The following is a 70,854-nucleotide window of genomic DNA, read 5'->3' as shown; positions in this document are numbered from 1 at the left end:
GTGGCCAATGCGGGTGGGGAGAGTCCAGAGATTTGGGGTGGAGCCTGAGTTTCAGGAGGGGGGGGTTGCGGGGGGGGCATGCCCTAGAGCCCCCCCCCCTCCAAAGCAGCCCTTCCCCCCCAGGGGAGCTGAGCTCTGCAGTCTGGAGATCAGCTGCAATTCCCAGAGAGCTCCAGGCCTCCCCTGGAGGTTGGCAACCCTAAACCCAAAGTGTTTGGGACCGTGGGAGAAGAGAGGTTGCCTCCTTCCTTCCTCTGGGGCTGGGTGGGGCAGCTCCCTATGGGGGCCACCCCTGCAGGAGAGACCAGCTGGAGAGATGCTGGAAAGGGGAAGGAAAACTTTCTCTGCCTAGATGGTCAGGGATTGTTCCGGCAGGCGCTTTGTTTGTCCCCCAACTGCGAACCACACTGTCCCAGGCATCGACACATGTTAAAGGGACTGAAAGTTTTCCCAAGAAAGACCCCATATTTCTCTCCCCTCCCTGTAAATTATGAGACTTTCAGGGAAGAGGGGGATGGGTAATAGTCACATCTGGAAGATTTTTAATGGATCCTCCTGAATTCATGTGACCTTCAAACAAAATAAAGCCACCATCAGACTGTGGATCATGTCTTAGTCTATAGGCAGCACCACAAACATCATGCACCCATCCCTTCACAGTGCCGCGATGGCGCAAAAACCTAGTTCCAAAACATGGATCCTCATGAATCCTTGGCTGCAACTCCCTTCTTCATCATCTCTTCTGTTTATGCCATGTTGAGCACCGTTTCCCTTGCAGGAGAAGACTGAGGAAAAGTAGGGATCCAGCAGTTCTGCCTTCTCTTGATCACCTATTTTCACTTTCCTCTCCCCACAACGGGCCTACCATGTCCTTCTTTTTTTTTTCCACTTTGGACATATCAAAAAATCTTTTTTTTTTTTTTTGTGGTGTTTGGCATCTCTCGCTAGCCTAAGCTCATACTGAGCTTTTCTAACACTCTTCCTACAAGCACTGGTTAGTTGTTTATATTCATCCTTGGTTATAAGGCCCTCCTTCCATTTCCTAAATGAGTCTTTTATTTCTCAAATCTTTAGAAAGCTGCTTATGGAGCCACCCTCCGGTTTTTCCTTCTCATTGGAATTGTTTGCGATTGTGCCTTCAATATTTTGCTTTTAAGAAATTCCCACCCCTCTTGAACTCCCTTCTCCTTAAGTATTTCTGCTTATGGGATTCTGCCCAGCATATAAGTTTGTTAAAGTTTGCTTTCTTAAAGTCCAACCCATATGTCTCACTACATACAGCTTCTCCCTTCTCCATGACTGTAAATTGACACACACACACCCTCCAGCAGCTCTCTTTCCTCCTCCTTTGCAAAGCCTAGAGAGATTTCAATATAACTTGTCAATTTCCTTCAGCCACTTGTATGTTTATTACCTCTGAATCCCTTAGTGGAAAAGAGCTATTTGCCTCTTGGCAATAAAGTAGTACCCTATCAGATAGAAGGTAAAAAGTTGCTAAGACAATGCCCCAGGTCATCTGGAAATGGGAAACCACTTTTGGTCGAAACTCCATGCTTGGGCTAAGGACCACCTTGTCCGGATGGAATCTGGTAAAGGGGGTCTCACGCTGTGGGGGTGCTGAACTCCCCCACCCTCCTCGCCAATGTCCTGGCAACCAGAAATGCAGTCTTCTATGACAAGAAAGACAGACTACAGGTTGCTAACGGTTCCTACGTAAGCTGTGCCCAAACTAGAGACAAACGCCATTGAGAAACAGGTGTGCAGTGCTGAGAACACTGAAACAGGTGTGCAGTGCTGAGTAACACATGAAGCTGCCTTACACTGAATCAGACCCTTGGTCCATCAGAGTCAGTATTGTCTACTCAGACCAGCAGCGGCTCTCCAGTCTCAGGCAGAGGTCTTTCACATCGCCTACTTGCCTAGTCCCTTTAACGGGAGATGCCGGGGATTGAACCTGGGACCTTCTGCGTGCCAAGCGGATGCTCTACCACTGAGCCACAGCCCCTCTACGGGTGAGTGGAATACCGAAATGGCAGCTAGGTTGACCTTTATTGAATCTGAAGATAGGCCATCATCCTTCAGGGCCATTAAATACCTAAATATAACAGCAAGGGGCAGCACACCATTCGCATCGACCCATTGACCAAAATTTTTCCACTTAAATGTGTAGGACTTCTGTGCTGCCAGCTTATGAGCAGCCACTAATACCTTCAGTACCCTATCTGGCCACTGGTTTATGGCTGAATTAACCATGCAGTCAGGTGCAGTGATGGTACATCGTGGTGTGCCAGTGGTCCTATGCTGGTCAAATCCTCGCTATGAGCTGGCTTTTCCCGATGGTAATGGCTGAGAAAGAGGCAAGAGGGTACCTTACAGCTTTGAGTTCTAAGAGAGTGATGTGCCGCATAGATTCCGCTTCTGACCATCTCCAATAGGACCGGGTCTCCAACAGGGTCCTCGGGAGAAGGTACAGGTGTGCATTCCAACTCCTCTTTGGAATCCTGCTGGGCGCCTTGTTCCAGCTCTGATGGATACGGATTGGCCATCATCACAGCTATTGAGGAGGTGTGTTGGTCAGGGCCCTTTCTGCCAAGTTAAAATTCACCCACACGAAGTACTCACAATTATAGCAACATGGTAATATCTTTGATAGTCCTTTGATGTCTATGGATAGGGTGAATGAGTTTTTTTTTTATTTGGATGCAAGAGCTCCTCTAAAGTACTAGTAGCTACTCCACGAATCTTTCTAATCCTGCTTTAAAGCTGTCTGTGCCGGTGACCATCATTATATCCTCTGGCAGTGAATTCTACATTTTAATCACTTGTTGCTCCAACCTCATCTGCATATCTAATTCTCAACCTGGCTGCATCTGTGGGTACTTAATTTTATGGATCATAGCCAGGTGGCAAGAAGGAAGACTTTCCCGCAAACTTGGGGCAATCTTTAGGTATGCAGAAAAATCTAAACATTTTTCCAAAACACACATATACAGACATAAATGCACATATGCATGGGTATGTGTGTGTATCAAGAGAGAAAGGAGATCTGGGAGATCCAAGAAGTCCAAATTCTCACTTTGAACACATGAACACCTGTAAAGCTGTGAACACATGAAGCTGCCTTATACTGAATCAGACCCTCAGTCCATCAAAGTCAGTATTGGTTCTTGTAGGTTATCCGGGCTGTGTAACCGTGGTCTTGGAATTTTCTTTCCTGACGTTTCGCCAGCAACTGTGGCCGGCATCTTCAGAGGAGTAACACTGAAGGACAGTGTCTCTCAGTGTCAAGGGTGTAGGAAGAGTAATATATAGTCAGAAAGGGGTTGGGTTTGAGCTGAGTATTGTCCTGCAAAAGTATTGTCCTGTAAGTATCAAGATAATGTGCTAATGAGGGTATGGTATGTTAATATGGAACCATTGTATCCTGAAGTGATCTGTTAATGTGTGAAGTCCAAAGCTAATCTGCATGGCTATTGTTGACTATAGTCTTTGTTAGTCTGGAGGTTTTTTAGGACAGAAAGCCAAGCCTTATTCATTCTTAAACTCTCCTCTTTTCTGTTAAAGTTGTGCTGATGTTTATGAATTTCAATGGCTTCTCTGTGCAATCTGACAAAATAGTTGGTAGAATTGTCCAGTCTTTCAGTGTCTTGGAATAAGACCCTGTGTCCTGTTTGTGTCAGTCCATGTTCAGCCACTGCTGATTTCTCAGGTTGGCCAAGTCTGCAGTATCTTTCATGTTCTTTTATCCTTGTTTGTATGCTGCGTTTTGTGGTCCCGATGTAAACTTGGCCAACCTGAGAAATCAGCAGTGGCTGAACATGGACTGGCGGTGACCATCATTATATCCTCTGGCAGTGAATTCTACATTTTAATCACTTGTTGCTCCAACCTCATCTGCATATCTAATTCTCAACCTGGCTGCATCCGCAAACTTGGGGCAACCTTTAGGTATGTAGAAAAATCTAAAAACTTTTCCAAAGCACACATATATGCACAAATGCATGTGTATGTATCAAGAGAGAAAGGAGATCTGGGAGATCCAAGTAGTCCAAATTCTCACTTTGAATACATGAACACGTGTCAAGCCGTGAACACATGAAGCTGCCTTATATTGAATCGGACCCTCGGTCCATCAAAGTCAGTATTGTCTACTCAGACCGGTGGCAGCTCTCCAGGGTCTCAGGCAGAAAAGGGTCTTTCACATCACCTCCTTGCCTAGGCCCTTTAACTGGAGATGCTGGGGATTGAACCTGGGACCTTCTGCGTGCCAAGCAGATGCTCTACCACTGAGCTCACTGGGTAACCTTGGGCCAGTCACACACTCTCAACCTAACCTACCTCACAGGGTTGTTGTGAGGATAAAATGGAGGACAGGAGAATGAGATAAGCCTCATTGGGTCCCTATTGGGGGAAAGTTGGGGTATATAAACGAAGTCGATAAATAAAGTGAATAAGAGTCTTGCCTGTTGTTGGGCTTTTTTAAAAAAACTCAAACTGTTATTGTTTTATTAGTTTTGATGGCTGATATACATTTGAAATGATGTGACCCGCCCTGAGCTTGGCCTCGGCTGGGGAGGGCGGGCAAGGAACCGAAACATAAATAAAAGGGAATAAATGAAATGTCCCAAGTTATTATTACCCCGCCCCCGAGTCCAGAGGTGGGACAGTCCGCCACGCCCCCCCCTCCTCGTCCGACCGCCCTCGAACCCCGCGACCTCCGACGTTCCATCCCCGACCGAGAGGGGGCGCGCGAGAGAGAGCGCGAGAGGACGCGAAGCTTTCCCTCCCGCCCGCAGGGTGGCGCTGTGGAGGAACCCCTCCATCCCCCTCGGAGCGCGCCCGCTCCGCCCTTCCCCTCTCGCTAGCCCCCCCCATCATGCCCCGCGGCGGGCTCCTCAGCCAACCAGCGTCGGCCGTGGGCGTCGGCGGCGGGGCGGAGAAGTTGAGTCGGCGCGTCGCTGGCGGGGCCGCGCGTGCCGGGAGGCGCTGCTGGGGAGGGGGCGCGGAGGAGGAGGAGGAGGAGGTGACGGGCGCGCGCCTCGCGCCCGCCCCTGAGGGGAAGGGAGAGGCGGAGGGGGGAGCGCGCCCGGCCCATGGAGCCCGGAGGGAGAGGGAGAGGGGGGCGGCGGCGGGGCTGACGGGGGCGGGGGGGGGTGTGATGCTGTCCCGGAAGAAGACGCGCGCCGAGCTCTCCAAACCGGGCGAGGTGCAGGGCAAGTACGTGATCAAGGAGACCAGCCCGCTGCTCCGCAGTGAGTCCCGCGCGGGGAGGGAGGCCTGTGTGGGGGGGAGGGAGGCCTGAGGGGGGGGGCGGTTGAGAGAAAACGACAGTTTTTTTTTTTTAAAAATTAAATATTATTTGTAACGTATGGGGCACAGAACAAAAGAGAGGGGGGGGGAGTCAATTTAACAAACGCATCGCGCTTGCTGCCTCTACAGTGCACTCTTAATCCAACCTCTCTTAAGTACAACCGCACTTTTAAGTCAAGCCCCGGGATTCCCGAATACTTATTTCTTCCAAACCAAACTTTAATTGTTAAGTCATATCGTTACCTGTTCTCTTTAAATCGCTGTTTTCATGCGCATATATCAGTCAAGTTTTATTCCGGTGCAGTATCAGCTCTGAATAAAAATAAGTTAGGTTAAAATAATAAAAGTTGATGATTCTGGCTCTGAATAAAAATAAGTTAGGTTAAAATAATAAAATAATAAAAGTTGATGATCCTTGGAGGGATGATTTGAGGAAGAAGGGGAGGAGAAATCTTCCATGGGGAAAGTTTTTCAATTGGCCGTTTACGAATCCCACTAGACTAGAGGCAAAATTTGTCTATCTGAGTAGTTATCTCCCAAGAGGAGTCTGCTAAGAGAAGGGAAACTTTAGCTTCTTCCGATCTCCTAAGAAAGGATGACAATACGGGGAGAATATTCTGCGATCTTTATTGTTAAGTCATATCATTACCTATTACCTTTAAATCACTATTTTCATACACACATAGAAAAAACAACCACGTGTCTAACCTATGTTATCATTCACTTCATAACTCCATTATAATAGTGTTGACTGTCAGTGATCCGTAAATTAAACGGACTAGTTGAGTTTGTATTTGTCATAAAGCGGTTGCCGTGTCTTGTTAAAGTCATCAATCAATGAGAAAGCGGCAGTTTTTGGAGCAGCCCTGAAAACAAGACCTCTGCAAAGGGGGGCTCTGGCTCCGCGCTGGCTGCAGATTGGAGGGGGCGGGGCCCGCTTTCTTTTACCTTCAAAAACAACCTTGTGAGGTAGGCTGGGGTGAAAACGTGGGGGGGGGGGCGCCAGAAATTCTTTCATTTGTTTTCTTAAAACATTCACATCCCACCTTTGCTGTAGTTCATGACCGCTTACAAAATGGCAAACCCCAAATCTTTCCCCTCTTAAAAGATGCTTACTGTTAGATGCTGCATTGTCGCATTCTATGTATGTGTGTGTTAAGTGCCGTCAAGTCGCTTCTGACTCATGGCGACCCTATGGATCAATATCCTCCCAAACATCCTATCCTTAACAGCCTTGCTCAGGTCTTGCAAACTGAGGGTCGTGGCTTCCTTTATTGAGTCAGTCCATCTCTTGTTGGGTCTTCCTCTTCTCCTGCTGCCTTCCATTTTTCCTAGCATGATTGTCTTTTCCAGTGACTCTGGTCTTCTCATAATTTTTTAAAAAGTCACTTCCTCTGGGCAGGTTTATCTGGGAGCAAGTCCCCCTGAAAAGAGTAGGGCTTACTTCTGAAGAATCGGGAGTCAGGCTTGGAAAAGGCTTGTGGGAATGTGTGCACCAGGCAGCCTTATTTTACATTACATTAAAATGTTTACATCACGCTTCAGGGTTCAATGCAGCTTGCAGTAATAGTTAAAACACCCCCAGCTAAAACCAGAAATAAAACACTGCTTTATAAATAAGTTACTGCTCGTCCTCTTCCTTTCTTGCCTCATGCCGAGACTTCAGCTGCACTCCTGGATGTAGTGGTTAAGCACAGTGGACGCCGATCTGGAGAACCGGGTTAGATTCCCCACTACTCCACATGAGCAGCAGATTCTAATCTGGTGAACCAGAGTTGATTTCCCCAGTCCTCCACATTAAGCCTGCTGGGTGACCTTGGGCTAGTCACTGTTCTCTCCGAACTCTCAGCCCCAACTAGCTCACAAGGTGTCTGTTGTGGGGAGAGGAAGAGAAGGAGATTGTAAGCCAGCTTGATTCTTCTTAAAAGGTAGTGAAAGTTGTCATATAAAAACCAACTCTTCTTCCATATTCTCTCTGTTGCTGCCTCTGGCTCCTGCATCCTTGTTCAGGGCTAGGCCTGGAGGGAGTTATGTCCCCCTCCCCAGAGAACTAAAATCAATAAAGTGCATTTCAACAGAGATAAATGTAAAGTTCTGCATTTAGCTAGGAAAAATCAAATGCATAATTATAAGATGGGGGGACTTGTCTGAGCAGTAGTGTGTGTGAAAAGGATCTAGGGGTCTTAGTAGACCAAACACTGAACATGAGTCACCAGTGTGATGCGGTAGCTAAAAAGGCAAATGTGATTTTGGGCTGCATTAACAGAAGTATAGTGTCTAGATCACGTGAAGTGATGGTATTGCTTTACTTTGCTCTGGTTAGACCTCACCTAGAGTACTGTGTTCAGTTTTGGCCACCACAATTTAAGAAAGATGTAGACAAGCTGGAACGTGTCCAGAGGAGGGCAACAAAGATGGTGAGGGGTCTGAAGACCAAGTCATATGAGGAAAGGTTGAAGGAGCTGGGGATGTTTAGCCTGAAGAGGAGAAGACTGAGAGGTGATATGCTAACCATCTTCAAGTACTTGAAGGGCTGTCATATAGAGGATGGTGCCGAGTTGTTTTCTGTTGCCCCAGAAGGTCGGACCAGAACCAATGGGTTAAAATTAAATTTCCATCTAGACATTAGGAAGAATTTTCTATCAGAGCGCTTCCTCAGTGGAACAGGCTTCCTCGGGAGGTGGTAAGCTCTCCTTCCCTGAAGGTTTTTAAGCAGAGGCTAGTTGGCCATCTGTCAGCAATGCTGATTCTATGAACTTGGGCAGTTCATGGGAGGGGGGCATCTTCTGGGCACTGTGTGTGTGTGTGTGTGTGTGTGTGTGTGGGTTTCAGATGCCATCAAGTTGCTTCCGACATGACGACCCTATTAATTACCTATTCATAGCGACCCTGGATTTCCTTGGTGGTCTCCCAGCCAAGTACTAACCAGGGCTGACCCTGCTTAGCTTCTAAGATCTGATAAGTTCAGGCTAGCCTGGGCCAGCCATGATGGGCATTTTTAAAAAACCTATAACCAATACAGGTAGAGTATCCCTTAACTGGAATGATTGGGACCAAAAGTGTTTCGTAGTTTGGATCTTTCTGGTTTTTGTTTTTTTAATGTCTCCCCCAGCTCCCTCCCGTCCTTATAGCTCCACCCTTCCCCATCCTTTTTGCTCCTTCCAGTCTCTTCTTTTCCCAGAGCGCTGCGGGTGTGTGTGTGTGTGTGGGGGGGTGTCTGGTGGCTGCACTTTCTCCCTCTGGCCAGCCGTCTCTCTTCACATCTCTGGCAAGTAGGTAGGTTCCCATGGCTGAAGCCTGGAGAGGGCAGGCAGCATGGACCTGGCTCAGATCCATGCCACCTGACCTCTCCAAATTCAGATCAACATCACCCACCTTCTCCTAAGTCAGGAGAGGGTAGACGGGGTGGATCTGCCTGCATGTCGGCTCAAAACGTCCGGTTTCTGGGACAGTCCAGTTTTTGAATGTCCAGTTAGGGGAATATTCAACCTGTATTTACAGTTACAGATACAGTGATATCCTCATGCAACTGTACAGTCTCAGGCTGCAGCAGTTTTAAGCCGAACATGTACACTTAAAAAAAAAGACTTTTTAGAATGAGCTTTTCTTCTGCTATAACTAGCTAGATTTTAGCTAAACCATGATTATGCATGCATCAAAGTATATGTTCTGTTTCTGGCCATCCCACAAACTTCCTACGTGTAACCCTTGAAATATTCCTTAAGGGCTCCCTTAATGCGTATCATCAATGCATTTGGGTAAGGCAGAACAGTGGCAATGGGCTGGTTTGCCTTCCTTTCGTGGCTGTCCTGTACATTGGCCTGGCCTTTGTTCCTCCTGTATGTGAAGATAGAAAAGGGGGGGATGTTAATACTTGTAAGGGTGCTCAGGATTGTGGTCTTCGGTTGTAGTGCTTTTGCCAGGAGGGTAGTTGGGCATATTGTACAAGTGCCACTTCGGGTGCTTGAAACAGAGCTTAACTATTCTATCCATTCTTTTTGAGATCGCTCTATGATGCACAGTGGTTATTTAGGCTTTTTCAAAGTAATGTGTGCTTGTCCTTCCAGTCATGTAATGTCGTCACAGACATCGTTGTTGAATTGTGGAACTCCCTGCCCCAGGATCTGGTGATGGCTGCCAACTTGGAAGGCTTTAAGAGGGGAGTGGACCGCTGGACTTGGTGGGCCTTGGGCTGGTCCAGTATGGTTTTTCTTACATTCTCTTGTGGGGAGAATGATCCTATTAATGGATTCTTTTCTGGTGGACTAAGGTTGACAAGCAAAGGTAACTGTATAGTCGGGCGGCTTCCTAGGTCCCAGCCTGAGTAGCCTTCTGGAAAGGGGCATTTGTGACAACATTAAATCAAAGAAATAGGGTATATACTGAGACTTTTGAAATGCCCCTTGTATTTGTTCTGAGTGCTGTCCTCCGTTGCAGATCTTATGCCTTCTTTCATCCGTCATGGTCCAACCATTCCAAGACGCACGGATATCTGCCTTCCGGACCCAAGCCCTTCTGCCTACCCCGCGGGTGGGGATGGAGCGATTTCCAGGAACCAGAGCTTCCTTAGGACTCCGGTGCAAAGGCCGCCCCACGAGATAATGAGGCGGGAAAGCAACCGGCTCTCTGCCCCTTCCTTTCTTGCCAGGGCTGAGGTCTCACGAGAATATGGCTCGTCTTCCCAGCCCTTTTTGGCAGAAGCCAACTTGGTCACAGAAAATGGAGATGCTGGATCCCGTTATTATTATGACCCTTTCTATAACGGTCAGAGGCGGCACCCGCTGGGAGATCCTGTGCCGGAGGAGTACCGATACTATGAACAGAACAATGACCTCTTCCAAAGGATGTCGCAGAATCAGGGAAGACACACTTCAGGTGAGTAGTGTTGGGCTTATTATTCAGCATTTGCAGTTCCAAATCATCTACCGGTCATGATAGTAAAGTTAGGTTTGGACACCACCTTTTCCTTGTTTACGTAGTCCATACAAAGGTGCAGAGTTGCCTTGTGCTGAGTCAGGCCTTTGGTCTATTTAGCACAGTCTCAAGTGGAAGGGAGCCGGCTCGGATGGGAGCAGGGGGGCCCTTACTCTGACCTACCAGTTTGAGGCAAAATGGTGGCAATGGGATGGTTATCAGAAAAGTGCATTTTGCCCTCCTGTGGTGCAACTGCATCTCTGTAGAAGAAGAAGAGTTGGTTTTTCTATGCCAACTTTCTCTACCAATTAAGGGAGACTCAGACCGGCTTACAATCACCTGCCCTTCCCCTCCCCACAACAGACACCCTGTGATGTAGGCGGAGCTGAGAGAGCTCTAAGAGAGCTGTGACTAGCCCAAGGTCACCCAGCTGGCTTCGTGTGTAGGAGCAGGGGAACAAATCCAGTTCACCAGATTAGCCTCTGCTGCTCATGTGGAGGAGTGGGGAATCAAACCCGGTTCTCCAGATCACACTCCACCACTTCAAACCACCGCTCTTAACCACTATACCACACTGGCTCTCTCTAGGTTGTCTGGAGCAGAAGGGAAAGGGCAAAAACCTAGAGGGTTTTTTTTTTGCCATCTTCTTGGCATGGAGCAGGGGTCACTGGTGGTGTGGGAGGGAGATAGTTGTGAATTTCCTGCGTTGTGCAGGGGGTGGACCAGATGACCTTGGAGGTCTCCCAACCCTGTTTCTGTGTTTCTAGAACATATCTATGTGTTGGGGGGGGGGAATGGTTTGTTGGCTTGGAAATGTCACATGGTACCTGACAGGTGGGCAATCTTGTGCTTGCCTTGAAGAGCCAGGGGGGCACCTTTTGTCCTCTGACAAGCACAAGAAGATACCCATGGGGAGGGGAACTGCCCTCAGCTACTTGGAGGGAGAAGGACAAAAGGAAACTGTGAGTGGCTGGATAGATAATAGATAGAGAAGATGTTTGTCTCAGCAATGTGACTGGTCTAGGGTGTGACAGCGTTCCAGGTTTCACTGTTTCATGCGGCTTTCTTGTGTTTGCACATGGGAGCGCACTAGACAATGCGTAATCTCTGTGCTGCTAGATATTATAAAAATGCTAAGCTTTTTCAAAATGCAGTGGTGTTGCAATGTAAATACATAGATGCGTACAGAGCCATTTCCCCAATGTGCTTCTTGTGAAATACTTTGCAGTCAAGTTAGTCATCTGTTGCAGATAACGGAGAGAAAATATAAATCTGCAGGCAAGAATGTCAAGACTTCAGGGGGTTCCTGTCCTTAAGCAGGAAACTGTTTGACATAAATGCTCATGTTGCATTGGGCGGCATTTTAGAAGGAAGGCTGAGTTCCAGAGAGTGAACGGCTGCTGGGCACTGTGACAGATTAAATATTTCACTGTACAGTCTTTTCTTTGTGGTTTGTTCAAGGAATGCTATTTAATGTACAGGATTGCATCCTAACTGTCAACAATGGAACGAACATGCTGCTTCATTACATTCTGTCCTGTAGTCCCTTTCAACCTCAGTAGATTCCTGGGGTCACAGCACCTGCATGGATTAATACTCACACGTGCTTGGGTGGCGGGCAAGCTGCAGCGGTGGGGGAAGGGAAATGCAGTTTATTTTTATTTATTTACAACATTTATATCCTGCCTTTCTGCCCTCACAAGGGCTCCCAAAGCAGCTAACATGCATAATAAAACCGCATTTTAAAACTACCCCACCCCCCCACATAATTAAATCAGAGCTAAAAATACATACAAAGACATAAAAATAACAAAAAAATTTCTGGAAGGAGGGATCACTGAGAGAATGCCAAACAAAATAAAAGCACCTTGACCCTCTGGCAGAGTCATAGAGTTGGAAGGGGCCATCCAAGCCATCTAGTCCAACCCCCTGCTCAATGCGTGATCAGCCTAGAGCATCCCTGACAAGTGCTTGTCCAGCCTCTGCTTAAAGACTGCCAGTGAGGGGGAGCTCACCACCTCCCTAGGTAGCTGATTCCACTTTTGAACAACTCTTACTGTAAAAATTTCCCCCCTAATATTCAGCCGGTACCTTTCCGCCCGCAATTTAAACCCATTATTGCGAGTCCTACCCGCTGCTGCCAACAGGAATAGCTCCCTGCCCTCCTCTAAGTGACAGCCCTTCAAATACTTAAAGAGAGCAATCATGTCCCCCTTCAACCTCCTCTTCTCCAGACTGAACATTCCCAACTCCCTCAGCCTTTCCTCATAGGGCTTGGCCTCTAGAAGATGGCAACTGAAAGGGAAGGATGAATCTCCCTGGGGCGAGAGCTCCCATGTTTTGGTGCCACGTCCGAGAAGGCCCTCTCCCTAATCTCAGAAGGTGGGGGCCCCCAAAGCAAAGCCTCCAAAGCTGACTATAGAGGGCTGGTGGGTTCATAAGGGAGTGGCTGTCCTTCAGGTATGCTGGTCCCAAACCAGCCAGTTGTCTTCTCCTTCCTCTTCTGTCTGTGGAGGTCTGCTGGCCAATGAGGAAGGAAAGGGCAACTTTGCCCTTCTCCCCCTGTAAGTGTGGCAGTTGCTCCATTTGGTTCCCATGATGGGAAAGCTGGCAAAGATCCACTGGCCATAGATTGGATACTACCAGGGTGGATTTGATTTAAATCGGTTTAAATCACGATTTAAGCCACTAGTCAGTAAGACTAGATTTTCACGATTTAAGTCACTGGTCAGTAAGGCTATATTTAAATCATGGTTTTCTACATTAACAGCACTTCTGTTGTTGTTTCATTCAGGCCACCAGGCCTTGCATTTCTTTGTTGCAGTGTTTGCGTTTTGCACACATGCCTGTTTTACCCATAGGTAGAGGAACTTCATTAAAATATTCCCAAACTGGGTCTCTTTTATGGCCTGCTGCCATAAAAGGTTTTCTCCTCCAGGGAGAGAATAATATGATCAACCTCAGGCAATACACACAAAGATCCCAAGACTTGTGGAGTATTCTGCTCAAAAGGTTTGCCCCTCCCTCCTCACACTTAGTTCCTTGTGCAGATCTATTCCACTCCAAATAATATTCTGTTCATTGAACTTCTTGAAACTTAGCACTTTATAATTTGCAAAGAAACAGTGGGGATCAAGGTCTTTTTCTCAATGGTGTATGTTTATTTTATAACATTTTTGCCATGAAGAAGAGGCATGTTATCTCTGCAGGCACAAATTCACAGTTCTGAGAACTGCAAAACCAAACATCTGTAATAGAAAAACTGCCCAAAATACAGAAACCTCTGGAAGAGCATGACATTGTGAATGGGTTAATGGGATTCATTTACCAAAAATTTTAAATATTTCATGAATATGAAGCCTCATGCTACACAATTAAAAACTAATCCTTATTTCGTGATTAATAACCTTTGGACTATAATCTTCTATACTGTGGTGTAGTGGTTAAGAGTGGTGGTTTGGAGCTGTGGACTCTAATCTGGAGAAGCGAGTTTGATTCCAGAGGAGGATTATGCTAAAAGGGGTACACCATCCTGCAACTACCAAAGATCATATATACCATGGGTTATAAGTACCTTACAGCATGGTGTAGTGGTTAGAGTGGTGGACTCTGATCTGGAGAACTGGGTTAGATTCCCCACGCCTCCACATGAGCGGTGGCAGCTAATCTGGTGAACCAGGGTTGTTTCCCTGCTTACACACAAAGCCAGCTGGGTGACCTTGGGCTAATCACAGCTCTCTTAGAGCTCTCTCAGCCCCACCCACCTCACAGGGTGTGTGTTGTGGGGAGGGGAAGGAGATTGTAAGCTGGTTTGATTCTCCCTTAAGTGGTAGAGAAAGTCGGCATATAAAAACCAACTCTTCTTTTTCTTCTTCTTAAATAGAAAACAATTTTAGATAGATTTTTCCTCAGAGAATGGATCAGGTTCACAGTAGCGCGTGTTAGGCAGCACCATCCCTCCCACCTGGGGAGGGGGTCATCCCCAGGAAGAGATCTTTTCAGTAGAGTGAGCAGGGCACGGCTCCTTGCATTTCTCAGTAGCGGGAGCACAGTTGGCCTTCCTACAGAAATGGAAGTTGCCGGGTTGGCTGCTTGCTTCTTAACCAGCGCATGACAACATTACATTATAGCAGAAGGGGAAATCCAAGCCGCAAATAATGTTGCAGTTGCAGGCATCCCTGTAGACCCACTATTAAATGCGAGGGGCTTCAATATTCCGCTTCAGCGACTGCCGCTTGGTCTGTTGAGTACAAAGGAAACTTCTCAGGATGACCGACTTAGGCCACAGAAACCTGATCTGGAACACAGAGAGCCCCCACTGTGCTAAAAGGGAGCTTGTGGTCTTGAGAGGATGGAGACAGCTGAACAATGGCTGAAGCAGTTATGTACGAAAGGATACTTCCTAATAGAGGCAGATGCATGAAGCAATGGGAAAGGGCCGGGAAATTTCAGCACACTCCAAGTCAGGCACTTAGCTACTAAGGGCCCCCAGAATCCAGTTCTACCTTGCCCATCTAAGCTTAGATGTTCCCAGTAACACTAAAGGACTCACATGAACACACGAAACTGCCTTATACTGAATCAGACTCTCGGGCCATCAAAGTCAATATTGTCTACTCAGACCGGCAGCAGCTCTCCATGGTCTCAGGCAGAGGTCTTTCACATCACCTACTTGCCTAGTCCCTTTAACTGGAGATGCCGGGGATTGAACCTGGGACCTTTTGCATGCCAAGCAGATGCTCTGCGCTGACCCACAGCCCCTCCCCTCTTCGGGGGGGGGGGAAATAGCTTTGTTCTTCATACTGTTCTTGCCACAGATTAATCAAGAGAAATTGGAAACCCAATCCAGTCGTCTTCTGCTCTAAAAGTTTCAAAATGTCCTGGAGTTTTGGAGGCATGCATACTCCTCAATTCTGCATGTGCAGTTGTCAGGGGTGGTTCTTTCTTGGAGATGTTTTTCTGACATGAAAAATCAACATTAGGTCACTCCATGGTTGGAAAAAAATTCCTCTGTGGCTCGTGGCTCACTATGGTTTGTGTTTCCTGCCCCCAGCTCTTTTAGTCTGCCGCCCATGATCCTGGCCCTCACACCAGTGAGATCACTAGTGACTCTGGCTCACACTCTTCCTGTCACATGGCTCTGATGTCACGAGGTGTGTGAAACCTCTGTAGTAAAGTGCTGGCTTTGCATGCAGAAGGTCCCAGGGTATCGCTAGCGGATCAGGTAGTGGGATGGTGTAAACGATTTCTGGAGATCTGCTGCCAGGCAGAGCAGGCAGCTTCCACCTCAGTAAGACCAGTGGTCTGACTCAGCAGAAGAAGAGTTAGTTTTTATATGCCGACTTTCTCTACCACTTAAGGAAGAATCAAACCGGCTTACAATCACCTTCTCTTCCCCTCCCCACAACAGACACCCTGTGAGGAAGGTGGGGCTGAGAGAGCTGTGACTAGCCCAAGATCACCCAACAGGCTTCATGTGTAGGAGCAGGGAAACAAATTCAGTTCACCAGATTAGCCTCCGCTGCTCATGTGGAGGAGTGGGGAATCAAACCCGGTTCTCTAGATCAGAGTCCACCGCTCCAAACCACCGCTCTTAATCACTACAGCTTCATGTGTTCTTATCACATGCTTGCAGCTCAGTGGGTCCCAGTTCAGGAAAGGTTGAAGAGCACAGTACTAGCCACCACCACCCCGCCATCCCTCTACTGACCAAGGAAAATATACTCTTGGTGAGTGAAAATGGTGTGAGGAGGATGACATCTAAAGCAAAAGTGAAAGAAAAAATAGGGCTAACCTAGCAACGTGGCAGCAAACCAAAAAAGGAAAATAAATGCCAGATAACAGGTGAAGGAGGAGCCCCATGGCGCAGAGTGGGAAGCTGCAGTACTGCAGTCCAAGCTCAGCTCACAACCTGAGTTCGATCCCAACGGAAGTTGGTTTCAGGCAGCCGGCTTGAGGTTGACTCAGCCTTCCATCCTTCCGAGGTCGGTAAAATGAGTACTCAGCTGGCTGGGGGTAAAGTGTAAATGACTGGGGATAATGGCAAATCACCCCGAAAACATAGTCTGCCTAGTAAAGTCGGGATGTGGTGTCACCCCATAGGTCAGTAATGACCCAGTGCTTGCACCAAGGGACTACCTTTACCTTTAACAGGTGAAAGCTTTATTGTTTTGTAAAGGGGGGAGGACAACATACTGTATAAAGCACAAATGCAACTGCTAAGCAGGAAGGCTGTTGAGTGGAAGCCCCTGAGCTTCCTCAAATTGTAGAAATGCTGCTTTTTTGAGAGGGGCTGTGGCTCAGTGGTAGAGCTTCTGCTTGACATGCAGAAGGTCCCAGGTTCAATTCCCGGCATCTCCAGTTATCAGACCAGGCAGGAAGTGATGTTAAGGACCTTCATTTGAGAGTCTGGAAAACCACTGCTGGTCTGAGTGGATAGTGCTTACTTTGACAGACCGAGGGTCTGATTCAGTGTAAGGCAGCTCCGCATGAGGGTAGTGTGTAACTTCTGCAGCAAGGTTGTTTGCATTGCTGATCCCTCGCTTGGCTTTTCACAGGCATTGGAAGGATAGCTGCTACATCATTAGGAAACCTGACCAACCACAGTTCAGAAGACTTGCCCCTCCCTCCCGGCTGGTCAGTGGACTGGACACTTAGAGGAAGAAAATACTACATAGACCACAACACTAACACGACGCACTGGAGCCATCCCCTCGAGCGCGAGGGGCTGCCTCCGGGATGGGAGCGCGTGGAGTCAGCCGAGTTCGGAGTCTACTACGTTGACCACATCAATAAGAGAGCACAGTACAAACACCCCTGTGCCCCCAGGTAGGTTGTTCGTGTGTGTGTAGCAAGGCAAATAATTGATTTTCTGTTTTGTTTCTGGAGGAACCGGATTGGTTTCTGACAAACAGAACGAAGTCATTGCGAATGTCAGTTTCCTCAGGAGGGAAGGCAGCGTGCTGTTTAAACTGAGCGTTTGCTCTGTGCTTCTACGCAGAAGGGCATACAGCCATTGTCAGATGGAATCCTCTGTTTTCTACAACTTAGGCACAGCCCTAAATTGGCAGATGTAAAGATGCATTTGGTGTACCAGTATGGCAGCCTGTTCCCCGTGTGGTGTAGTGGTTAAGAGCAGTGGTTTGGAGTGGTGGACTCTGATCTGGAGAACTGGGTTTGATTCCCCCACTCCTCCACATGAGCGGAGGACTCTAATCTGGTGAATTGGATTTGTTTCCCCACTCCTACACAGGAAGCCAGCTGGGTGACCTTGGGCTGGTCACAGCTTTCTGAACTCTCTCAGCCCCACCTACCTCACAGGATGTCTGTTGTGGGGAGAGGGAGGGAAGGTGATTGTAAGCCGGTTTGATTCTCCCTTAAGTGGTAGAGAAAGTCGGCAGAACCTGGTGCGTACATAGATGTATTGATGTCACTTAATTTCTCCCCAGTGGAGACCCAAATTAGCTTACAACATTCTCCCCTCCTTCATTTTATCCCCAACAGCCCTGTGGGGTCATATGGCAAGCTTCTACAGCAGAGTTTGGACCTGTGTCTGTCAGATCCTAGTCCAGCAGTCCAACCACTACAACATGCTGGCTAAGATAAAGCACCAGGGCACTGTTCAAACCTGTCTGGTGCGTTTATATCTGGTGTGCATGCAGAACGTCTTTCCTTTGAAGGACAGGTTGACAGCTGGCAAGAGCTTCCTCACTCTCTTGACTGTGTGTGTTTGTCGAGTGCTGTCAAGCCATAGCCAACCTATGGTGACGCCACCGGTTTTCAAGGGAAGAGACATTCAGAGGTGGTTGGTCATTGCCTTCCTCTGCGTAGCAACCCTGGACTTCCTTGGTGGTCTATCATCCAAGTACTAACCAGGGCCAGCCCTGCTTAGCTTCTGAGATTTGACAAGATTGGGCTACCCTGGTCCATCTGGGTCAGGGTGTATATTGACTATAGAGCACAATTTTAGACGTGTGGTAGAGCCAACCCAATGACATTGAACAGCAGTAAGCATTTTCATAGAATCATAGAGTTGGAAGGGACTGCCAGGGTCATCTAGTCCAACCCCCTGCACAATGCAGGAAATTCACAACTACCTCCCTCCCCCCACACCCCCAGTGACCCCTACTCCATGCCCAGAAGATGGCCAAGATGGCCTCCCTCTCATCGTCTGCTTAAGGTCATAGAATCAGCATTGCTGAAAGAGGCCAGTCTAGTCTCTGCTTAAAAACCTCCAGGGAAGGACCTGTTGCCACCTCCCGCGGAAGCCTGTTCCTCTGAGGAACCGCTCTGACTGTTAGAAAATTCCTCCTACTGTCTAGCCGGAAACTTTTGATTCAATTTCAACCCGTTGGTTCTGGTCCGAACTTCTGGGGCAAAACACAAAACAACTCTGCACCATCCTCCATATGACAGCCCTTCAAGTACTTGATACTAAGAACCTGCATTTTTTCCAAAATCTCTGGGGTACTGAGTAGGCATGAAAAGTAGCAGCAGATGAACAAAAAGCTACCAGTCCAAGCATCAGTGAGAGTTTGCCATCTGCCCACACTGACTTCTGTAGATCCTGTACATCTCAGATGTATTCCCCTCTTCCTGTGCCTTCTGGTATGTCAGGGTTTTGCAGTTTTGTTTGCTATCATAACCACCTTGATCGTGGTGGTGGGGGCTGGTGTGTCTTGTCCCAAAACTGCACAAGCATATCAAAGGTCTTTTTTTTGGGGGGGGGGTGTCCATGTTCCAGTCAGGGAATTCCATTCATGCTTGTAGTTTTGCAACTCTCCAGCAATAGAAAGGGGATGGCACCAATTAAATTGTCAATGAAACCTAAAGAAAAAACATAACCCAAGTCTAACTGTCTAACTGCTGTTGCAAGAAATGGTTCCCATGGATCATTTGGTACCATCCTGGCGCCTTTTAAGGACTTGCCAATGCTGGGACTCCAGAGCACTGAAGAAAGATCAGAGTCTTTCAGAAACTTTTGTAAGACATTATTTCAAACAGGAGTCTTGCAAGTGGAGTTGCCAACCTCCAGGCGGGGCCTGGAGACCTCCCAGAATTACAACTGATCTTCAGATGACAGAGAGACCAGTTCCCCTGGAGAAAATGGCAGCTTCAGAGGGTGGACTCTGTGACATCACATCCTTGCTGAGGTCCCTCCTCTTTCCAAACTCTATTCTCCCCAGGCTCTGCCCCTCAAGTCTCCAGGAATTTCCCATCCTGGAGCCGGCAACCCTACTTTCAAGGGTTATGGGATGTTCTTTAGCAGAGAATATCCTGCTAAAAACATTCAACTGCCTAACAAAAACGCCTTTGGCAAGTGTTGTTTCTGGCCAGTGTCAGGAAGCAGAAGTCTGAGCTGGGAAAAAGCGTCTCTAGTGATGAGGTCTAAACCAATCCATGGCCGCTGTTAATTATAAGTGACATATGGTGATATGACAACCATCTTCAAGTATTTAAAGGGCTGCCATAGAGAGGATGGTGTAGAGTTGTTTTCTGTTGCCCCAGAAGGTTGGACAGAACCAGCAGGTTGAAAAGAAATCAAAAGAGTTTCCGTCTAGACATTAGGAAGAACTTTCTGACAGAGTGGTTCCTCAGTCGAACAGACTTCCTTGGGAGGTGGTGGGCTCTCCTTCTTCGGAGGTTTTAAGCAGAGGCTAGATGGCCATCTGTCAGCAATGCTGTTTGCCTATCTGTGAATTTAGGCAAATCATGATTGGGAGGGCAGGAAGGGTTGCGTCAGTGTTTGCCTCTCATGGCTCTTTCTTGCATGCCCAGGGTAGTGCTGATTGCCACTTTGGGGTCAGGAAGCAATTTTCCTCCAGGCCAGATTGACCATGGATCCTGGAGGGCTTTTTTTTTGCCATCTTCTGGGCATGGAGTAGGGGTCACTGGGGCGGTGTATGGGGGAGGTAGTTGTAAATTTCCTGCACTGTGCGGGGGGTTGGACTAGATGACCCTGACGGTCCCTTCCAACTCTATGATTCTATGTCAGGGGCTGGGAATATCAGGCCCGGGGGCCATATAAGGCCCGCGAAATCATTTGGTCTGGCCCTTCGTGGTTCCTGTCCGATCTCTAGCTCATAAGGATCTAAGACTGGCGATCCGCACCCTCCCACGAACAGGAATAGTCTCTAACGAACAGGAATAGTCTCTATTCATGGCAGATGTGAGTTTGTTTTGCCAAGAAAATGAACCTTCTTTCCCACTTGCAGAAGAGTCATTAGCTATGGAGCTGCTAGGACCGCCCAAGAAACTGTGTTAACACTTTCCCATCTGGGCCATGAAACATATTCCCTCTGTACTACAAGAGGGCTAGGGGCGGAAGTGGCGACAGTGAAGGGATTAAAGGGGGCAGGGCCAGAATGCGCGGGGGTGAGTTCTTAGCCAGTGTGTCCTCATTTCATCCCTGCAGGCGGAGGTAGCAGGAGCCAGCTGTAGAATCTGGTTCTGACCATGCAGAGCAGGTGCAACTCTGGCGTGCGGCTGGACAGCTACACCCGGCTGGTGCAACAGACCATCCTGTGCCACCAGTTGGATGCCTGCCTGCTTGTCTGCGTGGGGGGGGGTCATCTGGGCAGCTGTCTGCTTGGGGCTTGGTCGGTACCCCCTCTCCCTTCTGGTTCTTTCCCCTCTAAGTCCTGCAAAAGACTCATAGGGTGGGAAAGTGCCAGATTGGGGCGTTACTTGACCTAGCTCCTTCGCCTGCAAGCCCCAAGCAGCCTGTCGCTCACTCCATCTTGTGTTTGCTGCCTTGCCTGAATCTCTTGGGCCCAGCTGGGGACGGCAGACTTCAAAAGCGAGTCGCTCTATGTGGCAGACATTTGGCGCCGTCTCCAGTCGTTCCTCTTGGCTAAATGTTTGACCAAATATAGCAGGCTAATTTTTAAGTTGATAATTTTGTATGGCCCGCAAATGATGTTATAACTATCCAAATGGCCCTTGGCAGAAAAAAGGTTCCCCACCCCTGTTCTATGTCAAGCCTGTAACCGCCAGGCAGGCTGTCTGGTTCCTAAGCCACTGACATTCCAAGAGCTTGTCATTCCCTGCACGAAGGTATTTGTTGCCACTGAGTGCTGAACTAACCGGCTCTTCTCTTGACCTGTGCAGTGTTCCCCGTTACGACCAGCCACCTCCTGTGTCTTATCAACCGCAGCAAGGCGAGAGAAGCCAGCCGATCCTCGTGCCTGCCAACCCGTACCACACCGCAGAGATTCCAGACTGGCTGCAGGTCTACGCCAGGGCACCTGTCAAGTGAGCATCTCTTGCCTGTTGACATGACTTAGCTTGTCTCTGAACCTTGTCTTCTTCACAAAACACGTAGTTGAACTGTGGAACTTACATAAGAACATAAGAAAGGCCCTGCTGGATCAGACCAAGGCCCATCAAGTCCAGCAGTCTGTTCACACAGTGGCCAGCCAGGTGTCTTTAGGAAGCCACAAACAAGACGACTGCAGCAGCACCATCCTGCCTGTGTTCCACCGCACCCAAAATAATAGGCATGCTTCTCTGATACTAGAGAGAATAGGTATGCAGCATGACCAGTATCCATTCTAACTAATAGCCATGAATACCCCTCTCCTCCATGAATATGTCCACTTCCCTCTTAAAGCCCTCCAAGCTGGATGTGGTGATGGCTGTCAACTTGGAAGGCTTCCTGGATGTGGTGATGGCTGTCAACTTGGAAGGCTTTATGAGGGGACTGGATATGTAGGGGATTGGGCTATCCATGGCTACTAGTCCAAATGGCTACTAGTCATGCATATTCTCTCAAGGATCAGAGGAGCATGCCTATTCTATTAGGTGCTGTGGAACACAGGCAGGATAATACTGCTGCAATCTTCTTGTTTGGGGGCTTCCTAGAGGCACCTGGTTGGCCACTGTGTGAACAGACTGCTGGACTTGATGGGCCCCAGTCTCATCCAGCAGGGCTTTTCTTGTGTTCTTAAGTGGTAAGTGATATGAGAACCATCTTCAAGTACTTGAAGGGCTGTCATATAGAGGAGGGTGCCAAGTTGTTTTCTGTTGCCCCAGAAGGTTGGACCCGAACCAACGGGTTGAAATTAAATCAAAAGAGTTTCCAGCTAAACGTTAGGAAGAACTTTCTAACTGTTAGAGCAGTTCCTCAGTGGAACAGGCTTCTCCGGGAGGTGGTGAGCTGCTTCCCTGGATGTTTTTAAGTAGAGGCTAGATGGTCATCTGTCATCATTGCTGATTCTGTGACCTTAGGCAGATGATGAGAGGGAGGGCATCTTGGCCATCTTCTGGGCATGTAGTAGGGGTCACTGGTTGTTTGAGGGGGGGATGTAGTTGTGAATTTCCTGCATAGTGCAGGGGGTTGGACTAGATGACCCTGGCATTCCCTTCCAACTCTATGATTCTATGAACAGAGCTGATTGTGCATGTTAGCACCCTAGAAACGCCAGGGCTGTTCCCACGTGCTCGGCAGCAGGGATACCCTTGGCCCTCTCCATCCCACGAGCTCGCTCCATGAATAATTTCCCTCTTGCTTCTCGCTCACAGGTACGATCACATCTTGAAGTGGGAACTCTTCCAACTGGCCGACCTGGACACCTACCAGGGCATGCTGAAGCTGCTTTTCATGAAGGAACTGGAGAGGATAGTGAAGCTGTACGAAGCGTACCGCCAGGCTCTCCTCTCGGAGCTGGACAGCCGGAAGCTGAGGCAGCAGTGGTACGCCCAGCAGCACAGCAAGAACTTCTGAACTCGCTTCCGGCTCGTTGGGCCTTTGGAGAGACTCGTGGTGAAGAAACCCTTTGGTTGAAGAGGCCACTCCGTTTTTTTGTTCTGGCACCTTTTGTAATTATCTTCTTTGTGTATCATGTTTATTGAATACAAAAAGAGGTTTGTTATATTGTATAACAGAAGTTAGTTTCTTATCCCCAGCGGGAGTGTGGAGGAAGGGGGGGAAGCCCACTTTTTAAAGAAAAAATGGGGCATCTTTCTAGCAGCCAGCGGTATCTTTAAAAAAAAGAATCTATTTTTTCATAATATGTGGTGTTGTGAGAAATGTCCTGAATATAGAAGGGCGTCTCTAGGCACTCCCGGCTGTGTGTGTGTATGGCTGATGTCCCCTCGAGAGAGTAGGTAGAGTAGGGATAAGAGGTCATTCTTGCATTGCAGAGCAGCTGTAGCATTTACACCTTGGAAAAAAAATGAAACAAGGTTTTCCGCTGCACCTAAGCACTTCTCAAGTAACTGCCTTTGTGTGTGTGTGTGTGGTTTGTCACTTTTCTGTGCAGGGTGGTCAGAGCTGACGCCGTGTGAACAAGCGAAAACCCATCTGTTGCCTTCTAGCACTTTGCTGCTGGTTGCAAAATTGAGCATCCAGATGGGGAGCTCATTTCGGGCACGTTGGAGGACTGAAGTTGCAGACCCTTGGTGGGGGGACGGTCTTCAGACATATCAGGGATGATGTAGCAAGGAACTTTTTTTTTTTTTTACAAAAACATCCTAGAATGCAATGGGTCTTTGTGTCGGAGACTTGGGATACCTTGTCAAGTGAATAAACGCAACTAGCATCTTGTTTAATGGTTGTCTGTAGTATAGAATGTAACATCCCTGTCCTGTCAATCTCAACAAGTGAATAAACTTCAAGTTTGTTTAAATGTAGGCGTGACTGTGACGTTGCTGGAATACATTTCCTTGAGCTTTGTCCCCCACTGAACCTGAGTGCATTCAGAATCAAAAATGGCCAAGATACGGAAAGAGGGGCTGTGACTCAGCCTCTGCTTTGCATACTGAAAGTACCAGGTTCAGTCCCTGGTGATACCAGTTAAAAGGACCAGGCAGGTGGTGAAGAAGAAAACGAGTAGGTTTTTATCCCCTGCTGGGAGTCTCAAAGCGGCTTACAATCACATTCCCTTCCTCTCCCCACAACAGACACCTTGTGAGGTAGGTGGGGCTGAGAGTTCAGAGAGAACTGTGACTGGCCCAAGGTCACCCAGCAGGCTTCATGTGGAGGGGTGGGGAATTGAACCCAGTTCTCCAGCTTAAGAGTCCTGGAGAGCCGCTGCCAGTCAGAGTAGGCAATACTGACCTTGATGGACCAAGGGTCAGATTCAATATAAGGCAGCTTCGTGTGTTTTGGCGTTATTTGGGGAGAGCAGGTGGCTCGGTAAAAGGTCCCAGGTTCAAACCCCCCCCCCAGCACCTCCAGTTGAAAGGACCAGGCAGTAGGTGATTTATTTGTTTGTTTCTAGCCTGCCCTCAATCCCCAGCCAGATCGGGCTTTTAACCACTACACCATGCTAGCTGATGTAAAAGACCTCTGCCTGAGACCCTGGAGAACTGCTGCCAGTCAGAGTAGACAATACTGGCCTTGATGGTCTGATTATAAGGCAGCTTCATGTGTTCCCTGTTGCTGGGTAGAACCATCATCCGAGTCCAGTTTAAAGGTGTATCATGATTGAAGTAAGTCATTATGAAGGGAGGGGCATTTGCTGAAGTACATTGTGCACAGTGTCTTGTACAACCAGAAATGCAAGATACTGTCCAGTTAACTTAGCTACTTCTGATTATTTTCTTGTTTCCACTTACATAAAAGCAGGAACATTCTGTGGGATCCAACCTGTTAATAAAAACTCTTGCTACTATTACTTAAGAGTGGTCTGACAATCATCGATTATTTGGAGGGCTGCAATTTAAAGGAGGGCGGGGAGCTTGTTTCTAGGGTAGTATTGGCCAGGATGCGTAAAAATGTGTTTAAATTACGGGCGGGGAGATATCGGGGGGAAATTAGGAAAAAAATTATAACTATGAGGCCAGTTTGGTGGTAGAATTGGTTGCTCGGGGATGTAGTGGGTTCTTCCTCCTTGAATGCTGGATGATTGTCAGGGATACTTCAGGTCATCCTGCACGATGCAGGCTGGGGTTTGTCTGGATGGTCTTTTAAGCCGCTTTCAGCTTTCTAATTTTACGATTCTAGTTCCTTTCGCCTGTCTCAAGTGACTCTAAACTCAGGGGAAGGGCTTCTGATAGTGTGGATCCCCACATCTGTACTGCAAATGGTCCTTTCCATGATTCAAGGTGTCTGGCTGTCACGAGAGGCTCTTCCAATGGAAATACTCCTTGCATTAGGAAAAAGCGTCACCATTGCCATTAGTGGAATCGATCCACAGGATCCAAATTCTAGTGTGAATTTTTTGATAGATAGCAGACAAAAGCGAAGAAGTATTGTCGAAGGCTTTCACAGGTTGTGTGACCGTGGTCTTGGTATTTTCTTTCCTGACGTTTCGCCAGCAGCTGTGGCAGGCATCTTCAGAGGAGTAACACTGAAGGACAAGATGACTTGGTTTGTTTTTATATGCTGACTTTCTCTACCACTTAAGGAAGAATCAAACCAGCTTACAATCACCTCCCCACAACAGACACCGTGAGGCAGGTGGGGCTGAGAGAGTGTGACTAGCCCAAGGTAACCCAGCTGGCTTCGTGTGTAGGAGTAGGGAAACCAACCCGGTTTGCCACATTAGCATCTGCCGCTCATGTGGAGGAGTGGGGAATCAAACCCGGTTCTCCAGATTAGAGTCCATCGCTCCAAACCACCGCTCTTAACCACTACACCAAGCTGGCTTTCAGTGAGTTACTGGTAAGGAATAGTTACAGCAGGGAGGTCCCCAACCTTTTTGAGCCTGTGGGCACCTTTGGAATTCTGACACGGTGTGGTGGGTGCAGCTGACCTTCAGTCACACAGTGAAGATCCTTGAGTTGTGGCAGCTGCTGCCAAAGCAACATTTTTTAAAAAATCTGCATAGCCAATCAGAAGCCTTGCCAGAGGAAAACCCCACCCACTTTCTAGAATCGTAGAGTTGGAAGGGACCACCAGGGTCATCTAGTCCAACCCCCTGCACAATGCAGGAAATTCCGAATTTCTTCTAAGGAACCCCGGTTTCAAATCTGAGTGAACTTGCGCCAGTTGTTCCCTCAGAAGGTTGTTGTGAGCATACAAGAGAAGAACAGAGATGCATGCACATCTTGGATTCCTGGGAGGAAGCACCGGATTAAAAGGTCATGAATTAAGGGACTAACGAGGCACTAAACATCTTAGGAACCAAAAGCCAACTTTTAATTATCTGACGACAAAATAAAAAACTGAACACACTTTTATGAATGGAACAAAAATATATACAGTGACAGTCATACATATACAAAGGGTTCATTTTTGTGCATTCTGGACAGAATCAAGGATATTTCCCCGTATCTTTTTAACGTACCACAGCAAAAGAAATATTCTTTGCAGCTGCTGACAAGGCAGTCGTTTCAAGTGGACAAATTGTCATTCACAGCTTGATGAAGTAAAATGTGCTAGATGAAAAACTTGTGCGCAAATAATCAGACTAATATGAAGCATGATTCCTTTTGAATAAGGCTAGCGTCTGTCCGAATGACCTCAGCCTGGGTCCTGAAAATCTGTGTGCTGCGGGGGGGGGGCATTCCCTCCTGCTATAGCAAGTGTTACTCCAGAGGCCCCCGGCCTTGGATGGAGGATCCCCCACCCCCAATGCAAGGAGAAACAAAGCAACTGCTTGCTTCTTTGGGTCAGTACTTTAAACCTGTAGAAGTAGGATTTTAAAAGTGGGTATGGTATTCTGGGGAACTGAGAAGTCAGTCCCCCTGTTTGCAGCAAAACAAAGCCATGGATCTTGAGAAAATGAAAGGCATGCTGAATCGCCCTCCCCCCCTTCAAACAGGGCACTGTCCAAATTAAAATAGCTACACTTAAGCCATTGGTACAGGTGAAGGGGTTACCAGTTTCCTCCTCCCGCCCCAATTTCAAGGCGTATCAGAGGCTTGAACATGGATGCAACGGTTAACATGTGTAATTATGTGTTTTCATGCACCTCCGTGGAAAGCATCTCCTGGGTTACATCGTCTTCTTTTCCGTGCTTTCAGCAGGCTCCGGCTTCTGCGCCGTGGGGAAAGCGTGGTGGTACAAATGTCTGTGAGTAGCAGCTGCGCTGTAAAGTTTGTACAAAGCCTGAGGAGAAAGAGAGCTTGCGAGTAAGGATAAAGTTGTACATTTGAAGGTGTGTTCGGGGCTGGCTTAGTTGTGGGCTAGGCGAATTAAGAGCTCTGGGTGCTAAGATTCTACAGATGGACACACACAAACACACACACACCAAACCACAGAAGGTAGCACCCTGGATGCAGAAGCTACACTTAAACCATTAGTACAGATGAAGTTTCTACCAGTATGGTTGCATAGGAGTGTGGCAGAAATCACAATAGTTGCTAAATCACATTTTTGGATTGAAGGCACCCTGGCCCCTATATAGTACCTTGTTTTCTCCGGAGTAGGAGAATAAGTTAAGCAAACATTGCAAATGCAGAATCCAATCCTAATTTACTTTAGCTTCATAGGTCATGCACATTTCAGAATTTTTCGTGCTGGAGAATTTGAAGCTGCCATATGCTAAGTCAGACCATCGGTCCCTCTTTGCGCACCGCACTGACTGGCAGCAGCTCTCCAGGGTTCTTGTGCAGCTACCTTTCTAACTCGAGGGGTTTGACCCAGCAGCTTCCACAAGTACAGCATGCATGCTCTGCCATGGAATAAGTTGATTTTACTTGTTGCAGGTGGGTAGCCAAGTTGATCTGCAGTGGAAGAGCAAGACTCAAGTCTAGCAGCAACTTAAAGACCAAGAAGATTTTTGAGAGTCAAATAATCAGATGAAGGTCAGAGAATCATAGAGTTGGAAGGGACCACCAGGGCCATCTAGTCCAACCCCCTGCACAATGCAGGAAATTCACAACTACCTCCCCCCCTCACCCCAGTGACCCCTACTCCATGCCCAGAAGATGATCAAGATGCCCTCCTTCTCATGATCTGCCTAAGGTCATAGAATCAACATTGCTGACAGATGGCCATCCAGCCTCTGCTTAAAAACCTCCAGGGAAGGAGAGCTCACCACCTCCTGAGGAAGCCTGTTCCACTGAGGAACCACTCTGTTTTTAAGGTCTTTAAGATGCTACTGGACATGATTCTCACTTATCATGGAGTCTTGATTTTCTTTTAATCTACAACATACAGCCTCAATCTCTACTAGCCACAGGGACTTTGTACCATAGTTGACCCAGGCAAGCCACCTCATTGGTTGTGGGCAATGTTAATCACCACCACGGATCTGCAGTCACTGCAAATCCGGATGGTTTTCATCTATGAATCGCTCATGCCTGCAGAGGCCTGCAGTTTCCCTAAGTCTTTTTCATGATCACACTCACCAACCCAATATTTAGGGTATGTGCATAAGTCCCTGCCCTTAGATCTAATGCCATTTTTAGAAGCTAGGGGGACATGTTTAGTTGGACACTCTAATTCAGCCACCGTCTCCCACTGTTTTGGAAATGGCAGGTACGTTACAAGGCTATCTCCATTGTGGGCTTCAAATTGCCCTTGCCAAATGGGAGTAAGCCCACCACTGGCGAAGGATAGAACAGCTTATTGAACAGACAAGTGACGCTCAACACAAAAGCCAGATTTCCTGGGACACCTGCCTACCTCACCCTGTATGATTCAACACATGAAGCTGCCTTCTACTGAATCATTCCACTGGTCCATCAAACCCAGTATTGTCTGCTCAGACTGGCAGCGGCTCTCCAGAGTCTCAGGCAGAGAGGTCTTTCACATCACCTACTTGACTGGTCCCTTTAACTGGAGATGCCAGGGATTGAACCTGGGACCTTCTACATGCCAAGCAGATAATCACATGACGCTGCCTTATACTGAATCAAACCATCAAACCATTAAGGTCAGTATTGTCTACTCAGACTGGCAGCAGCTCTCCAGGTTCTCAGGCAGAAAAGGGTCTTTCATATCCCCTACTGCCTGGTCCTTTCACCTGGAGATGCCGGGGATTGATCCTAGGACCTTCTGCATGCCAAGCAGATGCTCTATCACTGAGCCACGTCCCCTCCCCAAGATGTAATTTCCCCTGGATTTCAGTCGTACGAAAGGCCACAATCCTGTAACTACTCACATGCAAATGATATCATTTAGGATGCATGGAATTCTGGGTTTCAAGCATGACCCTTAGCAGAACCTGCTGGTGTTGGTGCCTGTCGCAGAGGTGGGGCTGTTTCTAACCATTTGATACATTACTCCTGCCTACCAAAAACAGAAAAGGGGAGAGAGGTCCCAATACAAAAGCAAGAAAGGAGGAAACTACAAAGTGAAGACCTCTGCAAAGTGTAAACAAAATAACCACATATAAATGTAATGTGTACATATATATTCACATGACAAACCTAAAACACCAAAATGTGTATCAAATATCATAACAATATGTCCCTTGAACACTTCAAAAATGTAATCAATGGCTAAATAATAACTATGCCATAGTAGTATGTGACAGTATAAAAAATACCACTTCAATACACATTTTTTTTGGCTTTAAGTCACATCTGGCTCAGGGCAACCCCTGGTGGGGCTTTCAAGGCAAGAGACTTTTGGAGGTGGTTTGCCATTGCCTGCCTCCAGTTCATGACCCTGGTACTCCTTGTAGGTCTCCCATCCCATTACTTGCCAGGGTCTCTACCCTGCTTAGCTTCTGAGATCTGACAAGGTCAGGCTAGCCTGAGCTGTCCAGGTCAGGACAAATACACATTTTAAGGTTACATAAATCTGAAGATTGCATAAGATGAGCTCCTGGTTACAACTCGTTTCAAAAAGTGCTCTTCGGTTTGTTTTAAACCTTCCAGTTAATTAGAGACAAAATAAGTGGTTCATGTATCACCACATAAATCTTGACTAAGAATTAATCAAAAAACATTTGCCATTGTAGCAATCGAAAGAGAGATCACAACGACCCATCTAAGAAGATAACTTTTTCTCAAACCAGTTGCCATCAATGCATAAGATGGTCAGGGTAAGATGGCCATACTGTATTTATGTGTGGTTAGTTTGGTTTACACTTTGCAGAGGTCTTGTCTTTGTAGTTTCTTCTTCCTTGCTTACTCTTTCCTACAGCATTCCTTCATTTGATGGTGTGAGGGAAATGAACTCATTACCGCTCAAAAAAGGTCCGCGAGAGAACCCACGTGTCCTTCCTGCATTCTCCCTGCAACGTACTTATTTATTTTTATTTTATTTTATTAAACTTATAGCCTGCCCTCTCCGGCAGAAGCCGGGCTCAGTAACAGGAAGTACTTAGTACCTTAGTACTTAGTAACAGGAAGAGAGAGCCTCCAGCTCTGAGCCAAACTACACATTATACATAGGTACGAGACAATCTGTGGCTGCTGACGACACTTTAGATGAGAATTTAGCAGTTTAACAATGGCCAAGAGGGCTCAATTGGGCTTTAGCATGGCAGCACCGTGCGATCTTATTGCCCACCACCACCAAAACAGTTGCCCGAGACAGTTTGGGCACTTGAAAGGCACCTGGGGGTGGGGGAGATCGCATGGTGACGCTGCACTGTGGACCCAGCCAAGATTGGGCCCTCAAGGTGTTGCGCCTGAGTAATCATACCTGCATCACATGCAGGTATGATATACATGCAAGCTACACGCATAAAGCTGCTTACAAGCAAAACCATAGAAGCTGCTTCCCAGTGGCCCGCCCTTTCCTTTAGCACCAAGCACGCACGCACACCCATTCCAAAGGCTGGAAACTTTCCCCTCGCATGAGGGAACACCCCGACAGCCTCCCTCCCACCTGTTGCTCCTTTTTTGATACTTTCCCTTCACCCTGCAAGGGAAATCTCTGAACTGCTCAGTAAGATAGGCTCCATTCATTAATGTAGCGAGGCTCACGCAGGCGCTGTAGAAACTAATGACGTTGCATTGACAAGCTAACATCACATGTTAAGTAAAAGTATCATTGTTGTATTGGAATGTCAAATGCCTATAAAACCTCTTGCGTTTGCCCTCCCTCGGGGTGACCGGATTGCAGAGCTGTTTGTCTGTATCCTGGCTCACCCAGTTATGACTTCTTGGCCAATAAAGCAAGCTGTAATCAAATCAACCTCCTTGCCCTCTACGATAATGAGGGGAGCACAACAGAGGCTATTTTTAAACTGCTAAATTCTCAGCTAAAATGGAGTCAGTGGTGATGGGTTGCCCTGTGTCTGCCCGTGTCACCCCATAACGTGTAGTTAAGAACATAAGAAAAGCCCTGCTGGATCAGACCGAGGCCCATCAAGTCCAGCAGTCTGTTCACACAGTGGCTAGCCAGGTGCCTCTAGGAAGCCCACAAGAAAGATGACTGCAGCAGCATTAACCTACCTGGGTTCCTTTACAGTACCTAATATAATAGGCATGCCCCTCTGATCCTGGAGAGAATAGCTATTCATCATGACTAGTATCCATTTTTACTAGTAGCCAAGGATAGCCCTCTCCTCCATGAACATGTCCACTCCCCTCTTCAAGCCTTCCAAGTTGGCAGCCATCACCACATCCTGGGGCAGGGAGTTCCACAATTTAACTAAGTTTGGCTCTAAGAGATTTTATTTGTTTATTTATTTATTTTTATACCCCACACCCTCTCCACACAGGGGACTCGGGGCGGCTTACAACATTTAAAAACAGGACAAATACAAAGAAATAAATGCAATAAATGAAGCAATAAAACCAATTAAAACATCAACTCAGCAACAAATTATTTGGGAAAATTAAAACAACTGGGGAGTACCTTGCCATTGTCTGTGCCACGGAACAGCCACACCCTTTCTTATGAGACCACGCTTTTAAGATACAGGCAGACCATTCTCCTTGCATTCTTAACTCGCACCCAGGGTAAGAATTAGGAGATGATGTGCTGAGGGGATTTCAGCTTAGAGACTCAACATATTCTGGGGAGGCGAAAAAGCATGGGCCACTGGTCTGTCAAAAGTGTCTCCCCCTCCCCTCCCCTGCTCTTAAGAGCCTTCAGCCCTCAAGGCTGAATTTTTGAGAGCCTCAACCCACTCACCTATACTGCAGTCTGATGTGGGCTGGATGAAGAGCCCCAGGGGGCTACAATCCCCCCCCCCACATAGAATGGCTAGCTGGCCCTGTTCATAGGAATGATGCATTTCAATCCAGGCCAAAAATGTGGACCCCAACAATGCTGACCAAGCAACTAACATAAGCATCTAGATAGAACTACATTTGATATAGAATCATAGAGTGGAAAGGACCACGAGGGTCACATAGTCCAACCCCCTGCACAATGCAGGAAATTCACAACTACCTCCCCACCACCACACACCCAGTGACCCATCTCCATGCCCAGAAGATGGCCAAGATGCCCTCCCTCTCATCATCTGTTTAAGGTCATAGAATCAGCATTGCTGACAGATGGCCATCTATCCTCTTCTTAAAAACCTCCAGGGAAGGAGCGCTCACCACCTCCCGAGGAAGCCTGTTCCACTGAGGAACCGCTCTAACAGTTAGAAGATTCTTCCTAATGTCTAGCAGCTGATAGGCCGAGGAGCGATGGCTTTTATTCATAAAATACTGGAACAGTATAAAACCAAAGGAATTAATGCAGCCTTGGGCATTGTTTTGAGATTTATATTTCAGTTCAGAGATTTGGATAACACTATAAAGATGTTTTTCTATTTGCTTTGACACATGGGTTTTGTAATAGAAAGATGGTTGTGGTATGTTATTATAAATTATGTATGGATTATTTATGTTAATAAAGAGTTTGATGAAGTTGGATTTTTTAAGCATCTAGTGTATAAGACTCTGTTAAGCGGCCTCAAGGAGTGAGAGGGACAGAAACCATTTCCTGAGTTTTATCATTTTGAGTTTAAGCCAAACACTTGAGCATGCATGCCTCTGCTCTAGCACAGCCTTGTCCAACTTGGAGCCCACCCAAATCTCACGGAAACACAAAGCTACATTACACTACTGAATCAGACCCTTGGTCCATCAAGGTCAGTACTTAGGGCTGCCAGGTCCCTCTTCGCCACCGACGGGAGATTTTGGGGGCGGAGCCTGAAAAGGGTGGGGTTTGGGTAGGGGAGGGGCTTCAATGCCGTAGAGTTCAATTGCCAAAGTGGCCATTTTTCTCCAGGTGATCTGATCTCTATCGACTGGAGATCAGTTGAATTAGCAGGAGATCTCCTGCTACTACCTGGCAGTTGAAAAGAGCATGTGCTGTTATGGAATTGAGCAAAAGGAGTTATTGGTATAACAAGCACACAAGCCACAAATAATAAAAACTAGCAATGTCTGAGCCAATTAGATTATATTGTATAAGCAACCGGTAACATCACAAACCATACATAAATTGGCTATGACTATTTAGTATAAGCAACCTATGACATCACAAACCATGCATCAAAGAACATATTACAGCATATGCTTAATTAATGATATACAATAGTCTCCACAATATATGAAATGCAGAAATATTAAGCCAGAAATTATCAACAACAAATTTCTGGCTTAATATTTCTGCATTTCATATATTGTGGAGACTATTGTATGTCATTAATTAAGCATATGCTGTAATATGTTCTTTGATGCATGGTTTGTGATGTTATAGGTTGCTTATACTAAATAGTCATAGTCAATTTATGTATGGTTTGTGATGTTACCGGTTGCTTATACAATATAATCTAATTGGCTCAGACATTGCTAGTTTTTATTATTTGTGGCTTGTGTGCTTGTTATACCACTACCTGGCAGTTGGCAACCCTATCAGTACTGCCTACTCAGACAGGCAGCGGCTGTCTGGGGTCTCAGGTGGAGGTCTTTCACATCACCTCTTACCTGGTCCTTTTAACTGGAGATGCCAGGGATTAAACCTAGGACCTTCTGCATGCCAAACTCTTGCTCTACCACTGAGCCACAGCCTCTCTTGTCAAGCAGGATGCTCCAAAGCTCAGCTGAGTACAAACAACACAGCCCCCTCCTCTAAGAAAGATGGCAGAAGCTGCTAGCAGAAAAGCCACATCCCACATTAGGTTCTGGCACATGCACACACAATATGCGCAGCAACAGAAGCAGACACATTTCCACGTAACGACAAACTGGCTTACCTCATTTGTGTTTCCCTGCAGGGAAAGCCATTGCAAAAAAAAAAAAAAAAAAAAAAAAAACATGGTGAAAAAAAGAAAATGGGTGGTATCATTTGCAAAGCCTTGATACCCATCAAGTAAGAGGGCTAACACCTGTACTGGGGCTCGAACCCTCCAATTAGAAGCCTGAGGCTTTCCCAGCTGTATCATCCAAGCTCTGAAATGGAGACCACGCCTCACACTGGCTCAGCGCTGCCCAGCACGGGGGCTTTGGCCTGCTCTGTGCCCAGCCTGGGCAGGATCAAAGAATCATAGAGTCGGAAGGGGCCCTAGAGCCATCTAGTACAACCCCCCTGCTCAATGCAGGATTCAGTCTAGAGCATCCCTGACAAGGGCTTACTGAATGATGACCCTTCCTTAGGCAGTCTGCCCCCCCCAACTGTCTGCGGACCCCCATATTGATGTGGAGCTTGGAGGGACACCAGGGCAGCCTAGAACGCCTGAGCTCCCCACGATCCTCCGGCCTCAGCCGCCCAAGAAGCCGGGAGTGCAGGTATGCTGTTGACAAAACATGCCCACAGGATCCAGCCCAACCCACAGGACAGTCCGTCTTCAAGCTGATCTTTTTGTAGTGCTGCCAAATGACAACCAGTAAAGAGGACCAGTGGAATTATTGGCTGTTCTGAAACCAGTCCCTGCAGGTCATGTAACAACGGGTGCACTGGACACGGGGCAGAGCAGGAGAATGGCAAAGCCCCGACATGGGGCAGAGATCTCCTTTTCTCTAGGATCTCCTTTTCTCTAGCTGTGCATTCAATGCTTCTGGTTTCTTGCTAACTGGGTCCCCTCAAGGCTCAGACGGTTTCAGTTCCTCACCACTTCCCATTCTTTCTTAAAGAGTGGTGCCATAAAGTCACAGCTGACTCATGGCAACCCGTAGGGTTCTCAAAGCAAAAGACATTCGGAGGTGATTTGCCACTGCCTGCCTGGGATGAAGTTCTGAGAGACCGGTCACCCAGAAGGCTTAATGTGGAGTGGGGAATCGAACCAGGTTCTCCAGATTAAAGTCTGCCGCTCTTAACCACTATACCACATTGGTTCTCCTTAAGGAAGAAGAATAGTTGGTTTTTATACCCCAATTCTCTCTACCTTTAAGGAGTCTCAAAGTGGCTTACAATCACCTTCCCTTCCCCTCCCCACAACAGACACCTTGTGAGGTACGTGGGGCTGAGAAAAGTCACCCAGCAGGCTTTATGTGGAGGAGTGGGGAATCAAACCCAGTTCTCCAGATTAGAGTCTGTCACTCATGTGGAGGAGTGGGGAATCAAACCCGGTTCACCGGATTAGAGTCCGTTACTCATGTGGAGGAGTGGGGAATCAAACCCGGTTCACAGGATTAGAGTCTGACACTCATGTGGAAGAGTGGGGAATCAAACCCAGTTCACCGGATTAGAGTAGGTCACTTGTGGAAAAGTGGGGAATCAAACCCAGTTCACCAAATTAGAGTCCATCATGCACTGATATGTTGCCCATTCTACCTTGAAGTTAGATCAAACTTATTTCCCCCCTACTTGGTAAATTCCCTGATGAGTCAGCTGAGCTTTTGGCAAAGAAGCTCCTATTAGGAGAAGACCCTCAGCTTATGCTCCAAACTGCCAAGTTCTGTGCTGTTGCTATTAAAATACACAGCGCTTTATTAGAGAATGATTGTTAGAACATTTTACAATTTTATCAATTTTAATATGATAATTTTAACCAGGGGTTGCTTTTATTGACCTTACACCTTTATATGTACGGCCAGTCTGTGATTCTGTGGTGCAAAACTATTGTGTCTGGAAATTTTGATATATTGGCACGTGAATGGTCAGTCGACCGTATAAATAAACTTGACTTGACTCCGTCACTAACGTGGAGGAGTGGGGAATCGAACCCGGTTCACCAGATTTGAGTCCGTCACTCATGTGGAGAAGTAGGGAATCGAACCCGGTTCACCAGTTTAGAGTCCACTGCTCCTAACCACTACACCACGGTGGTACCAAAGACAACACCCCCCGAGATTCTAAAGGACAGAAATTCCAGAAGCATCATGTGCTTACCTGGTCCCACAGCGCTGCGGCCACTTGGTCTATGACGGCCCCGAGCTCTCTGTACTCCCCAGAATACCTAATGTACGCCCACGTGCAGAGGGTGATCAGGGTCAGCCCCATAATCATGTTGCACAGACTGGCTATGATGTCCAACCCAATGAAGCCGGTGACACCGGCCGTCACATAGGTGATGAAGATGACCACGAAGAGGGTGGCAGGCGTGCGGGCCGCATGGAAGATGTTCTTGCTGTCGTTGTGCTTGATGTACTGGACGTAGATCTCGTCGATCTCGTTCTCCAGCTGCTGGAGGTATCGGCGGCTGAACTCTTCGCCACCCATCTTTTTCACGCTTCGGAACTGCCGCACTGCCTCCTCCTTGAGCTCCAGGTGTTTGCTCTGGAGATCGCTGGGGGCGAGAAAGGGTCTGTCACCTCCACACACCTGGAGAGTTTAACAGGAGGGGGAAGAAGAAGAAGAGTTGGTTTTTATATGCCGACTTTCTCTACCACTTAAGGAAGAATCAAACCAGCTTACAATCACCTTCCCTTCCCCTCCCCACAACAGACGCCCTGTGAGGCAGGTGGGGCTAAGAGAGCTGTGACTAGCCCAAGGTCACCCAGCTGGCTTCATGTGGAGGAGTGGGGAATCAAACCCGGCTCTCCAGATCAGAGTCCACCACTCCAAACCACCGCTCTTAACCACTACATCACACTGGCTCTTAACCACTATACCACGCTGGAAGGAAACAACAGGATTAGCAGTTCACTCCTCCTCCCGTGGTCTCCACTACATGGCAGGTAGTTGCACTATACCAGGGGTCCCTAACTTTCTTAGCCTGCAGGCACCCCTGGAATTCTGACACAGCATGGTAGGCACAGCCACAAAATGGCTGCTGGAACTTGGCTTCAGTCATGTCAAAGCAACTCTTTTAAAAATCTTCACAGCCAGTCAAATCTCCAACAACCTATCAGAAGCCTCACCTATTTACTAAAGCCAGGAAAAGTGTGGGCAGGCACCATGGCACCTGTGGGCACTATGCTGCGAACCCCTGGACTGGATACATGCTCTTCAACTTACAAGAGGAGCTCTGCAGGTCCCTCCCACATGGTGGCATACACCAATGCCCCACATGGTTTGTCCCCCACACCGCCCCAAGCAACAAGTGTTCAGAAGTACAGTGCCGTAGACTACGGAGGTTTCATTTATCTGTCAGTGCAAAGCACCTTCGACAGATCTATCCCTGACACATGTTAAGCCATCGACACCAGAGGTTTGTTACGAGGGCCGGATATGGCATAAATGTCACTTGGTAGGGCTGGGCCATGCCTCGCCAGCCCAGATCGGGAAGGGGAAGTGCCTGCCTCGTGGGCTGGATAAGAGCTGTCAAGGGACTGGATCTGGCCCGCAGTCCTTATGTTTGGCACCCCTGGTCTACACAGTTTGTCAACAGTGAATTCCGCAAGTTCATTAGGCCCTGTGAGAAGGACTTTCTTTTTGTCTCTTTTGAGTGTCTACTACCAACCAGTTTCACCGGTGTTGGGGGCGGGAAGTGCTGTCAAGTTGCAGCCAACTTATGGCGTCCCCACAGGGTTTTCCAGGCAAGAGACATTAATATATTTCCTATTAATTTCCTATTAAAATTAATTAAAAAGGTAAAGGTAAAGGTCCCCTGTGTAAGCACGGGGTCATTCCTGACCTATGGGGTGATGTCACATCCCGATGTTTATTAGGCAGACTTTTTGTTTACGGGGTGGTTTGCCAGTGCCTTCCCCAGTCATCTTCCCTTTACCCCCAGCAAGCTGGGTTCTCATTTGACCGACCTCGGAAGGTTGGAAGGCTGAGTCAACCTTGAGCCGGCTACCTGAAACCGACTTCCCTCAGGATCGAATTCAGGTTGTGAGCAGAGCTTGGACTGCAGTACCGCAGCTTCACCACTCTGCGCCACGGGGCTCTTATTAAAATTAATTACTTCCCTATTAAAACTAATAAAATCAGCAATTTACACACTAGCGATTGATCCAAGCGTCAAAAGAATCATTTATGAATCATTTATGAATCCTCAGTCAGGAGAGGGAAAGCAGGTGGGCAAGGTGAAACCAGGTGGAACATCTCCGTCTTACAGGCCCTGAGGAACTAAGTCCCACAGAGCCCTGGACTCATTCGACAGAGAGTTCCACCAGGTCGCGGCCGGAGCCGAGAAAGCTCTGGCCCCAGTCGAGGACAGATGGATTCTTCTCGGGCTGGGGATCACAAGCAAGTTGTCATTTGACAAGTGTCATGCCCTCTGATGAATCCGGAGAGGTGATGAATCTGGAGAGGCGGTCCCGCAAGTACGATGTGTACAGTTCTGTGTACAGTTCTCTGTGGGTAAAGTACTGTCAAGTCGCAGCCCAAAGGTGCCCCCCCAAACAGCAATCTCGTGCCAACCCTGACGGGTCCGAGCTTACCTCTTCCATTCGCCGGCTGTAAGTGTCCTTGGAAGTGGCAACAGCGGCCAGGTTGTTTGCTTCTGCTGTGGCCTGTGGGGGAAGACAGGTGGTCTTAGGGGTGAGCGTGAACACATGAAGCTGCTCCACACTGAATCAGGCCCTTGGTCCATCAAAGTCCATATTCTCTACTCTGACCTGCAGCAACCCTCCAGAGTCTCAGGTGGAGGTCTTTCACATCACCTGATCCTTAACTGGAGATGCCATGGATTGAACCTGGGACCTGGTGCATGACAAGCAGATGCTCCACTACTAATCCACGGCCCCTCCCCTAAATTCAGCTGAACACATAAAGCTGCCTTCTACTTAATCAAACCATGGATCCATCCAGGTCAGTATTGCCTACTCAGACTGGCAGCAGATTTCCAGGGTCTCAGGCACAGGTCTTTTACATCACCTACTTGCCTAGTCCTTTTAACTGGAGATGCCAGAGATTGAACCTGGGACCTTCTGCATGCCAAGCAGATGCTCTACCACTGAGTCATGGCCCTGCCCCCTCACACTTTTGCATTTCCTTACTTGAGCACCAAAATGTCCGGATTCCACTCCATACAAGCAAGGTCTGCACCAGTTCCCAAGCAGGAAAAGGTGGGGGTGGGGGAGTTAAACTCACAAAAAGTGCAAATGTGTTTACTCCTGTGACATGGTAAAATCAAACCGGTTTCATTTTAATCCTGGCTGCCCTGCATCTGTGAGAAAGAGAGCTAGAGGCTTGCTTAAAAAAAATCAGCCTAAACCAGAATATGCAGGGAATGGGCCACAAATACTATGCATGGACACCCCCAGCTGTATCACAACCATAGGGTGCATTAGGGCATCATTACCACCTACTCAGCACTTTCCTTACAACCCCATCCTTGCCAAAAAAGCTGTGCCCCCCTCCCCACCAAGACCACCAGAGGATTCTGAGAACTCTATTATGTGTGTAAAGGGCTGTCAAGTCACAGCTGACTTATGGCAACCCCAGATAAGGGTGGTTTATCGTTGCCTTCCTCTACAGAGTTTTCCTTGGTGGTCTCCCTTCCAAGTACCGACCCTGCTTAACTTCCAACTTATGGTGACCCCAGCAAGAGGCCTGCTTAGTTTCCAAGATCAGATGAGATTAGGCTATACCATGTTGCCTTCCCTTCCCCAAATCTCCACGCAAGTAGAATATTATGTATGTAAAGTGCAGTCAAGTTGCAACTGACGACCCCAGCAAGGGGCTTTCAAGGCAAGTGAGAAGCAGAGGTGGTTGGCCATTGCCTTCCTCTGCAGAGCCTTCCTTGGTGGTCTCCCATCCAAGTACCGACCCGGCTTAGCTTCTCAGATATGACGAGCGGGCTATACTAGGCCGCCTTCCCTCCTGAGAACTCCCATCAGCCGCCTCAAATGATTGCTCCAAAACAGACTCCCAAACGTGCCACCTGCCCTGGGGAAAACAAGGCTTACCTGCAGCATGGACTTCGGATGAGGTAACTCTTCTCCTTGGTAGATCTTAATGTAGGCCTTGAATGGGGGAAAACCAGTTGATGTAGATGTCTGAGGCTATTCTGAAGCGTATGCACAGAACAAGCCGCAGAGATTGACGGCCTGGGTGGCATAGGAGACAAGGATCGGGGAGACTTCAGTTCTAATCCCTGCTCTGCAATGGAAGCTTGAATGTGACCTTGGGCCAGTGTGAGTCACATACTCTCAGCAAGACCTTCCTCACAGGGTTGTTGTGAGGGTAAATTGGAAAAGGGGAGAATGTGATATGTCACTTTGGGGCCTCACTGGAGAGAGAAAAGTAGGATATCAATCAAGTCAGTACATAAATAAATGTACAAACACTAAGAACATAAGGAAAGCCCTGCTGGATCAGACCGAGGCCCATCAAGTCCAGCAGTCTGTTCACACAGTGGCCAACCAGGTGCCTCCAGGAAGCCCACCAGCAAGACGACTGCAGCAGCAACATCCTGCCTGTGTCCCACCGCACCCAAAATAATAGGCATGCTCCTCTGACCCTGGAGAGAACAGGTATGCATCATGACTACTATCCATTTTGACTAGTAGCCATGTGTCAAGAAGTTGAGGTCCCTCAATATCTTGGGTTTCATGATTTTCTTGGTTCAGGCTATACGCCTATGATTTTTGTGAAATTGAAACAGTAAAAATGTTTCCTTTTGAAAACTGCTTCGGTGGAGGGAGCAAGATAGGCCCCAGCTGGTTCTTGTTAAGGCCTTCTCTCCCCTTTTGGAAAGCAAGGCCGGGCATTGTCACAGTAACGAATTGGTCAGCCACTATCTTAATGTTTGTGACGACATTCAGGTGCAGGGAGTTCTGCAGGCTTCACCACCTGAATACGTCAATTAGTGAGTCAGCATTCTGACCAAGCAATTAATTAACCACAAATTACTTTTGTTTTCTGATTGGCTCTTGAACTCATGCCATTGAGAAAACGAATAGAAAGACAGATCAGTTCTAAGCCAAATTATGCACACTTTGGGGTACAGCAGGAGAGCTGTGCGGGCAGCATCAGAACCCACTTTGATTTTGGCCCTGAGGGGAAACTTTGGTCGGATTGACCTTTTGGAGAAACTTTGGACGGCTTTTGGAACTCTTGTATGCTGAAAGAACTCTTGAAACTGGTAAATATCCGAACATTGCTTTGAGAAGCCTTGCCAATCTCTTGAACATTAGAAACCTAAATGTGTAAGTTAAGCTATGCTAAACTGTTTATTATTTTCTTGCTTAACACTCCATGAAACCTTTTCTTTCCTGTAACCAGAATAAATTTTATAAACGAAATCATTAGCCTTTTAATTGGCTGTGTCTTTTGCCTTTGGGGTTCCAAGCCCAAATCTAAGTGCCTTGTGAGTGTGTGTGAGTGTGAGACCACCTACCAAAACCTAAAACATTTTTGGGAGTGGAATTTTTCCCTAGCAAGGCCTCTACCTTGCAGGGTAAGCGTTGCACTTAATTTTGAAGTGAGTTGGGAGGGGATTGCCCTTATCCTCTCCCTGGAGCTCAACCTTTAGTAAAGGGCTGGTGGAAGCAATACCCATTGGGCCAGGGAGGAGTCCGGGGCCCAGTGTTCTGGGTTTTGAAAGCAACTTTTGTTTTGGGCTCATTTCATAAAGGAGGTGACCCTGCCTAGCCGAGGCTGGGTAGGCTCTCTCTTTGACACCATGGATAGCCCCATCCTCCATGAACATGTCCACTCCCCTGTTAAAGCCTTAAGAACATAAGAGAGGCCACGCTGGATCAGACTGGGGCCCATTCAGTCCAGCAGTCTGTTCACACAGTGGCCAACCAGGTGCTTCTGGGAAGCCCCCAAACCAGATGACTGCAGCAGCAGCAGCCTGCCTGTGTCCCAAAGCACCTCATATATTAGGCATGTTCCTCTGATCCTGGAGAGAATAGGGATGCATCATGACTGATAGAAAGTCCCAGCCGGTCCAGAACACAGCTGCAGGATTAGGAGACCGAGGAGGTCAAGCATCCATATTGATCTTAAGCCCAACTTCAGGCATGAACTGTACTAACATGGGAATCAATGTAAGTGGCCACCCCACCGTGTTCTAATTTGGTCGTCACAAGGACTTCCCAAAGCTGGGGTGCCAAGACTAAGAAGGCCGTGCTCCACAGCCTTACAGATTCCAAAGCCAAATATGGAGAAAGGCCCTCACCCGGTGATTTCAGCAGGTGTACTGAAGCACCTGTGTAGTGTAATTTTATGGGGGGGGGGACAAGGGCATAGGAGACCCAGGTTCAAATCCTCGCAGTGCCATGAAACTCTGTGGGTAATTTTGGGCCACTAACTCTCTCCCAGCCTAACCTTCCTTGCAAGGTTGTGGTGATAACAAAATGGAGAAGGGAGTAGCCTGTTTGCCCACTTGAACCCTGTGGTGGACGGGTAAGATGAAACTGTACTGGACAGGTGGCACGGAGCTTCCCTTATGCCACCAGCTCACCTTGAAATATTCTACCAGGCCACGGCAGGTGATCTTATTCCCGTTGATCTCCTTGACATCCAGACTCTCGGGACTGAGTAGCCAGGGTATCAGCACCTTCAAGTTCTTGATGAAATCGCTGTCAATTTCTACGAGAAACAAACAATCGGGATCAAACACAACTGCCTGCTACTGATGGTCTTGGTGCCCCCTTGAAAATACACTGTACGCTGCACTGGTCAGGCCCCATCTGGAGTATCGAATCCAGTTCGGGAGGCCTTTTTATAGGAAGGACACAGAAACTTTTGAGCAGGTGCTGAGGAGAGTGACAGAGACGATTAGGAGTTTGGAGACTAAACCTTATGAAGAAAGGCTGCGGGAATTGGGAATGTTCAGCCTAGAGAAGAGAACACATGAACACATGAAGCTGCCTTATACTGGATCACACCCATGGTCCATCAGTCAGTATTGTCTACCAATACTGGCAGCGGCTCTCCAGGATCTCAGGTGGAGGTCTTTCACATCACCTACTTGCCTGATTCCTTCAACTGGAGATGCTGGGGACTGAACCCCAGGACCTTCTGCTGCCAAGCAGATGTACTACCACTGAGGCGGGATATGAATGTATTTGTGTGTTAAGTGCCATCAAGTCGCTTCCAACTTATGGCAACCCTATGAATTAATGTCCTCCTCCTCATGTTAAAAGCCTTGCTCAAGTCTTGCAAACTGAAGGCCATGGCTTTCTTGATTGGAGTAAATCCATCTCATGTTGGGTCTTCCTCTTTTTCTGATGCCTTCAACTTTTCCTAGCACGACTTTTCCAGTGACTCTGGTCTTCTCATAACATGACCAAAGTACAATAGCCTCAGTTTAGACATTTTAGATTCTAGGAACAGTTCAGGCTTGATTTGATCTAGAATCCACTTATTTGTCTTTTTGGAGGTCCAGGGTATCCGTAACACTCTCCTCTAACACCACATTTCAAAGGATTCTACTTTCTTTTATTTTAAATTGGGATTTTGCTGTTTTAAATGTAGAAATTAACTTTTAATCTTATTGTTTTAATATTGTTGACATGTTCTAACTGATGTTACCCCCCCTGAGCCTGGCTTTGGCTGGGGAGGGAGGCTACAAATCACAAAAATAAAACAAATAAAACAAATAAATAGCTTGGGCATTCCAAGTCAGGGCAGCTATAGGGATACAGGGAACAAAAAACAAATACACCAAGGCCTATCTCCCCCAGCCCCCCGGTTACTCATCCCCAGCTATGTCACACTGGGACATATTTATTGCATGGATCCGTGCACTTTTAGCACCTTTAACATCACATTCCTAAATGTTGTATTTGGGTATTCTCGGCATTGATCTATTTCAGGCAAGACAGGTTGCTCTAGATGTTTAATGACATTCTACAGAGGTTTGTGGTATACATACCACTTTGATCACCATGTAACGCTGGCCATGATCCAAAATAAATATGCATAAACCAATAAAAAAGGAAACTATTCTTTCTCAAAAACTGAAATGCTCCAGGGATTTTGAGAGGAAGTTGGTGCCCTCAGAGGGGCCAGGCAATTGGCCAGCTTCTGCGTTAAAACTTTGAGAAATGTCATTCCTCCACCCCCAGAACTCAACCCTGGAGTGGAAAAATACACTGAAATTGCACGTAAGGTTACTTTATACCGAATCAGATGCTTGGTCCATCAAGGTCAGTATTGCCTCCTCTGACCGGCAGCAGCTCTCTGGGGTCTCAGGCAGAGTCTTTCCCATCACCTACTTCCGGGTCTTTTGGAGCTAGAGATGCCGGGGACTGGACCAGAGACCTTCAGCATGCCAGGCAGATGCTCTGCCACTGAGCCACGGCCCCTCCCCAAACACATGTGAAGCTGCCTTATACTGAACCAGACCCTTGGTGCATCAAGATCAGTACTGTCTACTAACACTGGCAGCCCCACCTACCTCACAGCGTGCCTGTTGTGGGGAGGGAAAGGGAAGGCGACTGTAAGCTGGTTTGGTTCTGCCTTAAGTGGTAGAGAAAGCCAGCATATAAAAACCAACTCTTCTTCTTCTTCGTTTAAACAAGGCCACTATCCAGGCAAAACCAATGCTCACAAATAGCTGGGGGGGGGGGCGTGGCTCAGTGGAAGAGTAGCTGCTCAGCATGTAGAAGGTTCAATCTTCAGCATCTCCACTTAAAAGGACCAGGTAGGAGAAGAGTTGTTTTTTATATGCCGACTTTCTCTACCGCTTAAGGAAGAATCAAACTGGCTTACAGTCACCTTCCCCTCCCCTCCCCACAAAAGCCACACAGAATAAAAGGCTTTTATATATTTTTACCTTGTACAACATTTGTGTATATATCAGGATGTGTATTATAAAACTGTGTATGTATGACCACTGAGGAAGGCCTCTAAAAGGCCGTGTCGCGTCTTGTCAGATTTTGGTCATTTTATGTACTAACATCAACCATCGTATGTTGGTAATATTTGTAACTATCTTTGCGCTTTTCAGGAAGTCTGTGTTTTAGCCCCTGTGTTTTTAAATACAATTGTGCACAATATAGAATAAAAATAGATTTATTGGTTGTTATATTAGCTAGTGTTTAGCTTTGGTTTCCCCCTGACTTTTAGGTTGAGTTTCTTTGTTCTCCCTTTTTCTTCAGTAGGTCACAGTTGGACCAAGGATCTGGTTCAGTATAGGGCAGCTTCTTGCTTTCCACACATAACAGTCCAGTTAAGTGACACCCTGTGTGAATGCAAAGGAAGGTGGGGCAGCATCTGGCATAAATCGGTGCCCTTCTCTCTGTGCCCCCTACCCCAGGCCAGAAGATTCATTACTTTCAGTGGCTGTTTACACATATACTTGCAACTACGTGGCTCGAAAGAGGACTGCACAAGCCCTGTGAGCAGCAACCAGAATGCAGACACAAACACAAGAGTAACGAACCTTTGAGCTTCCCGTCAAAGTTTGGATTGGTGGCCACTTTTAAGCCCGGGTGAGGTAAAAGGAAGCAGGAGATTTTGGTGAAGCAGGAGTGGATGTGTTTCCGGACATTCTGCAGCTCTTCATGCTGGTTTCCAGAGACCTGTTTTAAAGGGAAGCCTGTATCAAATCTCACACAGATGACCCAGGATGAGCTGACGCGGCTTCGCAGTGACTTCTGGAATGATGGTTCAGCGTGAAGAACTCAAAAAAAATAAATATGTGGGGCACTTCAGCCTTGAAGGCACTGCTAATTACCAAGAATAAACAGCCCTAGTCTGTCCCCCTCAACTTCTGAGATTCCACCAGATATAGCCCCTACGCCTCCCTCTGCAGCAAAGAGGACTAGAAACTTAATGGGCTTTCCTCCTCTTAAATAGAAGCCAAGGATGCTGAATCCTGTTTCCAAGGCCCGGGCCTTCGGCGCATGCATGATACCAACCTTGAGGCGCTTTTCCAAAAACTTTGCACCTCCTTCAGCACCGTAGGAAAATTCGTAGGGAAAGCTCCAGTCACGGACAAGAAATATTAGGGACTAGCCATGTTAAAAAGAGGAAAAAAGAGACACACAAGATGAATAAATCAGGTGACATCTACATTCAGGATCCAGCTTCATAGATACATCGGTTTTTAAAAAGTCCTCTTTGATTAACTTCAGATTAGGGTCTAAGAAAAGCATCTGGTCGGTTTGTTTTTGGGAGTCATATACTACTTTTCTACCCAAAGTAGTTCACAGTTTTAAAATAAATGTCTTTGGAAGCTAAGCAGGGTCGGCCCGGGTTAGTACTTGGATGGGAGACCACTGAGGAAGTCCAGGGTCACTATGCAGAAGCGGGCAATGGCAAACCCCCTCTGTGTGTCTTTTGCCCTGATTTGGATGGCCCAGGCTAGCCAGATCTCATCAGCTCTCAGAAGCTAAGCAGGGTCAGGCCTGGTTGGTACTTGAATGGGAGACCACCAAGGAAGTCCATTGTCACTATGCAGAGGCAGACAATGACAAACCACCTCTGAACATCTGACTTGACCTGGATGGCTGAGGCCAGCCCAATCTAGCCAGACCTTGGAAGCTAAGCAGAGCTGACCCTGGTTGGTATTTGGGTGGGAGACTACCAAGGAAGTCCCAGGGTTGCTATGCAGAGGGCAGGCAATGGCAGACCGCCTCTGTTTGTCTCTTGTCCTCAAAACCCCATGAAGGGTAGTTATTAAGTTGGCTGCAACTTGACGACATTTGACACACAATACTAAAAGCAATAGTATCACCTTCACCTAGATGGCCCAGAATAGCCCGATCTCATCAGATCTTGGAAGCTAAGCAGGGTCAGCCCTGGTCAGTACTTGGATGGGAGACCACCCAGGAAGTGCAGGGTTGCTACACAGAGGCAGACAGTGGCAAAACCACCTCCGAATATCTCTTCCCTTGAAAACCCACGAGGGGTCATCATAAGTCACATTCAACTTGACGTCACTTTCCATCACCATTATGGATCACAGCCAACCATAGTATGGACAAGGCAAACCTAGAAAGTCGTTCTCCACACCAGGAATTGCAACTTTGGTTGGTAGTATTATCCACAGTGGGACACTGGGGTTGTGTGTTCTATCCCCTCCGTGTGTGATGGGGACGAGGTTACAGCTTAGTGGCAAAAGAAGAAGAGGAGTTAGTTTTTATACCCTGCTTTTTCTCTACCTTTAAGGAGTCTCAAAGCTGCAAGCTTACAATCGCCTTCCCCTCCCCATAACAGGTACCTTGTGAGGTGGGTGAGGATCTGTGAGTTCTACCCACTAGATAACGCTACCTCCACCACACAGCCCATCTGTGAGGAGAGCTAGCATTTCTAGCCCTGAACTAGAGTTTGGAGAACAGAGAAACTGCCATCCCTGCATCAAGTCTCCAGGATGGGGCTGTGTTCCCCACACAAGAACAGTATGTGCCAAAGGAGGGGTGAGGTAGGGGGCTTCCTCAGCATCCTCTCACCTGGAAGGGCTTCAAGAACGTTTCCTCCATGGCCAGCCGCCCATATTCTGTGAAGAGCTGGAATGAGAAACAATAACAAATGAGTTTCATCTACGTGGTTTATGAAATTCTAAAGGAAGTTGGGGTAGACCATGACTTAGGGCTACCAACACCAGCATGGAAAATTCCAGAGTTTAGGCAGGGAATGGAGGTCAGGGGTGACATGATGCCACTCTAGGACTAGTGTTTCTCCTCAACTCTATGGTATACCATAATGCCTGCCCTCCAAAGGTGCTATTTCCTACAGGGGAATTGATCTCTGTACACTGGGGATCCGTTGTAATTCCCTACCTGGAGGTTGGCAACCCTAGCATGGACAATCAGTATCAGAGGCAGAGATCAGAATTACTCCAGTGTGCTGCCAACATCTTTTCCCAACGAGGCTCCTGTGCCTTTGGCAGCAGCCAGACTGAAAGGCAATCAGCCCTTCCCAATGCTGCATCTCCACAGCAGGAAAGGCTTTACCTGGTCAGTATCTGAACACCACGGAGCAGATTATAGGTACAGGGGCCTTGCCTACAAAAAGGTTGGTCACCGAGAAGAAGTTATTTATTATTTGTTTATTATTATTTATGCTGCCTTTCCACCCAATCAGGGTCCACAAAGCAGGGAACATTAAAAAAAATTAAAACGTTTGAGCAATTAAAAATACAGTTGAAAATATAAAATTAATGCAATTAAAATACATAAACAAACAACACTAGGAGGAAGGCCAATAACCATTACTGGGGGGTATGCCACACAAAACAAAGAAGTCTTCATCCACTGGGGGAAGATCCCAACAGAGGGAGACAGACGAATCTCGCTGGGAAGAATGTTGCAAAGTTTTGGTGCCATGACCGAGAAGGCCCTCTCCTGGCCTGCCACCCGTCTACCCTCAGATGTGGGGACAACTGAAGCAGGCCCTCCAAAGATGACCAGAGAGAACAAGGCAGGTGCACACGTTGAGTACATTTTCATTCTGTTTTCGCTCCAAAGAGCTCGGGGCAGAGAATATTGCTCTCTTTTATCCAAACAACCACCCTGTGAGGTGGGCTACTCGGAGGGAGCGTGTGGCCCAAGGTTACCCAGTGAACTTCAGGGCAGCGTGGGGATTTGAATCTGGGTCTCCTAGATCCTAGTCCAGTACTTTAGCCCACTATACCAAGCCCGTGAAGTTTCTCCTTCACATACCACCCCCGTTTGCTCGCTATTTAAAATCCAAAGCTGCTGATGGAAGCTCAATCTGGGCTGGAGGTGGGGGGAGAGGAGAGATGCCCATCTTTCCTTGAAGGCCGATCTCCTTTGAGATTCTGTCCAAAAGGCAGTACAGGTTGAGTACCCTTACCTGGACCTCTGATATCTGGATTGATCCAAAAACCGGACGTTTTGAGGCAGCATGCTGGCACTACTCACATGCTGGCATATACCCATGATGGCATTACTCGCATGCTGGCATATACACATAGCTTGAATGTAATTTTAAACAACATTTCTAATAATTTGGTGTACATTGAACCATCAGTGGCTCTCCTGAGGACTGGCATTACTCGCATGCTGGCATATACACATAGCTTGAATGTAATTTTAAACAACATTTCTAATAATTTGGTGTACATCGAACCATCAGTGGCTCTCCTCAGGAGAGCCACTGATGGTTCAGTGTACACCAAATTATTAGAAATGCTGTTTAAAATTACGTTCAAGCTATGTGCATAAAGTATATATAAAACGTATTAAAAACATAAACCAATTTTGTGTTTAGACTTGGGTCCCATTCCCCAAGATATCTCATTAAAGGTAAAGGTCCCCTGTGCAAGCACAGGGTCATTCTTGACCCATGGGGTGATGTCACATCCTGACATTTTCTAGGCAGACTTTTGTTTACGGGGTGGTTTGCCAGGGCCTTCCCCAGTCATCTTCCCTTTACCCCCAGCAAGCTGGGTACTCCTTTTACCGACCTCGGAAGGATGGAAGGCTGAGTTGACCTGGAGCCAGCTACCTGAAACTGACTTCCGTTGGGATCGAACTCAGGTCGTGAGCAGAGCTTTGGACTGCAATACTGCAGTTTACCACTCTGCGCCATGGGGCTCCTGTCTCATTATGTGTATGCAAAAATTCCAAAATATTCCAAAATACAGAAAGAACCAAAGTACAGACCACTTCTGGTTCCAAGCAGTCCGGATAAGGGATGCTCAACCTGTATATAAATATTTTAAATAAATACACGCAGTTCTCCAGAGAGGTGACATATACATTTCCTAAACAAACACGGTCGCCACAGCTTCCTCAGGCTTTGGCCACGACACCTCTCCAGCCATGTTCCCTTTTAAAGGGACCTCTCAAGAGAGAGGAATCGGGGTCAGTAATTGGGGTTTTTCCTGTGTTCATCTGGACACATGGGCACATGAAGCCACTTTGTACAGACCCTTGGTGCATCGAAGTCAGCATTGTCCACTCAGACTGGCAGTGGCTCGCCAGGGTTTCACATCTCCTCCAACCTGGTCCTTTTAATTGGAGTTGCCGAGGATTGGACATGGGACCCTCTGCATGCCAAGCAGACGCTCTGCCACTGAGCCACAGCTCTTCCCATCTGGCACTCGCAGAAAGCCAAATAGCAAGAGGGAGGGCGAAGACTCACCTGCAGATGCTGGAGATCGTCTTCCTGTACATTCTGTGACAAGTTGTACACCTGAATTCAAAACAAGAGCAAGAAAACGTATTTATATACAGATCAGTGCAATTAGCTGAAGTTACTATTATGTGACCACGTTCAGAGGCAGTAACAGCACCAGGAGGCACCATCAGCGCAAGGCCTCGGCCTCTATGCCCTGTTGTTGGACCTCCAGAAGAACTGGTTGGCCTCTGTGTGAGACAGGATGCTGGTCTAGATGGACTGATCCGGCAGGGCTTAAGAAAGAGATGGGAATACTGTACATGGCAAGTCAGCTTCAAAAAATAATAATTCTGTGGCTTGTAAGAAACAGAACAAATGGTTTAAACATTGATGGCCGGTACTATCTCTTTGTTGTGGTCAGCAGGGACCAGGACACTGAACAGACAGAGCTCCTGGATGAGTTGGCAGCAGAGGCTGGGCCCTCTACCTCCTCGGACATTAGCAAATGGTCTCTATCAAAGGCTGAAGCCCCCGCTCCTAGCATGAGTAATGAGGAGGAGAGACAGCTGCAGAATCCCCGCTGCCTGTAGCTAGGCTGAGGAAAAGACTTCACAAAGATTTAGACACCTGCCGCAGGAATGCACTGGAGTATAGGCGAACACAAAGCTCTGAATACTGACAGGAGCCAGGCTAGGTAATTAGTGGGGCAAAGGAGGGCACCACCAGAGAACCATAGATTCCAGGCTGTTGGGAGGTTTCTCTGTGGAAGCAACGATTCAGTTTCCGGACTGCTTCGCATCCACTTCGGCTCCTGACCGACTACTCAGCCTCCTAGCCCTGCCCGGGACCTGACACTCTTTGGCCTTGGTGGTCATGACTAAGCATCTTGCAAGGAGGACAACTTACGCATGGGAGTAGAAGCCCAGTTCTTCCACATCATGTGAGCCTCTACTCCGGTGTGGCCTCAATCAGGCCAGTGGTGGGGACAGAGGGGATCATGCTATGGAATACCAGATGAACCACCCTAGTTCTGGGAAATCAAGGCCCGAGACAGTCCGGAAGAGGGAGGGGACTGGGTGCAGAGATCTGCCCGCTTCAAAATTAGAGACCCTAACGCCTCCGACTGAGGACCCATCTCTTCTCCCCCCTCCTGTTCTCAGCAGATGCCTCCGGAAAACAGAACAACAGGGGATGCAGGCAGCAAACCCTCCCATTCTCCTCAGCTTCTGAGGAATGCTGCAGCTGAGAATGGAGATTCAATTAGCTATGGCGGCTAACAGGTACCCGCAGACCTCTCCCCCAGGAATCTGTCCAGCCCCACGGTTCCCCAACTTTTTGAGGTGGGATCCACTTCTCAAATTACTTTACTTTTTGGGACCCACTCTTCTTATTTCCCCAACAAATGAATCTCACATCAGTTAACAATGGACAACATTATCTTTTAGTTTTCACGTACAAAATTAATAGCGATCTAGTGTTACTGATAGGAAGAAATTAGATTCCTCTGAAATGTGGTGTTGGAGGAGAGTGTTACGGATACCATGGACCAAAACAACAACAACAAATCAGTGGGTTCTAGATCAAATCAACCCTGAACGGACCCTAGAAGCTAAAATGAGGAAACTGAGGCTGTCGTACTTTGGTCACATTATGAGAAGACAAGAGTCACTGGAAAAGATAATCATGCTAGGAAAAGTGGAAGGCAGCAGGAAAAGAGGAAGACCCAACAAGAGATAGATTGATTCAATGAATAAAGGAGGCCCTCAGTTTGCAAAACCTGAGCAAGGCTGTTAAGGACGGGACGTTTTGGAGGACATTGATTCATAGGGATGCCGTGAGTTGGAACCAACTTGATGGCACTTAACGCACACACACACACAGTGTTACTGAACAACCAACTGTATTTCACAGCTGCTTCAAACATTATGCAGAGGAAGCCCAAATTTGCCTCTCCCAGTTTACCCTGTCCCTCCCATTCCCTCCTATTACTATGACCCACCTGTGAGTAAGTCATGGCCCATGTTTGGCTCCCAGACCCCGCAGTCTGAGAACCACAAACCCCTTTTTAGAAGCCACGACCACATCCTGTGGCAGTGAATTCCACAACCAGCATGAAACGATCCTCCTGTTTGTCCCTTCTGACCCTGGTGCGGGATTTTTCCCGGGATGACTCAGGGCGAGGGCTTTATTTGTCCTTGTATTCTGGCCGATATCACCGGATTTGAGGTCAAGTTGGGATTCCCCCCCTTGTCCAAATTCTAAGGGGATAAATAGCTTGAGCCGTCTCCAGCTGCCTGGTCCAAGAGCGTTTTCCTGCAGGTAGACCTGCTCTGCCCTTTCAGAGACATGCATAAGCCGGGCTTCACAACTTCTGACACGCCAAGCAGCACCAACCAGCAAGTTCACAATAATCTTGGCACTTTTACTGCCCAGGCAGGACCCCAAACCAGGTGGGCCCTCGATGTAACTGCCTTACATGAAACAGCTAAACTGGCAAAATAACTCCCTCCCCCAGGGCAGTTTTTTGCCAAGAAAAATGCTGAGGGGGTAGGAGCCCTTGATCTCCCACAACACTGTCCTGAGCCTGTTTGGGCTTTCTTTCCGCCCCAGAAATAGTTTCCCACAACCACTGTGTGGCTGCAGGGAACACGAGCAAACCAGTGTAAACAAGCAAACGTAAAGTACAGTACACCCTTGAGAGACCATCTGAACAAAGGAAGCTTTCTTAAGAAGAAGAGTTGGTTTTTATATGCCGATTTTCTCTACCACTTGAGGAAGAATCAAACCAGGGCTTACAATACCCTTCCCTTCCCCTCCCCACAACAGACACCCTGTGAGGTAGGTGGGGCTGAGAGAGCTCTAAGGGAGCTGTGACTAGTCCAAGGTGACCCAGCTGGCTTCGTGTGGAGGAGCCGGGAAACAAATCCAGTTCACCAGATCAGCCTCCGCTGCTCTTGTGGAGGAGTGGGGGAATCAAACCTGGTTCTCCAGATCAGATGCTCTGTGAAACCAGGAATCACCCCCTGCTCCCCTCGCTTCTCATTACATAGTAGCTGGTACCAAGAGCTGGCAATAAAGCAACTTCAGTTATGCTAAACAACCCAGGTGATCCCAGCTGTTTTCACCCGTCCTCCAGAGGTTAAATAATTGCTTGCTCCCACCGCCTTTTCTCCCAAGCACGTGTGCGCCACAGCCCCTCTCCCTTACCTGGATGGAGCTAATCATGGTGCTGAGAGCAAAGACGGTGGCCGAATCCCGCAGGGTCGACTGGCTGTCAAAGGTTCCCTGGGTGTCCATCAGGAGCACGGCAACCTGCGTAGAAGTGCAAAAGAAGAGTTGGGGGGGGGGGCTGATATTTTGGGAAAAAAGGCAGCCCGTTTCTCTGCATTAACTACAGAAAGGAACCCCCAAAGCAACGGCTCAGCTGGAGACCCTCAGCAATGTACACATGGCCCTTTCTTACATGCCCAGGGTAATGCCAATTGCCACTTTGGTGTCAGGAAGCAATTTTCCTCCACGCCAAATTGGCCAGGGATCCTGGAGGGTTTTTGTTGCCATCTTCTGGGCATGGAGTAGGTGTCACTGGTGGGGGGAAGGAGGTAGTTGTGAATTTCCTGCATTGTGCAAGGGGTTAGACTAGATGATCCAGGTGGTCCCTTCCAACTCTATGAGTCTTCCCCCATACGTTCCCCCATATGTTCCCATGTGCCAGCTACAGCTTGCAGGTTGCCCCCACTGGTTATTCCTCTGTTTAAGGTACCCTGCTAGGCCGGTTCACTTGGGGGCTTTGGTGAGAGTAACGGCCCTAACTGGGGGAAGCCCAGCTCCGATGAGGCCTAGCCCATCTCAAAGCTTCACCTCATCTAATTTCCAACTGGTGATGGGCCTGGAGCTCTCCCAGAACAGGTCATCTCCAGATAGGGTTGCCAGGTCCCTCTTCGCCACCGGCGGGAGGTTTTTGGGGTGGAGCCTGAGGAGGGCATGGTTTGGGGAGGGACTTCAATGCCATAGAGTCCAATTGCCAAAGCGGCCATTTTCTCCATGTGAACTGATCTCTATCAGCTCGAGATCAGTTGTAATAGCGGGAGATCTCCAGCTAGTACCTGGAGGTTGGCAACCCTATCTCCAGATTACAGAGATCAGTTCCCCTGGAGAAAAGGGATGCTTTGGAGGGGCGAGGAGGAGAAAGAGGAAGAGAAGAAGGAGAAGAAGATGAAGAGTTGATATTTATACCCCACTTTTCTCTACTGAAAGGAGTCTCAAAGGGGCTTACAATCTCCTTCCCTTCCTCTCCCCACAACAGGCACCTTGTGAGGTAGTTGGGGCTGAGAGAGTTTGGAGAGAACTGTGACTAGCCCAAGGTCATCCAGCAGACTGCATGTGGAGGAGCGGGGAATCAAACCTGGTTCTCTGGATTAGAGTCCACCGCTCTTAACCACTACATCATACTGAAGTCCCTGACCTGCCCAAATCCTGCCTTCTCTAGGCTCCACCCTGAAATCTCCAGGAATTTCCCAATCTGGTGTTGGCAACCCTAGCGGCGGTGAGAAGGACCAGCAGTACTCAGGAAGGAAGGAAGGAGAAACTGCAGTGGTTGGTGAGGCCATTTCCAGATGAACAGGCCCTTGTTTTTACTGGCTCTACAGCCCACAGGAAACGGTAGTGAGAAGGGGAAAGCCACGCCAGAAGAAAGGCATAAACCATGCCTGTGATCCATCCTCCTTGTCTCTGTCCAGATCAACTACAAAGAATTCCTACAGTCCCAACACCAATCAGGGAGAACCCAACACCCGACCAAAGGGACAAGCGTGGGCAGTGAACAGAAACAGGGACATCCTACCTTGTTTCCATCCGGCTTGTCGACAAGGAAGATCTCACTCCAGATCTGGATGCCCGTCGTCTCCCGCTCCGAACCACCTCTCCAGGAGAAGCCCGTCAGCGGCTCGTTGGAATCCCCAACCCAGTCGACCAGTTCCTACACGGTGAAGAGAGGGCATGTTACATGTTACTACCGTTCACATAACCGACACCAGCCCTACCCACCAGCCACGTACTGTGAGTGGCCTATGAGGGAGTGTTCAAGCTACTTCAAGCTCCAGATACAGAGTCCACTGCTCCAAACCACCACTCTTAACTGCTACACCACGCTGGGAAGCTGCGAAGTGTGGAAAAATGAAAATCAGTCTCGGCCACTGGAAATCTATTTTTGCCACGTCTAGTTGGCACTGTTGCAACAACCTCGAGGACTAGAAACCTGCTTCGAATGAGTAAATACAAAAAATGCTGTTATGGACCTGTGATAAATAATTGAACCAGCACCCATGGTTGTAAGGAAAGAGATTTGAGGGTGTTCACGCAGGCACGCTGAGAGTGAGGGCTGACTGCCATATAGACAACAACAGAAGAGCCCTGCTGGATCCATCTAGTCCAGCATCCCGTCTCACAGAGCAGCCAGAAGAAATAAATGGGCCGCAACAGTCACAGGAGAGAAAAAATAAGGCCAAAGCCAATGGTGCAAAATAGGTTAAAAAATGTATTACTCAGTGAAAATTCTAAACATGTTTCACCCAACAGGCTTCTTCAAGGGAATCTGCAAATCGCAGTGGTTTTTCAAAGAAAAAAATATATATATCTATATAACCTATTTTACACCATCAGCCTGGGTTTTATTTATTTTTAATCACACAGCAGCCAACCAGCTGCCCTGGAGGAAAACAACTGGCCACAGAGGCCGCCTTCTTCTCCCGATGCTGCCTCCTCGCATTGGGATTCAGAGGTTTACTGCCTCTGAATATGGAGGTTCCCTGCAGTTGCTATGGCGAGTAGCCATGGATGGATCAGTTCTCCACGTTTCTGACTAACCTCCTTTGAAGTCATCCATTCTTGTGGCCTTCACAACGTCTCTCTCTGTGTGTAAAGTGCCGTCAAGTCACAGCCGACTTATGGCGACCCCTTTTGGGGGGGTTTTCATGGCAAGAGACTAACAGAGGTGGTTTTGCCAGTGCCTTCCTCTGCACAGCAACCCTGGACTTCCTTGGTGGTCTCCCATCCAAATACTAACCAGGGCTGACCCTGCTTAGCTTCTGAGATCTGACAAGATCAGACTAGCCTGGGCCATCCAGGTCAGGGCCCACATTCTCTACCCCATACATAATTTTTTAAACTTCTATCATGTCCACCTTTAGTTTTTCTTCCAGACTGAAAAGTCCCAGAATCTTCAGCTTTTCCTCATAGAAAAGGTTCTCCAACCCCATAATGATCTTACTTGTTCTCTTCTGCCCTGTCTCAAGCTCTGCAATATCCTTTCGGAGATACCACTACCAGAAATGTACAGAGTATTCTAAATGAGGCAACACCGTGGAACTATACAAGGGCACTTCAATATCAGCTGATATACTTTCAACCCCTTTCCGAATAATCCCCAGCATAGAGCTTGCCCTTTTCACCTGCTGCACACTCACCTGACATTTGAGCTGTCCACTACAACCCCAAGATCTCTGTCCCTCTTGCCCCATGACTGCTAAGCTTACTCAGGAATCTTTGGCAAACAGGCTTTGTTAAGACCTTCTCTGAAGTCCAAATACACGTGTACCAGATTACTTTAATCCACATCCTTGTTCACCTTCTCAAAGAACGCCAAAAGACTGGTGACGCAGGACTTAACTTTGCAGAATCCATACTATCTTATCCCCCAAGCTATTCAATCTTTTATGTAATGCCGTTGTGTTAAGTGCATCCAGTCGCTTCTTATGGCGACCCTATTAATTAATGTCCTCCAAAACGGCCTATCGTTGACAACCTCACTTAGGTCTTGCAAACTGAAGATCATGGCTTCCTAGACTGAATCAACCCATTTCATGTTGGGTCTTCCTTAAAGCCCTTTGGAGAAATCATTTCTTACAATCATAGAATCATAGGGTTGGAAAGGACCACCACGGTCATCTAGTCCAACCCCCTGCACAACGCAGGAAATTCCAAACTACCTCCCAGACACACAACCAACGATCCCTACTCCATTCCCAGAAGATGGCCAAGATGCCTTCCCTCTCATCATCTGCCTAAGGTCACAGAATCAGCATTGCTGACAGATGGCCATCTAACCTCTTCTTAAAAACCTCCAGGGAAGGAGAGCTCCCCACCTCTCGAGGAAGTCATCTCCACTGAGGAATCACTCTGTTACAAGATTCTTCCAAATGTCTAGGAAGAATTTTCTACTAAGAAGAAATTTCTACTCTATCAAAATCATCAGGTGAAGCAGCAGAAGTCCTGGGCCGCTGGCTACTGTGGTCGAATGGCTGAAAGCAAAGAAATTAAAACTGAACCCAGACAAGACAAGTGATTATGGTTGGGAAGGCAGATGTCTTGAAGGACCTTGTGCTTCCCTCTTTCTATGGGATTCGGCTAACCCTCGCTGACTCGGTTAAGAGCCGTGGGGTTATCCTGGATCCAGCATTACTGCTGAAGAAGCAGTTTGATTTGGCTGCAAAAAAACCCTATCTTCCAATTCAGTCTAGCTTGAAATATGGCCCCTACCTTGATGCAGCTGATCTGACCACCTGGATCCATGCCAGGGTACCACTGAGACTAGACTACTGTAATGCACTCTACATAGGTCTCCACCTATACCGAATGCGCACCCATGCTCCAGATCAGAGGTTCTTTTTCTTATGTTCTTTTTCTTATGTTCTTATGCTTCAGGCCCTATTTAGAAACTTGGTTACAGTCTGGTAGACCTGGGGAGAGTAGCAAACTGTAAACTAACTGCAATTCGGCTAGATGGCCATCTGTCAGCAATGCTGAGCCTACGACCTTCGGCAGATCATGAGAGGGCGGGCAGGAAGGTTTGCATCGGAGTTTGGCTCTCGTGGTCCTTTCTTGCATGCCCACAGTAGTGCCAATCGCCCCTTTGGGGTCAGGAAGCAACATTCCTTCAGGCCAGATTGGCCAGGGATCCTGGAGGGTTCTTTTTGCCATCTTCTGAGCATGGAGTAGGGGGTCACTGGGGGCGTGGGGGGGAGGTGGTTGTGAATTTCCTGCATTGTACAAGGGGGGTTGGACTAGATGACCCTGGTGGTCCCTTCCAATTCTATGATTCCATGCACAAACCGTGTCCAGTGGGGCAACAATATTTTTCAGGAAGTACAATGCCAAGCCAAGCCTTTCCCACCTACATCTAATCCAGAGAAGGGCACCAGAACACCCTTGCCAAAAATCTCAGCATACCACCAGCTGCACAATAGGAATGTGCTCAGAATTAGCAACGGCTGCCAAACACACCTACAGGCTCCAAGGCACACCAGACAGCCAGTGAAACTGAGCATGCAAACACAGGCCACAGTCCCCACTGCAGGCGACGTACCATGTTGTACATGTATCGCAGCATGAAGTCCATCAGGAACGACTTCCCTTTCCGGAAAGCCCCCGCCACGGAAACAGCAACCACCTCCCGATCGCGGACGGTTTCGGAAAGCAAAATGAGGTTGAGGGCGGATTCGTCCAGCTCGAAGGAGTGGTCGTCTTTCACAATGAGAACTTGCACTGGCCGGGCCTTCTTCTCCGCATCTTCCTCCTCCAAGCTCCATTCGTAGTTCTTCTCTGAAAAACCACCTATTTTGGAGACAGTGGATGCCAGGTTCAAGGCAACTGTTATGGGGAGGAACACATGCTAGCTAACTAAATGCAGGTTTACAAATCTGTGTTTGCTCAGGTAATGCCAACGTGGAAGTTAATTTATTTACTGCTTTTATACCCAACCTTTCTCCCTGACAGGTACCCAAAGTGGCTTACGTCATTTCCCTCTCCTCCATTTTATCCTCACAACAACCCCTGCGAGGTAGGTTAGGCTGAGAATGTGCAACTGGCCCAAAGTTACCCAGTGAGCTTCCATGGCAGAGTCAAGATTTGAACCTGGCTCCCCGAATCCTAGTCTGACACTCTATTCACTACATCACACTGTTAAGGGGCCTCTTGTCAGGGAGAATGAGGAGGCAGGCAAGAGGAATGCGTAACCCCTTTCACACCCATCAGTTCTTCCCGAACATGCTGCTCCCCACACCACCTACTAGGCCCTCTCTTCTGTGGGGCACTTACTTCTTCTATCTGCCCATCTATTCTTCCAAGTTTCCTCCCATCCCCAAATCTGCCTTCCTAGGAAAATCAGAGGTGGAAAACTTTGTGTACAGTGCAAACCCACCCCCAATGCTACTGATACAGCAGCCACTTGTGCTGGCACAGATGGCATACAAATCATTTCCCCAAAAAGCCACTCTTGGCCAGGAAAGAGAGCAGGGTATAAATCTAATGAAATAAACAAACGAATAAAAGGACCAGGCACTGCTGAGCCAGCTAGGGATAACACCACGAAAACAGTGAGGGAATCAGTAAGAAAAACTTCCAAATTACATTGCTCTCCCTTCCTCCATATTATCCTGACAACAATCCTGTGAGGTAGGTGAAGCTGAGAGACAGTGACTAGCAGAGCGGGGATTCGAACCCAGGTCTCCCAGATCCTAGTCCAACGTGCTAAAGCTAAACACTAGTACACACAATGATGGAGGAGAAGGAGAGGGACCTCAGTAGAGTATAGAGGAAGAGGAGGAGGAAAAGAAGAATCGGTTTTTATATGCAGACTTTCTCTACCGCTTGAGGAAGACTCAAACCAGCTTACAATCACCTTCCCCATCCCACAACCTGCGAGGTAGGTGGGGCTAAGAGAGCTCTAAGAACTGGGACTAGCCCATGGTCACCCAGCTGGCTTCATGTGTAGGGATGGGGAAACCAACCTCAGAGGGATCTCAGCAGGGTAAATGCCACAGTGCTGGAGTTGCCAACCTCCAGATGGGGACTGGAAAACTCCTACTATTACAAGTTATCTCCAGACGAGAGAGATCAGTTCCCCTGGAGAAAACGACTACCTTGGAGGGCAGGCTCTATGACAAAGTACCCTGCTGAGGTCTCTCCCTTCTCTAAACTCTGCCCTCCCCAGGCTCCGCCCCCAAAATCTCCAGGTATTTCCCAACCCAGAGGTGGCAACCCTACACAAAGTCCACCTTCCAAAGCAGCCGTTTTCTCCAGTGGAATTAATCTCTGTCATCTGAAGATCAGTTGATATTCCAGGAGATCTCCAGGCCCTGTCTGGAAGTTGGCAACCCCAGTCGCCAACCCTAGGCCTCTCTCATCCATGCAGTCTTTGATTTAGCCTCTCCCAACTTCACACCACCTCCAGAAACTTCCAGCATTTTGTAAAAAAAAAAAAAAAACCTTGCTGGATACCAAGAATGCTATAGGGACAAGCTCCCAAACCCCATTCTCAAGGAAAACCAAGCTTGTGAAATCCCTTTGAAAAGGTCTCCAGTCACATGTGTTTCTCAGGACTGGCTGGTCGGGGGCTTCACTCCAGGTACTTCCCACCTCCGAAGGAGACCTGGGCCTTCTCAGCAGGGCCCCAGGATCATGACTGAGTCCCTCATAAAGGCCTCAAGACATACAGCATTCAGCCACCTCCATTGCCCCATTAGGACTTAGAATCATAAAGTTGGAAGGGACCACCAGGGTCATCTAGTCCAACCCCCTGCACAATGCAGGCAATTCAAAACTACCTCCCCCCCCACACCCCTAGTGACCAAAAGATGGCCAAGATGCCCTCCCCCTTTTTATTCTCCCAAGTGTTTGTCTTTCAGTTCTGGTACATCAGTGGGGCTTTTAAGGAGGTTGTTATACTGCTCAAGAACATTCAAATCCATACTCCGCTTTGAGCGGTAATGGCTTCCCAAGAAGAAATGGCAGCCATCCAAAAGGCAAGACTCCGCAGGCGTCCGGCGTCTGGAGCATCATGAGCTCCAGGCAGAAAACTCCTTTAACGATGTTCCTCTTTACGCCGTCATCACTGCGGACTGAGAGCAAAACAGCCACAACTGAACACTGTCATGTGCTGCCTGTTGTCCGCGGAGCCTCGCCAATGTTGTACTGGAAGATCACGAGGACGGCATTCGAACGCTTGGCCCGTGGCCTGGGCTGATTGTTCTGAAACCGCCGCTCCTGCTTGCGCTCACATGGCTTGGTTTTGCAGCGCAGGAGGCAAGGCGGTGCGAGGGGCCAGAAGTACAGTATAGTATATACAACAGAAGTATATTGTCCAGATCATGCGAAGTGATGGTATCGCTTTACTCTGCTCTGGTTCGACTCCACCTAGAGTACTGTGTTCAGTTTTGGGCACTGCAATTTAAGAAGGATGTAGCCAAGCGGGAACGTGTCCAGAGGAGGGCAACAAAGGTGGTGAGGGGTCTGGAGACCAAGTCCTATGAGGAAAGGTTGAAGGAGCTGGGTATGTTTAGCCTGCAGAGGAGAAGACTGAGAGGGGATACGATAACCATCTTCAAGTACTTGAAGGGCTGTCATCTAGAGGAGGGTGCCGAGTTGTTTTCTGTTGCCCCAGAATGTCGGACCAAAACCAACAAGTTGAAATTAAATGAAAAGAGTTTCCACCTAGACTTTAGGAAGAATTTAAGGAAGAATCAAACCGGCTTACAATCACCTTCCTTTCCCCTCCCCACAACAGACACCCTGTGAGGTAGGTGGGGCCGCAAGAGGTGCAACTAGCCCAAGGTCGCCCAGCTGGCTTCATGTGTAGGAGTGGGGGAACAAATCCAGTTCACCAGATTAGCCTCCCTCCACCGCTCATGTGGAGGAGTGGGGAATCAAACCTGCTTCTCCAGATCAGAGTCTACTGCTCCAAACTACCACTCTTAACCACTACACCATGCTGTCATCAGAAATACTTCCTTTAAAAAAAAAAAAAAGCCAGATGGGCTCAGTGTGTTGTGCGTGTGTGCGTTAAGTACCATCAAGTTGCTTTTGACTTACGGCAACCCTGCGAATCAATATCCTCCAAAACGTCCTATCGTTACCAGCCTTGCTCAGGTCTTGTCTAACAACTTTGCCAATTGGAAGCCATTCTGTTTCTCCATATTCTGTCCTAACAGTGGCCTCTTATCCAGATCACGATGGGTAGCCATGTTTGTCTGTCAACAGCAGTGGAACAGAGCGAGAGGCCAGAAATTTTGTTAGTCTTTAAGGTGCTACTGGACTCTGGCTCTTTTCCACTGCAGCTCTTGTCCAGCATACAGGTTGCGCATCAAAGCAATCGGATGTAGTGGGCACACCCATTTCCTTTAAAACCAGCCATAGCTTTTCATGATCCACGCAGTCAAAAAACTAGGCTCAATATACCTGATGTATTCATTAAAGGCTTGTAAAATACCTGATGTTTGGCAACCCCAGTCCCATTCTGCTGAAACTCATGACTCCAGTTTCCCCCCCACCCCATGTTCTTAGCATGGTGTAGTGGTTAAGAGCGGTGGAGTCTGATCTGGAGAACCAGGTTCGATTCCCCACTCCTCCACATGAGCAGCGGAGGCTAATCTGGTGAACTGGGTTGATTCCCCCATTCCTACACATGAAGCCAGCTGGGTGCCCTTGGGCTAGTCGCAGTTCTCTTAAGAGCTCTCTCAGTCCCACCTACCTCCCAGGGTGTCTGTTGTGGGGGAGGGGAAGGGAAGGTGACTGTAAGCCGGTTTGATTCCCCCTTAAGTGGCAGAGAAAGTCGACATATAAAAACCAACTCTTCTATGGGCTCCATCTTCACCATATGCCTTTATGAATTTTGAATGCAGGCTCACTAAATCCTCGGTGAATTTGAAGGTATATTTAAAGCTGTTTTTGCACTGAAAGAAATTAGTGTTGTTGTTGTTTTTCTGGCACAGACAAGCACAAACCTCCAAGAAAGCTATTCCTGGCACCCGCTGAATCTCATTTGCCTAGAAAAAATAAAGGACTAGACCTGTCTCACCCCCTTCCCAATAATCCCTCTTGTATTCAAGCCAACTTCTCTTTCCTTTGCTTTGGCAACATCTTATGGATCTCCGCTGCAATTACATCTCCAACAAGCTGTTCATTAATAAATGACTAGGAGCAGCTTGGTTTTTTTCTCTCTCTCCAAGTATCTGTTTGTCTCAGGTGTGTTAAAACACAATCCCGAACAGCAACCTAAAATAAGATCTTTGGGGCGCCCCACTGTCGACGGTACTCTGCCTGCTTCGTCCAATGCTTACTGATCTTGTACCCATTTTCTATCCAGTCTTCTACACAGGCCTGTTGGAAGCGCTCCTGGGAAATCAAGACCGGCCAATGCTGCAGATGAAGCGCAGGACTAGGCTGACTTTCGATCTCCCCAGGAAGGCCTACCTTGCGAATCAGAGATTTTTTTGCAATTATATCTCTGAACTCTGCCACCACACCTGCACCGTGAGTCGGAGCAGACTTTGTTCTATTTATTCTCTATACTGGGTGGGGGGAATGTGCCATGTAAGCAAATTCTTTCCCCCTCCACAGCTGCAAGATTAGGGGAAGGGAAGAAGAGGGAGGCGTGGGCCGTATGGGGAGGGCCCTGTCAGTCCTGACAGCTGCCTGAGAGAAGCCGGCAGCATCAGAGGACTCATTCCAAAGATGCCTTTGCTGCTCAGTATCACAGCTGCTTGCAAAAGGGAAGGAAAATCCTGGGCTGGGGAAAGGGGCTGGGTGGGCTTCTGTTGCACATGTGCCGTTTTCTTTTTAGGAAGAAGCCTTTCATAGAATCATAGAGAATGCAGGAAATTCACAAGTGCCTCTCCCAAACACACACCCAGTGACCCCTACTACATGCCCAGAAGATGGCCAAGGTGCCCCCCTGCCATGATCTGCCTAAGTGGTGTAGTGGTTATGAGCAGTGGACTCTGATCTGGAGAACCCTCCTCTATATGACGGCCCTTCAAGTACTTGAAGATTCTCTCCCTCTTTCAGAATTCAAACAGCACTTAGAAACCAGACCAACAAGCAACCGGGGTGTGAAGAAGCCGCACTGTTTTCTTTTGCCGTCAGGTCGCAGCCGACTTATGGCAACCCCACAGGGGTTTCAAGGCAAGAGGCATTCAGAGGTGGTTTTTGCCACTGCTGGCCTCTGCATAGCAACCCTGGACTCTCTCCCATCCAAGTGCTAGCCAAGGCTGATCCCACTATCCTGGGCTATGCAGGTCAGGGCAAGAAACCGTATGCAGTACTTTAAAAAAATCAAAATGTTTCTGCTACACACTTCCAGAGAGTCTTAGAACAGCAGCCCTGTCAGGCAGACCAGATTTGGTTCCATGCGGCAAACAGTCAAGAGAAGGACAAGGGTGCCCTTTATGAATATGAGCTTGCCCAGACAGTACAAGTCAATGTTCATAAAAGCATTTGGGGGTTCAGAACATCAGCGGATGGCAAACAGTGGGTTGGGATCACCAAAAAAAATCTGTATGCGAAGGTCTCAGTACACGGCTGAGATGCCAATTTTAACATTTTTTAAGTATCTATTTGAAATGCACATTTAAGCATCTGTTTCCAATGCAATTCTTTGGGCTACATTTGTATCAGTGGTTTCCAAACTGTGGCTCACTGAATCCCGGCATTTCTTGGAAGCTTTCCAGGGGTTCTACAAGGAGCAGATCAATAACGACATATAGATCTTAGTAACACCATCACTGGGCCCAGCAATATCAGCCATACTTCCTCAGGTTTATACTCCTGTTCTTCTTATAATATGATTTATGCCATCACATAGAATCATAGAGTTGGAGGGGTCACCAGGGTCATCTAGTCCAACCCCCTGCACAATGCAGGAAATTCACAACTACCTCCCCCCCACACACACACAGTGATATGCCAGCAATGCCCTTCCACTCTTACATTGGACAAATAGGCCAGTCCCTGCAACATTTAGAAACCAGTGGGGGAACGCTTGAACCTTCCAGGACATTCAGTTGATGATTTAAGAACTGCAGTTCTCCTACAAAGGAATTTCAAAGGGAGATTAGAAAGAGAGACTGCTGAATTACAACTAATAATGAAGCTCAAGACTATGAATTCTCTGGGACTTAATAGAGATCTGGGATTCCTGTCTCAATTACCAAAGCTGATTTCTCCACGCCTACTACCCCTCTGCATATCATGCCTCATCCAACCATGCCTGCTAATGTAATTTACTTGCTTTTGACATTTACATTGCGTTTCTAATTCACTCTTCTCTACTTCAGGATAGATGGAATCACATTCTAGCTGTATCTGAAGAAGACAGCTGCGGCTTACGAAAGCGCCATACCCTGCCAGAAATTTTGTTAGTCTTTAAGGTGTTCTTTTCTACTAAATAATGACTTTGGACAGAGTAGGCTGTGGTCCGCAAAAGCTTATGGCAGGATAAGAGCTTGGTAGTCTAGAAGGCAGCGGCCTCAATAGCCCTGAGTGGCCAGATCTCATCAGAGCTTGGAAACTAAGCAGAGTTCGCCCCGGTTAGTACTTGGATGGGAGACCATAAAGGAAGACTGTGGCTGCTATGCAGAGGCAGGCAAGGCTAGCCTGATCTCATCAGATCTTGGAAGCTAAGCAGGATTGGCCCCAATTGCTACTTGGATGGGAGACCACCAAAGAAGTCCAGTGTCACTATGCAGAGGCAGGCAATGGCAAACCACCTCTGAACATCCCTTGCCTTTACCTGGATGGCCCAATCTTATCAGATCTCGGAAGCTAAGCAGGGTTGGCCCTAGTTAGTACTGGTATGGAAGACCTTCAAGGAAATCCAGGGATGCTACACAAAGGCAGGCAATGGCAAACCACCTCTGAACATCTATGGCCCGGAAAATCCCATGGTCCTGGGGTGCCACGAATCAGCTGCAGCTTGACAAGACAGTTAATATTAGACTTGAACATGCCACCAGACTCCTGTTTTTAAAGACAGACAAGGCTCCCTAAAAGGCCCTCCACATGTAACATGCATCATGATGATCCTGCAGTCTCTGAAAAACACCTGGCGCATCGCGGGGGCATGCTCTTTGTTATCCACCACCTCGCCCTTCCCTCAATAAACAGATCTAAAGCAACTTCATTTGCTTCCTTAGCTGCAGAATTGGGGAAGAATAAAAAGGGGGAGTCTCATCATGACTCAAGGGTGCCCTGAGTCACAACCACCTGCCAGATCATCAAGAGCTGCGGCTCAGTGGCAGAGCATCTGCTTGGCATGCAGAAGGTCCCCGGTTCAATTCCCAGCATCTCCAATTAAAAGGACCAGGTAGGAAGTAACATAAAAGACCTCAGCCTGAGACCCAGGAGAGCCGCAGCCAGTGAGAGCAGGCAATATTGACCTTGATGGGAAAATAGTCTGATTCAGTATAAGGCATCTATGGTTCAGAGCACCATCGTTGCTACAGGGGAAATGAAAGTAGGGCTGACTCTAGCCAAGAGGAGTCAACTGGTCCTGCACTTCCAACCTCCAGATGACCAGCAACAGAGACTGCCTTTTGTCAGTCTTGGAGTCCACAAGAACAAGATGTGAGACCAGCAGAGCATCTTACAAACAGTGCTCAGACTGGAAAATGTTGCTATAGAATCACAGAGTTGGAAGGAACCACCAGGGTCATCTAGTCCAACCCCTTGCACAATGCAGGAAATGCACAACTGCCTCCCCCCCCACCTCCAATGACCCTTACTCCATGCCCAGAAGATGGCCAAGGTGACCTCCCTCTCATCATCTGCCTAAGGTCATAGAATCAGCATTGCTGACAGATGGCCATCTAGCCTCTGCTTAAAAACCTCCAGAGAAGGAGAGCCCACCCCCCACCCCCAAGGAAGCCTGTTCCACTGAGGAACCGCTCTAACTGTTAGAAAATTCTTTCTAATGTCAAGATGGAGACTCTTTTGATTTAATTTCAACACGTTGGTTCTGGTCCGACCTTCCGGGGCAACAGAAAAAAACTCGCCACCATCCCCTATATGACAACCCTTCAGGTACTTGAAGATGGTTATCAGATCCCCTCTCAGTCTTCTCCTCTTCAGGCTAAACATACCCAGCTCCTTCAACCTTTCCTCATAGGACTTGGTCTCCAGACCCCTCACCATCTTTGTTGCCCTCCTCTGGACAGCTTGTCTATATCTTTTTTTAAATTGCGGTGCCCAAAACTGAACACAATACTCTAGGTGAGGTCTAACCAGAGCAGAGTAAAGCAGTACCATCACTTCGCGTGATCTGGACACTGTACTTCTGTTGATATGCTATGACTCTCTTCATGTCGCATGGCTGCTCTAAACCTATTGTGCAGGCAAATCACACCCCACGCCAGCCCACCTTCCTAAGCGCCATCGTCAAAAGCTGCCGATCTTTGACCTCCACCGGTATGGCAACTGAGACTACCCTGATCTGCGGCAGCAATTGCATCGTTTAATTTCTTTTAAAAAAATTCTCAACGCAAAACTCAAAACGTTAAAAAAAATACCATTACCATACGTACTACAGCAAGCTGAAACAAAGCAAAATTAAAGTTTAAAGAGCTGCTGTTAATGATGGCTGGAATTTGCCAGGCCTGTCTAGAGTAGACTGCCCTGTAAGACCATGTCTCAAGACATGGGCGTCTCTTCTTCTGCAACTGGTCCCAAGCCCTCCAGGAAGAAAGTCTCCCCAGCTTAACCTGCCTGCTGAACCTTGGGGGAGGGGGGGGGAATCCATTCCGATCCTCCGCAGCAGGGCGCCCCCTCCCCTTCATTCTCTCCCGCTCCTCCTCCAAATGCAACACTGCACAGTCACGGTGAGTCTCTTTAAGAAGGCCCTTCCTTAGCATCGCATCCTCGGGGCCTAACCACACACTGCCGCCGGGAAGGGTTTCACTCGTTGGGCAACCTTCTTTCAGCGACCCCCTTCCCCCTTTTTGTGTCAGACTCCAAAAACACACACAGTTCTGCAGGCTCATCCTCACTCCAGATCCACAAATCGTTGTAACCCGGACTCATCGCTTCAGGATTCGCAACCGTGGCTAGGTGTGTACTCGCAACCACGTTCGAATCCCCGCCACCCCAACAGGTAGAGACAAAGCGAGAAGTCCAGGCTTGGATTCTAACTAGGACCAGGTGGTTAAAATATACGTGGAGTGAGCAGACTGTCTGCCTGCTTCAGCTTCCCAGAGAACACAGGCAGAACCACACCTCTGTGTCTTGGGATCCACCCATCAGCCCAGACTAGGGTCACCAGAGATATGGGGATGGAGCCTGAGGAAGATCAGGGCCTCAGTGGGGTGGGATGCCGTAGAGCCCACCCCCAAAGCAGCCATTTTCTCCAGGGGAACTGACCGCTGTCGTCTGGAGATCCGTGCGATAGCAGGAGATCTCCAGGTGCCACCTGGAGGCTGGCAGCCCTACACTCAAGAAAGGGTAGACTTAGGGTTGCCTGCTCTGGGTGGGGAAATACCTGGAGATTTGGGGGGCTGCGCCTGGGGATGGCAAAGTATGGGGAGGACAGGGACCTCAGCGGGGTACAGGGCCACAGAGTCCACCCTCCAAAGCATCCATTTTCTCCAGGGGAACCGATCTCCGTCATCTGCTGATGAGGTGTAATTCCGGGGGATGGCCAGGGGCCCACCTGGAGGCCGACATCCCTAGCCCACCTCCCGCTCCCCCTCCCCACCTGAAGATCTCCGTGCCACCGGGAAGCTGCCTCCCGAATCCAGATCCCAGCGACCTCCCCAAGTCGCCAATTCTGTCTTTCAGCCCAATGCCTACATTTGGGGGGGGGGCCGAGAAAGCCTCCCTCCCACCACCTCCTAACCGTCCACGCCCCAAAATAGGAACAGGTCGCGAATCTGCATTGAGCGGCATTGGGTCCAGGCCCACAGATTCCCCTGGACAGGACCCCTCCCTGCCCCCTAGATCTCCTTTCAAATCCCTTCCAATGTCTACATTGAAACCCGGGGTGGGGGGTGAAGAAAGGGGGAAGGGGCCGCGCGGCATCCTCGGCCCCATTGTCGCCGTCTCTTCCCCCCCCCACACCCTTTGCGATGGGGGCTGCGTCGGAGGGCCGCCCCCTCCCCGAGCCGCGCGCCACGCCCGGGCGGCGTCCCCGGGGACGGGGCGCGGCGCTCCGGCCGGCCAGGCCAGGCCACGCCAGGCCGGACCGCACAAGGCCCGGCCGGACCCCGATCCCCCCCCCCACCCGCGGAGGGCCGCGCCTCCCCCTGGGCTCGCCTACCCCAGCTGTTCCGCTCCTGGCGGGGCTTGGCCATGGTGGCCTCGGCTGGCGGAGGGGGACGGCGCCGCGGGCCTCCTCCACCTCGGGATGCTGCGGCGGGGAGCGGGAGCGCGCAGGAGGCGAGGCCGGCGGCCCAGGGCGGCAGAAGGAGGAGGCGTCCACGCCGCGGCCGCCCGCCTGCCTGCCTGCCTGCCTTCTCACGCACACGTGTGCCGCCGCGCCCAGCAACAAGCGCCGCCGCCGGTGCTGGAGCGCGCGCGCCGAGAAAGCCGGCCGGGGGCTGGCGGGGCGTTGCGCGCCCCTCCAGACCCCCCACCCCGGGAGCCGTGGCGGTCAAGAGGGGCTCGTGGTGGGGGAAACGGAGACCCGGACCGTTGTTTCCAGAAAGCAGCTTGTTCCGGCAGCTGCGACCCAGGAGGCCCTAATGGGCAGGAATCTCTCTGAGTCCCGGTTGTGCTGGGGAAGGGATGTTGATCCAAATCCAACATATGACAGCCATCAACATTCAGGGCATATCTGACTGTAACAGAGAGGTAACAGTTTGACCCAGTTCTTGTTATGGGTCACTGTAACCCTCCGTGACTCTTTTTTTTTTTAATAATAACTTTTTTTTATTATTTTTCCAAAATTATTAATCGCATCGTTGAACAATGACATAAACAATAAAAAATAAAAACCAATAGGTAACATTGTTAAAAAAATGTATATATAATAAAGAATAGTTGCCTTCCCCTACACCTCCCTTCATCTTGTGATGAATTAGTAATCTCCTTTGCACAAAATTCTAATCCTAATACTATTGTTAATCTTTGTTGATCTCTTTGACATTTATATTTCTCAAGGGGAAAAAAAGATTGATAGTTAATTATATCATATAAAAGAAAGAAAAAAGAAAAAAAGGAAATAAAAGTAACATAAAAAGGAAAAGAAATAGTAAATCTCACTAGTAATAAATGGATTAGTATAATAAAAAGCATTTGATTATTTCCATTAAAAAAATAATTATTTTGTAAATCCTCCATTTCTCCCTAACACTCATTAACCTTCCGTGACTCTTGCCCCAATTACTAGCACACAGACACACAGAGATACCCTGCCCAGCAACAAGCTATTCCCTTGCTGTCCTAATACATTTCAATACAATTACAGAAAGGAAAAGAGATTATTACAACTTGCAAAATCAGTGGATCTTCCATAGTCAGGGGAAGTCTACCTTGCTGTCTCAGAGCAGAGGCAGGCCTTCCCTCCTCTAGGATTGCCAGCCTCCAGGCGGGGTCTGGAGATCTCCCGGAACCACAGCCGATCTCCGGACAACAGAGAGCAGTCGCAGAAGCACAGAGTTGGAAGGGGCCGTCTGGGCCAACCCCCTGCTCAATGCGGGATCAGCCTCGAGCTTCCCTGGCAGAATCAGGGAATCATAGGATCACAGAGTTGGAAGGGACCGCCAGGGTCATCTAGACCAACCCCCTGGCATCTCCAGTTATAGGACCATCCCCAGTTATAG

The 70,854-nt window shown here is 48.2% G+C and overlaps 2 protein-coding genes and 1 non-coding gene across 4 annotated transcripts; 2 read left to right on the top strand and 1 right to left on the bottom strand.

The window, feature by feature from the left end:
* The first annotated feature begins 5,139 nt into the window (after positions 1-5,139).
* SAV1 (salvador family WW domain containing protein 1) lies at positions 5,140-22,970 on the top strand. Of its 2 annotated transcripts, none has more exons than XM_056852084.1 (5): positions 5,140-5,217; positions 9,748-10,185; positions 16,782-17,052; positions 21,334-21,477; positions 22,747-22,970. In XM_056852084.1, the coding sequence occupies exons 2-5, from the start codon at positions 9,753-9,755 to the stop codon at positions 22,946-22,948; spliced, it is 1,050 nt and encodes a 349-aa protein (XP_056708062.1). In that variant the 5' UTR covers positions 5,140-5,217; positions 9,748-9,752; the 3' UTR covers positions 22,949-22,970. The 2 variants fall into 2 exon arrangements, with proteins under 2 accessions (XP_056708062.1, XP_056708061.1); XM_056852083.1 differs by having other exon boundaries at positions 5,146-5,252.
* TRNAV-GAC (transfer RNA valine (anticodon GAC)) lies at positions 16,513-16,584 on the top strand. The gene has a single exon. It is a non-coding gene; the product is annotated as a tRNA-Val (tRNA).
* A 4,098-nt stretch (positions 22,971-27,068) lies between the features above and the next one.
* On the bottom strand, positions 27,069-69,387 carry ATL1 (atlastin GTPase 1). Its single transcript, XM_056852081.1, has 13 exons — positions 69,351-69,387; positions 58,635-58,882; positions 55,116-55,250; positions 53,483-53,587; positions 50,300-50,350; positions 47,641-47,697; positions 46,108-46,200; positions 45,630-45,768; positions 42,702-42,829; positions 40,198-40,254; positions 38,728-38,799; positions 36,290-36,721; positions 27,069-27,220 (listed from the first exon to the last, which is right to left on the bottom strand). Exons 1-13 carry the CDS (start codon positions 69,382-69,384, stop codon positions 27,107-27,109), a joined length of 1,665 nt encoding a protein of 554 aa, XP_056708059.1. The 5' UTR covers positions 69,385-69,387; the 3' UTR covers positions 27,069-27,106.
* Between the last annotated feature and the right edge of the window lie 1,467 nt (positions 69,388-70,854).

The sequence above is a fragment of the Euleptes europaea genome, chromosome 6 (genome assembly GCF_029931775.1).
Source record: "Euleptes europaea isolate rEulEur1 chromosome 6, rEulEur1.hap1, whole genome shotgun sequence".
Taxonomy (NCBI): domain Eukaryota; kingdom Metazoa; phylum Chordata; class Lepidosauria; order Squamata; family Sphaerodactylidae; genus Euleptes; species Euleptes europaea.
This window is presented reverse-complemented; position numbering and strand designations above follow the sequence as displayed.

Coding starts and splice junctions, on each gene's coding strand:
- SAV1 (XM_056852083.1), top strand. CDS start 5,159: ATGCTGTCCCGGAAGAAGACGCGCGCCGAGCTCTCCAAACCGGGCGAG. Junction 5,253..9,747: donor GACCAGCCCGCTGCTCCGCA/GTGAGTCCCGCG, acceptor CCTCCGTTGCAG/ATCTTATGCCTTCTTTCATC. Junction 10,186..16,781: donor TCAGGGAAGACACACTTCAG/GTGAGTAGTGTT, acceptor GGCTTTTCACAG/GCATTGGAAGGATAGCTGCT.
- ATL1 (XM_056852081.1), bottom strand. CDS start 69,384: ATGGCCAAGCCCCGCCAGGAGCGGAACAGCTGGG. Junction 46,201..47,640: donor CGTTCTTGAAGCCCTTCCAG/GTGAGAGGATGC, acceptor TAACATGGCTAG/TCCCTAATATTTCTTGTCCG. Junction 36,722..38,727: donor ACAGCCGGCGAATGGAAGAG/GTAAGCTCGGAC, acceptor TAAACTCTCCAG/GTGTGTGGAGGTGACAGACC.